The sequence below is a fragment of the Thalia democratica genome, chromosome 3 (assembly GCF_965202585.1).
Source record: "Thalia democratica chromosome 3, ktThaDemo2.hap1.1, whole genome shotgun sequence".
In the NCBI taxonomy this organism is placed as follows: domain Eukaryota; kingdom Metazoa; phylum Chordata; class Thaliacea; order Salpida; family Salpidae; genus Thalia; species Thalia democratica.
This window is the reverse complement of record NC_139167.1, coordinates 60,271,819-60,343,907: the sequence shown is the minus strand read 5'-3', so window position 1 is coordinate 60,343,907 and position 72,089 is coordinate 60,271,819. Positions and strand designations below refer to the sequence as shown.

At 24.9% G+C, this 72,089-nt stretch overlaps 1 protein-coding gene across 2 annotated transcripts; it reads left to right on the top strand.

The window, feature by feature from the left end:
• Positions 1–19,013: 19,013 nt before the first annotated feature.
• On the top strand, positions 19,014–44,813 carry LOC145831967 (low-density lipoprotein receptor-related protein 1B-like). Of its 2 annotated transcripts, XM_082939324.1 has the most exons (24): positions 19,014–19,145; positions 21,389–21,530; positions 22,738–22,823; positions 23,316–23,532; positions 25,643–25,787; positions 26,631–26,719; positions 28,311–28,451; positions 30,162–30,285; positions 30,625–30,808; positions 31,177–31,305; positions 31,819–31,929; positions 32,172–32,309; positions 34,156–34,321; positions 36,781–36,914; positions 37,525–37,675; positions 38,079–38,251; positions 38,656–38,811; positions 39,146–39,262; positions 39,727–39,861; positions 40,276–40,383; positions 40,676–40,783; positions 42,007–42,204; positions 43,243–43,369; positions 43,824–44,813. In XM_082939324.1, exons 1-24 carry the CDS (start codon positions 19,076–19,078, stop codon positions 43,942–43,944), a joined length of 3,270 nt encoding a protein of 1,089 aa, XP_082795450.1. In that variant the 5' UTR covers positions 19,014–19,075; the 3' UTR covers positions 43,945–44,813. The 2 variants fall into 2 exon arrangements, with proteins under 2 accessions (XP_082795450.1, XP_082795451.1); XM_082939325.1 differs by lacking the exon at positions 42,007–42,204.
• The last annotated feature ends 27,276 nt before the right edge of the window (positions 44,814–72,089 follow it).

Genomic DNA, 72,089 nt, shown 5'->3' with positions numbered 1-72,089 from the left:
GAAAAAATAAATCATTTTAAAATTTATTAAAAAATTTTACAAATTAGAATTATGTATTAAATGTTATTTAAAACAAAAAGACTTGTTTGTTTGGCTTAATTATTTGGTGGCTAGTTGTAAGAAAGAAAACAAACAACTAAATTTCATATTATACTATGTCGTCAAAAAGTACGCACTACCCGTGCTAAGTACGCACTTTTTGGTCGGGTTCAATTTGCGTACTTAAGCGGTAGTGTACTGTATTTATTTTTGTACTTTACTGTAAGTAGTAAAAACAATTTTTATTTAGTAAGTTTATATTTATGCAAGTATAAGTAATTTTAATGAAATTTATAATTTTTTTTAATAGCTTAATTTTGTAATACATAAGTATTTTTTAAAACACTTACTTCGAACTTAATTTACTTAATGAATTTATTTCAATTATAAAACTTACAAAAAGATCTTTTTATAGCTAATTACAAAAGTTTTAACTTAGAGTATTTTTTGAGAAAAAAAATGCGCACTCCCTGACCAAAATACCACGCTACGCCACTGATATCTTGTACAAAAAATTTAAAACTGTAGCAACAAATTTTTAGTTTTATTTTAATAATTAAAAATATATATACTTTATAGTTGATTTAATTACCAAAAACCATGATGCTTCTTTTAAGCTCAGATAAAATATTTATCAACTGATTTTGTTTTATATTAGTATGTCGATATCAAATTAGGCATTTTTTATTAAATTTTAACCATCAACCTTTTATTAAATTTTATACAGCTAATTCTTATTAATGTTCAATATATGTATGCTTACATTTGAATTTAGTTCTAATTTCAATTAACAATTCAAAAGCAAATGATCTGACAAAAATTGATATAAGAACTTACAGTAATAACGTCATAACTTTTCAAAATACTGAAGACAAAAGTTTTGTTATATCATATTGGTAGAAAAACTTTCACATACATAGTAGCTTTATATTTTAAATGAAATAAAGAGTTAGACGCAAAATTAGAAAACAAATTACATAATTTTTAATAAAAGCAAAGTATTAAGTACATGCTTTTACTATTTTTTATATTTACGTACATAAGACCAACTTTGAAAACTAACAGTGTTAATATCATGTCTTTCATCACCGAAAGAGTACAAATTAAACAGTGGTGGTGGTTCAGTTTTGTTGTAAGTACAATTCAGTTGCAATATATCACCATCTTTTGATTCCATGCTTCCTACTAGTTTTACATTAGTGTTTTCTGTTGGAAATATTGAGCGTCAGTAACACTAAATTTAAAGGTACCATAACCAATTTGTATTCTTAACCAACAAAACATGACATTTATTATTTGATAAAAGCTAAAACAACTTAAACAAACAAATTTTTTAAACTCTTCTAATTTAGTTTTTTTTAGTATTAAAATAATGAACAAAAATCATTAAAAATTAAATTTTTCACATGTATTACGCTTTAAAGTAAGTTAATCGCACTCGGAAACTAAAAACAATAAAAGTTACAACTGAAACATTACTATTATATGTATAAATTACATTTAAAGAGAACTAAAATAAATCACGAAAAAAAATAAAAAATATAGTAAATCATTTTAATGTTTGCTGAGAATCGTAGAATTAAAAATTCAAACCACCTTGGTAACAAAACACGTCTCTCATGTTTTCCCATTCCGAGTTCGCCTGACACGTGGTATCAGATGAACCAATCAGAACCAGATTTCTCTCGTCTCTCTCACATTCAAACTTCCCGCCAATGTTGTAGTCGGATGATGGGGAAGAAACTTGAAGGGGCGGAAAAGTAGTGCAAGCTGGATAACAAGTAATTGTATGAAAACACACAGTACTTGAGGAAGATCGAAACTATGTTTACGAAATAGATCGTATGTGGCAGAATTTTTAATTTAACTTTATAAACCACCTAAATTTTTATAGATATCAGAATAAAGAATTTCTTCTGTCGCAAAAAACAACTTGTCGTTTACAGGCGGTGTTATAAATTAAACTTGGCTAAAAGAAAAGAACGAGTTAATAGCAAGTAATAAACTTATTCAAAAATTAAATGCTATAGGTCGTCAAAGATAATTTGAATTCAAAGATAGAGTTTTAAGTCCCGTATTTTTATAAAAAGTATTTTTGTGGTACTAAGCTAGAATTGTATTTTGTTTAATTTTTCTGAACAAAAGGTTAATAAATCTATAACAATATTTCAGTATACTGGAAAAAGTGAAAATCCATTTAAGTTACATAAAAACTTTGAACTAATTTTTTTAGGACATTATGCTATAAACACATATACTTAAAACAAACGTTTGAAGAAGATACCATCAATTACACAATGTTCCTCAGGACTACCGTACCATAACCTGAACTCTAACTTCATAATTTCAATATTTGTGCCTGTCTTCAACTTTGTTACCAACATTTCTTGTAATGCTGTTAAAATAAGATAGTTTTAAAGAATACATAACATACCACAAAATGTTTATATTAATTCATATGTTTAAACATACAACAAGCTTTAATTCGAGAAATAATTGAAAGTAAAAATCGGTTAATTCATAAGTAAATATAACAGGTAAAAACACATCGTTAAATAAAATCAAGAATTTTAACTAGAAGTGGTTATTTTCTGGTTATTTCAAAAAATAACATAAAGTAGATAGGTTAAAGTTTTGAAAAATAATTAAAATTAGATAAAACTGATAGCGTTAAGCGAAGCAAATTAGTTTACATTTAACAAAGTTACCAAACAAACATTTAAGCTAAACAAAAAAAAAGTTACTTAGTAAACAAATAATAACAATCTAAAAGCTCTCAGAATGTTAGGAAACGTATAAAAGTAATGAAACAAAAGATCCAAACTAACATTCATAATGTGAAGCATAAATCTTATAAATAAAATCGTCAAACTTTAAAAGAAGATAAATGTTTTATTTTATAAAATAGGTTTTCCGTACAATCATGAGCAGTGACGACAAAATCAATTTTTTTGTAGGACGGATGCACGTCACAGTACTTGTAGCAGCTTTCTCCTCCGCAGTAAGCGTAACAGTTCAAAGTGACGTCATCATACGTCAACTCCCACACCAGTGACGTCACTTTCAGTACCTCGATCTTCCACATGTTACCGTGGTAACCGGAAGCCCACCTCCGCTCATCGCCTCCGTTGCTAATAGATGACGTAACGATGTAGTGGCCGTCGCTTGATGTCGCGCAATCATCTGTTGTGACGTAAAAACAGCTTTGATTGTATAAGAACTTTTAATAATGTTCAAAATAATCAGTAGTTGAAAAAATAAACTTAATTGAAATTAAAAAGAATTAATAAGCGGAGAATAATAAGTTCTAGTTTTTATGAAGCTTTGTTCAACGTGAAATAAATCTAAAAAGTTAATTAATCTAATAAAAACTAAACAAGTTTACGAAGACCTCTAAATTTTACGAGTCAATTTACATTTAGTTTTGAAAATGTATTAAAAAAACGCCATTTAAAGATATTAGTTGTTTAGGTAGTTGCAAAATTTTTTTTTTTGTTTTTTTTTAATAAAAGATTTTTTTATTCTAACCGGCAAACGTAACACCAAAATAAAAGACTAAAAAGTAATAAACTATGTAACATATAAAGCCTGTCGTTTATTTTTTGTTTTCATTAGCTAGATTTTATAAACAAAATTGTTTTTGAATTTTGGTTTAATAATTTTTATATACAAACAAAAGGTTGTTATAAAAATATAAAAACAAAACATTTACTTGTAGCGTTTAGACTATGATTGTTTATATTATGTAATATAAAAACAAAGAAACTCTCTTTATTTTTTCAAAACTGTTTTGAAGTTCTTATTTTACAGTAAAAGAAGCAACTGTTAAGATACTTTTTTCTATAACCTCAACAAAATTTAAACTTTTAAATAGTAAATACTTTAAACATTGTAAAAACTTCTTATTACTTTTCTGTGCTCAATTAAATAAACTAAACTTTTAGACAATTTCATTGTATGAATTTCATATAAAACATTAAGCTTTCTTTAGTAAACTCTCTATAGTTCTACGTAGGTAGTTAAAAATGAAATAACTTTGTATTAACCACATTAATATAGGTATTTTCATTTATTTATAAATTAAAAACTTAATAAAAATAAACTTACTAGGGATTCGTCTTGCTGTAATTGAGAAACCAAAACAGCAAATGCAAGCAATCAAAATGTTCATAATAAACAACACAGTGCTTTCATGGAAGCTTACAAAGTTACACTAGCTTGGCTTACTTCCTAGATTGTAAATTTGCATACACACTGAGTTAACGTTCTCAAAATTTTTTATATGACCTCACTGTTAGCAATAAAAATTTTGAGTTCTTTGAATTTGAGTTTTTTTACCGTTACAAATTACTGGAACAGTTGCGAAAACTATAAGTACAACTTGGTTTAATATTGAAAAAGTTACAATAAAACTTAATGTAAATAAGAATTTTAAGTTCATAATAAAATATTTTACTTACGAGGTTTTTGACCGAAACTTAGTTTTCTTAATAAAGTCTTGAAAGAAAAAGTATAAATTTATTTATTTATATTTTAAATAAAATAAAAACGAAAAAAAAAATTAATAAACTGAAACATATTCAAGCAATTCAAAAAATTAACTAGAACAAAACAGTTAAGCAAGTTTTTAGTTCAGTTGATCGTGTTTTAATTTAGCATAAAAAAGATGTTTGAGTGCTTGTTATTCCTAGGTTTAACAAATACGTTTAGTTAAACACGCTTTAAAATTATTCTTAACGAGTTAATTAGTTAGTATTAAAGGATTAAGTACTTATCAATTTATATAAAAAAGTGGTTTTGAAAACAGGTTTTTCGTTTCCATTTGCTTTCAAAAATTAATCTAGCTAAATACAAAAAATATTTTTAGAAATTTTATTTCCTTCGTAGTTTTGTTACGTTTTTTTCCGCAAGGGGCTATCATTCAGCTCGAATTAAGTAATTTTGGTGAGAACCTTTAGCTAAATCGTTTTTTATCGATGCCTTACTTAAAAAATAAACTCTTAAATTATAATAAACAATGTTGTATGTTTTAGTTTAAATTATGTTATATTTACCATTGCTGTCGTATGGCTAAACTACTAAGCCGAATATAGTTTTGTCTTCAAAACAGGGTCGTTACGAATAAATATATGATTAGTCTAACGAACATGAAAAATTAGTTTCTTTTTGACGCGTCAAAATTAAACGTGTAATGATCAAAGTTAATGAAGCAATAGCAACTAGTAATTTCAGATTTAGTTAACTTTCAAATGACAACACTTTTATGTACTTTATTTTTTGATAAAATCAAAATGTTATTTATCAAAAATTATTTAAGTACTAGTTCTTTTAAATTAGTTTACGAAAGTGAGTAATAATTTAAATATAGTAGCTTCATAAGAAGTAACATTATTTAAGATTAGTAGTTAGTATCAGATAAAGCTTGTAGTTTATGTATTTAAAAATTAAGTACGATAAACTTAAAGCTCTTAAATTTTTCTTAAAGTTTATTGTGAAGAATGAATATTAAAAAAAAAGACATGAACTAGACTCAAAAAATTAAACACACTTTTTTAAGAAACAGACAGTACTAGCTAACATAAATAAGCTTCGTATTTAATTAGAATACAACAACCGAATATTCTGGTTTGTGGAAAAAACACTTCAAAAGAATGGACAATAACAATCTTTAAACTTTTATACTAATTAAAAGATATAACCACACCCATAATATAAAAAAAAATCCGTGACCATTTTGTAGCGATAAATTGCCACAAAGCCCGCTAAAAATAAAGAAAAGAGGAAAAATAGGTTTAATGTTTGTGCATACAAGAAAAATAAAAAACATGAATTTGGTGAGCCCAAAAAACCACTTAAAAACCTCGATTAGACAATGTAAGTGTAAAACTTATACTTTCAGTTTAAAATTAGTTTTATTTTTTTTTCATTGTTTTATGTTTTTATCACATTCTACTGTGAAATGAGTTTGTTTACCTTTAACTTAACATCTTGAAAATTTAGAAGCACAAACAAAATATTTAAACCTAAATTAAATGACTCTGTTAAGATAAATTTTACCAAAAGACAAGTTTTATAATTTTTAAGTTTTATTAATAGTTGTTAAAAGGTTTAAACTGTGCTTAGAGCAGGTAACTTACTTTTGTTGTAACTAAAACAAAAAATAAACTAGTGTCTGATATAAAAAAAAATAAATTAAAAGAAGCTACAGTTTATATTTTAACAACAGTTTAGTTTAGCTTTTAGCACCTGTTTCTTTTATATATTTATAACTTCAAAGTTATTTTATCGAATAAATGTTCGAACTTTTACATATCTAAACCTATAAGATTTAGAATTCCTTTGTATCAGAACTTAAAAGTAACTTTGTAACTTTAAATGTTTTAGCTTTAAAAAAAAAATAAAATGCCCTAGAGATTAACAACTAATTGGTTATATGCAAATAATAATGTATATTTTTGTCGATTAAACCACATTATTACAAAGCTTTGTTTTTAATCACAAAACCGCTTAAAAAGCTTAATTAAACGGGATAAGATTTTCATGTAGCATAACTATTTGTTTGCACGTTTAATTTAAGTAGAGGTACGTTTTAATGATTAAAATTTTGTTTAATTTGCTTTACCTTTAAATTTAAATGTTGAGTTAAATAATAGAAATGCATTACTTCAAAAAAGCAGTAAAGTTGTTAACTTTTTGTCAAAAGCTGCTTACAAAAGCCTTAATTAGCCTGCAGTAGCACACAAAACTGCACAGTTGAGCTCAGTAACCCCTCCAAGCGGTCGAAAATGTCGCCTCGGGGCAAAATGGTCGTTTTGCGGAGAGAAAAGAAAAAAGTGTCGATGTTGAAACGTGCAAAGTAGATTTTTCGCTTTCTAGGCGTTTCTACACACAAGGCTAATTTTCTCGATTAAAGCACGACTTTAACTCGCATTAAAAGTTGTAATTTGCTATAGTTTGAGTGGAAGGGTTTAAAAAGTTTGCATCAGTTTAAAATTTTAGTTTGTTTTAATTAATTTGATTTTATTTATACTCAGAGTAGGTTTTGAAAAATTGAATAATACTTTGGCTTAGTTGCTAAATTTATCAATTCATTGAATTAACTCGCAAAAACAGTTTCAATTCGTTTTAGCTCTTCAAAAATAAGATGAAGTTCCAATTTGTTTTACATAGAGCTGTAGTATACTGCAATAAATAGAGGTATTTTTTAACAAATTTAGATATAGATATTTTCGTTTTAACATAAACTTATTTTACAGAATTTGGCTAGTAATTTAAGGAAAAAAAATTATTTAAGTTGCATCATAAAAGTTTTGTATTATTTTATTTTACGTTTAGAAACATTTGCTTAAGATTTAATCGTTCATGGCTTATACATGCTACCTTCTTGATTTATCAAATGTAGGTAATCTTAAACTTCTCGGTTTAAACTAGTAAAGTAAACAAAATTTTTTGAGCAGACTGTTGGTTTATAAAAATATTGATATAAAAGAAGATATTTTTTTTGTAAAGTAACTGTAATTTCAGACTAAATTGCAAACTGAACTAAAAGTTACAATTATTTTACAATGATATTTTAAACTCAGACTAAAAGTTTTTGCATTTCTGTTTTTATTTTACGAGCATAATATTTAATAAAATAAAAGATTTTAACACGGTATGTATAAACATTTTTCATGCTAAAGTTTGCCTAACGGTGTAAATTTATAAAAATTACTTGTTTAAAGCAATATATATAAATAAGTAAGTAGTTTTAAAATTAGAAAAAAATTAGAATATAACGTTTTTGATGCTTGAAATAGAAATAGTTAGTGCTTATGAAAGCAAGTGGTAATGTATTCACTTGTGTGCTAGATGCTACACAAAAAATAACTAACACTTATTAATAAGTAATAATTTCAACTACATAATTAATTAGATTGAAATGTTTATTACATATAAAAGCAGTTTCAACATAAAATATAAATATATTATAAACATAAAATATACTAAAAATTTGTACTGAATAAAGGCTAAAACATACTATTTTTAATTCAGCACTTTATTACTAATAAGTTATATCAAGGTTTTAAAAAGCACTAAAGTTTACGCTAATCAAAAAATTTAATTTTATCGGGTTTGTACTTATACAACATCTTAAAATAATCGCGGTTTTAATTAAAGCTTCAAATGTTATCACGATAAAATATGATAAATTTAGACAAAATCTTTTGAAAAACTTAAGATATAAAACATAACCAAATTTATTAACGACCAAGTACATTTATTAAAGCTTGAAATTAAATTATTTTAGTAGATTTTTCAGTATTTTAACAGAACTAAATCAAGTATTTGCTTTTGCATATTCAGTAGAAGTACATGAATACAAAATATAAACGTTTTCAGAAACAAAAATTTTCACTTGAACACACATTACAATTTTTGTAAGTCAACTCCTAAAGTTTATGCAAGCCAAATTAAATAGACAACAATGAAAATAATTCGAAACCACAACTCAGCACTTGAGTACATTAAAACTCTTGAAAATTGTTTGCTTGGCCGGTATACGGTGGGGCTTAAGCTCCGTTTCGCTTGGCTGGTTGAGCGAATCAGAATCTAGACGTTCTCGCGAGACTACCGAGTGGGCGAAGCTAAATGTTTCTTATCTGTTCGCGCGATGAACTTTCGCGCTTAATATTTTGAGTTGATGATGGTTTATTAGTGAAAATTGAATGCATGTTTGTTATCAATAAGTCTTGCTGAAACAAAAGCAAGCCGTTTAGAATAAATAAACTAAAATAAAAACTTCATTTATTTTATACGTGAACTATTATTAACAATAAGTTTTTCAAATGGTTTTTTTAAAAGTAGAAGTAAACTTGAGAAAAAAACAAGTTAAAAATTAATTTAAATTTAATTCCCATGTGCAATGCGTGTTTCATATTTGAGTTTTATATTCTTTTCAACTATAATTAGTTATTTTGAAAAATATTTGCTTTGATGTTTAAATTAAAACTAAAAAATACTAAATTGCTTAGTTTAGTACCTTGGGTGCTTATCGTCTGAAATATTTAAAACCATTTGCTTCTTTAAGTTAAATATAAAATTTAAAGCTATTAAACATTGGTTTCTTCAACTTAATTTAAACTTTAATATTGTTTTGTTATACTTACAAACTCGTCACAACTTTAATGACTATTTAAACTGTTAAAAAACTATTAATAATAAATGTTATCAATATGTTTTCAAGACAACAAAATTAAAAATTAAACTTATAAAAGTAACCGCAAAACCTTTAAATTTTGTTGATTTATTACTTCATGTATTTAAAATAAGGAGTAAACACATAAAGCAAGAGCAATTAATCATTTTATGTTTTATAGATACTTAATCATAAATATTTATATTATGAATTTAACATCAAAACTAGCTGTATAACATTTTAATAAAGAACTGTTACTATTTTTGCTTATATAAAAATTAACTAATTGTATTGATGCTTCTAAAGCTAAAAGTAAAACTAAAAACAAACTTAGTCTAGTTTAATAAACTACTATTTTATAAAATGAGAAATAAGTAGTATAAAAACTAATTACACCTTATATAACTATCAGTTGTTAAAAATCGACTTGTGCCAAAACAAAATCAGTTTAAAAAGTAGTAAAACAAGATTATAAGTTTTTTAACTGACTTATTTTTTTAGATTTGTGAAAAAAAATAGTTTAAAATAGTTAAATAGTTTTATAATATGCTTAATAATTTCACACGGAAAAATGTATTTACTTTGAATAGTTTTACTACTCTTAAGTTATGTTTACTCAGCCTTTTTAATTAACGACTTAAACAATGTTTACAAAACTAAACAAACATAATAAGTTATAAGCAAACATTCCTGGAAGTTATAAGATTGTTTGCACTAGTGCGGTGTGATTCTTTTGATGCGGTTTTTCACTTACAACCTTAAGTAAAACCTAGGAAGAGTCAAAACAAGTTTAAAGTAAGGTAATTTTTCTAAAAGTATGTTTAAGCTACTTTCTTGTTATACGTTTTTATAAAATTTTTCTTTAGAAAAAACCAGTTTTTTACAACTCTTACATTTAAAATGCACCAATTTTTTTTTAACTTTAGAAGGATCTTCTTTTTAAAAAAACTAATGTAGTTTTGATAATCATACCCGTTTAATGCAGTTTCAAAAGCTATGAAGGAAATTAAAAGAAGTTTTAAAAAATTTAACTCAACAATTACTTGAAACGCTCTTAGCCAAAACTTTTTTTGCAACGGGTCACTGACTTCCAAAGGGGAATGCGATACTTCGTGGATGACTGGGAAAGTTGAAACGATCAATCACCGATTTGTTTTCACAGCCGAGCAGAGAGTTAAGCTCTGTTTGGTTTGAGTTAGAACGAGAGAGAGATTTTATTTTTTTATGGTCAACTTAACTCTGCTGTTTTAGTGAAATATTTCTCCTGTTATATCTATACGGAAGTTCTACTTTTAAGTTTCACACCGAAATCTTTATAATTACTAAAGCTTTGTTTTGGTCTCTTACTTCCGAGATCACTTTCTACTTCAAAACAAAATGGTAATGGGTCTAAGGTTAAAATTTGAGGTTTTTTAAACATTTAGGCTTGTACTATAGATTTTAACATACTCTAATGTTCTCTACATTTTACAGTTACAACACTACGTACAGTAATACACAGAAATAAATGTTTATTGAAAATAAGTTCTATGATTACATAAAATTATTCTGATTAACTATTTTAATTCAAAAAATACCATTTGCATTAGTATTTACAAAAATAGTTTAAAAATTATTCACACTTAATTTGATGATTGAGGCCCGCTAACAGATTCGAAACAGATAAGCAGATCGAAATGACAAACAACTTGCCTTATGACGTAACAATTAGAAAAACGTGAGAAAACTGAATAAAGTGTAAACAGACACGTAAACACTGGTTATTTGATTTGTCACCGGATTTTAAATTGTCTTCATTACGGTGTTTCGAAACAAACAAAAGCGCGTTTGAAGCTGAAAGTAATAAAAGTTTATAATGTACATAAAAGTTTAGTAGTTTTATGTTGTTTGTTGGTAAAGCACAATACATATTTTAATATTTTTACTAAAATAAATATTTTACATTTAACTAATAGTTGAACTTTTACTTGAAAAAAGGTTTGCTCGATATAAAATTTACCTAATATAAAACTTTAATATGTTTCAACTTTTTTTGTTTTGTATATATTTTTGAAAATTAAAGTTTTTTATTAAGTGACAAGTAAACTTCATTAAACTTAAAGTGCAAGTTTACAGTCATTATGAATAATTTACCAACTTTACTGTTAAAACTTTTATATCAAGAAAACAAGATAAACTCGCGTACAGCAAAAAGTATAAATTTTTCATGAAAATTGCAGAATTTCAGCTTTTTTTTTTGCAGAATGTTTTCACGTATTGTACAGACACGTGGTATAAAAGTTTCTCAAAACTTGAGCATATTTCGAGCTCTAGTATTTAAACTGGCTGTTTCGTTTATAGCCCCAGGTTAAGATTTACATACCTTGAGGTAGACTTTCAATTTAAATTGAAAATTGTTGAAAAATAAAGTTTATGTTGCTTGCTTTCTGGAAAAAAATAAAACTGAAAGGATAATAACGACTTAACAACATTATTAAAATTACATTATTTTTGTGTGTGACTTGAAAGGTTGCTTTAAAACCGTAAATGAGTTAAAAACATAACAATATTAGATTATTAGATTTTGATAATAAAACAAACATATGCAATAAATTGATTGTAAAGTCTATTTAGGATAACATATTTTATTGTACTACATATTTTGTACGACAGTTTTACTTTGGCAGTTTAGTAAATGTTGCTGAAAATATTATAGAAGTGAAATTCGGTTTATTCAAATATAATTGAGCATTTCGTCAATTTAAGCGCTGAAAATTGCTTTGTTTTACTTTTAGATAAGAATTGTAAAAAGACTTTCAAAATTTTATGTCAAATATATATTTAGTTAAGAGTAAAGTTTGAACTGCTCAATACTACTTTTAAAAACATTGTTGTCAAGATTACATTAATTTATGTAAAAAAGTGTTTTTATAATTTGTATTTTGAAATACTTCTATTTATTTGAAATTAGATTATGGCTAAAATTTTGTTAATCCATTAAGTAATTTTTAATAAGACCTTTATGAAAAAGCGTAATCGTATACTTTGCTTGCAAACTTTGTATTTTATACTACTAATTTTTAAAAACATAAAGTTAAAAAATTAACCAGTTTAAAGTTATCATATATAAAATTCCTTTAAAAGTGCTTAATCAGTTTTAAAACAATGCTTTCCTATTTAAACTTGTTGACATACTCTTAGCAATTAGATGGATAGATATAATAATCTTATAAATGTTTTAAAATTGTTATTTTTGGTATTGTTGAGTTGTTATATGGTTTAAGAAACTTATTTTTTGATTGTTATTAATATAAGAAATCAGCAATTTTTAGATAGACAAAAATACGAGGCCAATAAAACTGTTCAACTCCTTAAACTATTGAAATCTTTATAGAAACTGATATTTTAACTTTATCTATTAAGAATGATTGTTTAGCTAATTACATTTACTATAAAGTTTTTATAATAGCTGTTAAACATAGTGTAGTTACTTGTATATGTTTTTAAAAAACGTTTTGAAATCACGAACATTTGCCAAATAGGAAGTTATAAGACAAAATAAGTTTGGAAAATTGGTCTATCTTACTTAAACCGTGTAATACAGTGTTAATTAATATGATTTTAAAAGTAAAATTATTTTAAGCTAAGCTTTAAAACTAGTTGAGTTAATTTAAGCAAAGTTTTAAAATGCATAATTAAGCAATAGCTTCGCTTCTTTATTTTTATGATTTTTTTTAGTATAGGAAAAACTCAGCATAAATTTGTACCAGTTTACTTTCATTACGTAGTTAAGGTTAGTTTTTGTATAAAAATATTTTGTAAAGTTTTATATTATAACTTCTTTCATGACTAGTATTTTTAAACAAACCAATAGTTGTATAGATTACAAATATAAACCTGAAATAAAATGTATTTAAACTCTTTAAAAGTTATCAAACTTATTGATAAGACACAAAATAACTTTTGCACTTAACAAATTGTAAGGAAAAGATTTGTTTAGTTAGAATATTTTAGTAGTGAATCAGCAAATAACAATTTAAAACTTTCTTGTTTGTAATGATGAATTTTTATATGAAACATCTGTATTAAATCATCGTAAAACCACTAATGTATTCAAGTGTTGTTCGTATTTTTCATGCGAAGTTTTTTGTGGTTGCAGTTTGCTTAAAGCAACTTTTAATAATTCTGCTTAAGCGTCACATGTTTTTAAGACTACTAATTCTACTAAAATCATTTGCATTCAATAATAGTGTGAATAAGTTTGACATATTCTAATTTACTTTCTTTAATATGTTATATACGTTTAACTTACTAAAAACGACATTTGCCTTATTTGGTAAATTGTATTAAAATACTTAATTATCGTAGTGCTGTAACATGTTATTTCTTTGAAAAGTTTGTTTAGTAGAAGTTGTTAAATTACGAATATATGTTTAAACATGCTCTAATGCTGTTTTAAGTTGTGTTTTTACACTACATTTTATTTAAGTGGAGACTATACTTTTTAAATGTTGAGATTTTTTATTGCACACCTTATATTACTTGCAGATTGTACACAAAATAAATATTGAGTTGCAAAATTATAATAAGTGTATCAAAAAGAGTGATTTAATCATGGAGATTTGTAAGTAACTCAAAATTTGTTGTAGTAGTATTTAAACAGAGTTTGAGAAAAGCTATATTTGAAAATTAGTAGATCAAAATAATTATTCTTTAGAGATTTTATTTGCGCTATATTTTTATTAAATACCCAGACGATTTATTAGTTTTAATATACACTTGAGGAGCCGAATATTTTTGACTTGCTTTTATTGAAGAGCTTTGCATATATTTGCCTAGAATTAAAAATAGTTCCTACAAGCATTATTATTTGAAACGATTAGATAGACAAAAAATATTGCACATTTACATTTTTAAAATATTCTATTTGTTATAATACTAAAAACTCATTTTAAAAGTGATGTTCAATTCGAAATTTAGCTTCATTTTTTGGAAGAAAAGTATCAATTGTTAGCAATACATTTACAAAGCAATAACACTAACTACTTTAATTTACATAAATGCTTTTTTTTTTACTTTTAGTTAAAAGGACACTAATACATTAAAACATAACCTCAAGCTTCAATTAAAAGTACCTTTAGTAATACATGTTATTATAAAGTAGTTATTAAACATAAATTAGCTTAACAACTTAATATCTTGGTTGTAAATTTAATAACGATAAGTATATTTTTACGATTATTGTCGTAAATATACTAAAAAACTGCTTTAACATTAGTTTACTTTTTTTAACTTAGCTCAGCAAATTTCCTAGCATTAAACATCTTTTGTTATATATTTTTTTAAACTAAGTAAATTTTATCTGAACTTTACGGCTACTTCTAGTTTTTTTTTTGTTTATAGCAGACTTACAAGCTAGCTAAACAATATTTAGTTATTTTAAACAGTATTTTAAACTTACATTTCTGCTCGCCGTACAAACGTGGTTATCTAAACACTTTTAATAATTAAAAATATGTATTACTTAAATAAATTATTGCTCAACACAAATCAAACAGAATTATATGTTTTGTATTTACGCGCGCAAAACGTATTTTTTGGAAAATCAACAAACTAAGAAAAGACACGTTTTTAGGGATTTTCCCTAAACCACTACGTTTTCACTGGTACCATGTGGAAACTGGTTTCGTGGTTCGGAAATTCCAAAATTCCAACAATTTTGTTTCAAAGAAACGTGTTTCGTTTCCAATTAGTTGATATCCATTGTGTTTTTTTTTTCTTTTTGTTCAGACGTTTGGTATGTAGTGTTTTTTGAAGACTGTGAGACTTGACTTCCCACTCTTATATTCATTCTTGTCACTATTTTGAATACATACTCTTGATTGATGATAATTGTTAAATTTAAAGTTTTTTTTTCGACACTTGCATCTCAAAAATTTTTAAAGAGTTGGTTTTCTGTTAGCTAAAGTACACATGATTGAAAATGGTCTTGATGAATTTCTTCACGTGCTTTAAAAAAAAAACCTTTAATAAAATATACGTCGTGTGTCAAAAACTTATTCTGACAAATTGAAAAACTCGAAACCACTTTTTATCATACTTTTTACATAACTTACGTAACTAGTTGCTGACACTGATTAATATTTAAACCTCGAAAAACTTTGTTTCTGCAAAATTTACTTTTATTACTCAGTGAATAGTTAAAAACAGCTAAAACCAGTAAAAAGTATTACAATGTGGTTATCGTCAGTCAAAACAACAACAAAGCTAGTAAAACTTTATTTTGTTTTTGACAACCATTGCAAAAACGTTAAAGGGGGTTAGCGTTATTATTAAAAGAAACAACACCTTGTAAACTTTTATTTTCAGAGGTTAACGTTTGAAAAATAATCAGCATCGTAAATACGCTGAAAGTGGTTAGTGCAGTTATCAACAGAAACGAAAGCTTTTATTTTTTTTTTACCAGATAGTTACCTTGAGATTTATTAAAAGTGGTTAGTATGTTAAAAAACGTAAAATTTTTACACCTGGTAGTGATACTGTAAGTGTCAAAATATTTCCAATTTGTTTACAAACTACTTTAAGATTTCCTTGTCAAACTTCAACTTAGGTTTCCAAGTAATTGCTCAAGGCCTTAAACGCTGACCGCTTTTGAAAATTTTAGCTTTGCACAATACATCACAGTATGAAAAGATTAAAAAAACATGTGATATTTGTTTTCAGATACACAATTAAAATGTTATTAAGTTAATCCTTACGTCAGAAGTTGTTTTGTGGTTTTAATTTGACATAAAAACTGTAAGGTTTTAGGTACATTGTTTCATAGAATCTTTAAAAATTTTAAAAAGTTACAAAGTTTTTTTTAAGAATGAAATTTATATGTTATGTTGTTTAGATAGTTAAGTTTCTACACCAACTTTAACTTTAGAGAAATAATACAATTATTTTGCATATAATTTTTTAAAGTTAGTAGAAAAATGTGTCTAGCCTATTCTAAAATAATATAGTTTTAAATTAAAAATAGTTAAAAAAAATATTTTCAATTGTTTATTTAATTTGTTTTTGTCTAGTGTGTGCTTTTTCACTGTTTTTTTTTCTACTTATACTTTTTAATTAACGTAGCCCACAGTGCGTATTAGATTTAGCTTGAATCTTGTAGAAAAGTTATCTTTTAAAAATAAGACAAATTTCTGTACTAGTTTGAGCTTAGGTGATTACAAATCTAATAGATTTCTAATGAGTCATATAAACAAAAAGTAATTTTATTTTAAGTTTAAACTTAAAATCGTCGTTGCAAACAGATAAATAAACAAAAAAAGTTGTGAAACATACTTAAGTTATTTTATTAAAGAAAAACGATATAACTAACTGAAATTCTTAAAGGTAATTCTGTTTTCCAAATAGTTTAATTACAGTTTTAGTTTCAACAAAATAAGAAAAAATTAAAATAAAGCTACTAAACATAAAGTTAATGGGTTTTGTGTTAGTTTCTTATGAAAAGTTTATAAAAAACAATGTAACCTAACTGTTTTAATGAATTAAGAATATTTTTTTAGAAAAAGTATTCTTAAATACTCAATTTTCTCTAGAAGAAAGATTGTTTTCTTTTACTTTAATTAAAAGATTAACAGTGTTAAATAAAAAAATAGGTTTCGGTAGGTTACAATTTGTTAAAAGTATTGAAATATGATTTTTTTTTACCGAAGCTAGTTAAAAAAATATTTTTATTTTTTGAGGTTACTTTTTCAATAAATTTAGCTAAATTCAGAATTTAGATATTTGTTTAGTTTGAGGCTTTTACCAAACTTGGTTTTGTTTATGATTAGTAGTTTTTGACAAATAATTTACTGTATCTTAAAACAACAACGCTAACATCAAAGTAAATATACTAAGGTAATAAGTAATTTTGGCAACTGTTTAGTTACTACTTCTTCGTTTTACGTTTTATACACTTTTTTTGTGTTGTTCGATTAGTACTTAACTGTTAATTAGTATTTCACGATTTTAAACAACAAAAATAGTTTTAGAAGTTTTGCTTAACGTTAATCATTAATAAAAACTTAAAATAGAAAATAAAATATATTTAATTTAGTTAATACAAAAAAAGTATATTACTGAACAATAAGATGTAGTTGTAAGTTTAATTCAAACATTGTTACATATCTGACTTATAAAAACACTGAAACATGCAAAACTGCCTACGGGTAGCTATTACCGATGATTACTAACATTACAGTTCGTTTTGTTTCGTCTTTTATCTAATTTTGATGATTTTGTGGAAGTTTAGTGCACCCCTGCTACTAGTTTACACTATTATTTTTCTTTGATCGAATTATTCGTTGCATATAACTACTTTTGTGTAAATTTGATACTTGTTGTAGAATAATGGACAGGTAAAACCTCTTTTTTTTCTCTTACTTGTAGTTTAAGGCAATTGTTTGTTAAATTGCTTGTATGTATCTTACACTACATTTCATACAGCTGGCATAGCATTAGTTCTTCATGCGAAAGTTGCTATGTATTTACAGGAATTTACGTAATATTGCAAAGAAAACTTGTCTTAAAATTAGATAAGCTTTTTTTTTTAATTTTTTTTATTGATTTATTTTAAATTGGTACTAGAAAAATATTTATTGTCAAAGTCTGCAAAAATTCAAAGCTACTTTAATTGCAGACTTGAGTTTTGGTTGCAAGCTATTTAAAACCAAAATATTATTTTTTACTTAAATTGAAATACATAATTTACCTTTATTATTACAAAGTTGATATTTTTTTATGACATCACAGCCACTAGACAATTAAAATAGCAAAATTATGACGTAACAATATAGTAAAATTTTCGCACTAGTCGTGCAATGAGTCAATTGCTTCAAAGTTAATGATAATTTGTTATAGTGTGACTTTTGTGAATGAAATGCCAAAGTTATGTTTAGTACATTTTGTTGAAATTTTGGCCTGAAAACATATTTATAGTAGAACAGCAGTTTTGTTACGCAGAAATGTTAGTGGTAAAAATTCACATACAAATTTTTTAGTTTGAAGATTTCTTAATATTATTAGAATTAAAATAAAAACTATTAGATAGATTTCTATTGTATTTTTACTTAAAAAACATACTTGTTTATAAAACATCTATTTGAATTTTAAATTATAAAAACAAATTTTATGATATATTCTCTAATATTTAACACGGTTAAAAAGTAAGAAGTTCTTGGTTTTATGTTTTCGAACAACCTTTTATTTAGTTCCTATACAAATGCATACAAACTTGTTTTTTTTTATTTTGCGGTGTGACAAAAACAAAATAATGAGGTAAAACAAGTTTGTGGTATGTTTATGAAATGTTAACTTAAGTTCGTTTTGTTGTTTTTCTTTTACAATAACTTTTAAAAAAGACAGAATAAAAAAGAAATTAGTTTTAAGTAAACTGAACTTTTAATAGGTAAGGTTGTTTGGTCTTTAAGACTAAGCTTAAACTGACTCTTGATTCAAATTATTTTTCCTAAGTAACCTCGTTTTAACCTAGTAATAGTACAAAACAAGTAATATAAGTCTATAACTTTATATTACATACTTTTTAAGTTTGCAGTCAAGTATTTTTGTTGCTCAGAAAAATATTAAAGTTTAGTTAAAGTTTCGAAAAACAAACAATCAACTTAAAACGGTTTATAACTTGTTTTATTTTACCTAAGCTGTCAAAACTGTAAGGTGCATAGTATGTTTAAATGATACAAATGTGCTTTTGACTCTAGCTGTAACTAAAGCAAAACGAAATTGATTATAAACTTTTATAACTTAACTACGAACATTTTTACACAGATTTTATAAATTTTAAGCAGTTGTATAGGGCTAACACTAAAGCCATATATATCTGCAAATATGAAGTTATTATTAATTGTCGGTTTATTCGCACTATGCCTTGCCAGAGAAGGTACCCATAACGGAGAAGGTATGTTTACATTGTTATTAAACTAGTACTTTTAAATTTGTAATAAATTCAACTCTTTATAAACGTTGTTATAAATAAATTTCGAAAATAGCCGTTTTAAGTAGTTTTTTTTTATATGTGTATAACTGTATAATAGTTGGTTTACTGAATTCAAAAATTTTGAAAGAAAGTAAAAATATTTTAACAATACATTTTTAACTAATGTAAAAAATTAAAAGCTGTTTTTGATAGTTTATAAAACGTTGTAGTATATATTGTAACAAAAAAACTCATTTAAAATGCTTTTTGTTAAACTAGAATGTTTGTTTAGCTAATATCCATCTTTGTTTCCGTGAATAATATGCATAAAATAACAAATTTTAAATTCATTGTTCAAAAAAAATTATCAAAATAAGCCTGTTCTAAAAGTTGTTATTATTTTAGTGTTTCATACATATTTAATTTACTACAAGGATCAACGTTTTCAAATATGAAGAGTGAATAATATAGTTGAATGGGACTAAGCTGTTACTATGAAAAAACTTAAAAAAGTTTAAAAAATAAGCTGTTCTAAGAACTTAGCTTTATTTCCATTCAACTTATATAAAAGTATATGTTAAAAAAATATATATAACAAAATAAAAAAGCAACATGATACAATTAATTAAATAAGACCTAAGATAATAACCACACGAAATGCGTCATTTATGGTATAATATACGAAAAAACGATATCTAACTTCCAACTAAAACTGTTCTAAACGTTTCATTTTAAAAATAAACAGTAAATGAGTAAGTTATTGTGCAAATAAACTTCAAAATTTTTTTTTTAATCTCTCTGTAATAGTATTACAGTTGCATTATGATAGCGCTAAATCTTTTTATAAAATCAAATTGTTTCAACTGTCATATTTAAGGCACATTGAGTAATTCAAGTTTTTGTTTTTAAGTTCTAATACTTATCAAGTTTTTGTGATACAGTTTAATTTTTCTTAGCTGGTATAATTGAAATCTTGAATAATAACAAACCCGTTTAAATATTTTTTAATTCCAAAAGGATTTTTTTGTACTAAAGCTTGTTTTATTTTGTTTAGCATAGATTCACGTAACAATTTTTGATTAACTTAAACTAGAATAAGTACATAATAATTAAATACCATCAAGTTAACTACAATGAAGGTTAGTTTCTCTTATTTTTTACTATACATGACATTTGAAAAATATCTAATTAAACTTTATTTGACCATAACTTAAATGCTAATAACTGATATACTATTTCAAGTTATTAAACATTTAGAACTTGTAGTATTTTATGAATAATAACTTAAAGTTTTAAAAAAAACTTTTGCTACTAAACTTATAAGCTACATTGTTCTTATGCGTAGTTTAGAATAATAAAACCAAGTAAAACTAGATCAGAAAAAAAATATTTATAGTTCGTTCTGTGTATTAATTATTGAAAAACATATTTAAATTTTAAACTTCAGTTTTAGCATACTTGAAATTTTATTAAAGGGAGTAGGAATTAAATTAAATTTAATTCGTAAGTATGTAAACTGCAGACTTTGTTAAAAACTTATACTATCTATGAATGTCTCAATAAAAATATTCTTTGTTAAATAAAAATTGTTTAGATAGAAAATAATTTTATACCTTTTTTTTACCTCGTAAACTAAACTTTTATTTCCTTAGAATTTTAGAAAATTGTTTGACTACCAACTAAAAACGAGTTTCCTATAGACTAAAGTTGAAAAAGATACTCTTGTTATTAAGTTTCAAACTATAAACTATTTATTTAATATTAAGGAGTTTAAAAAGACTTAACAGTCGTTGTAAGAAAAAAAAAGTAAACAATATAAACGTTGTCAATATATTAGTTTCAAGTGTTTATTTTTTATGCAAAATGAAGAATCACCAAACATTTTTTTATTAAAACTATTATTTTCTTTATTAAAGGATGCAAGCAATTTTAGTATGGCTTCGTACAAAACAATTATTGTAACTCTTTTCTCAGACTAAACACTAAAGTTTATTATTTATACCTTATTGTTAAATCAAGAAAAAAATCAATCCCCAAAGAATGCAATCGACGTTTTACGTGCTATTATTATTTTAAACAATGTTTTAAACCATCACAATATTTATTTACAAGTTTTTCACACATGCTTCTTCATGCGGAATGTGTCTAGTGTTATAGTTTATATTTAACGTGGTTGTTCTGATTCAAAAAAAAAGTGTTTTTAACTCAATAAAAATTTCAAACAGAATGCATCCAGGGTCCATCGACGTGGTACGAGGGTTCTCGTGACGTCACTTACTCGGGAATCCCCTGTCAGAGATGGGACGTCACCGAACCCCACACCCCGTTGTTCACACCCAAGGACGGGGGACACCATAATTATTGCAGGTTTGGTATATGTTGAATTAATTATTATATTTTTACTTATCACCCCTTCGTTCACACTAAAAGATTGGGGACACCGTAGTTACTGCAGACAATATTTTATAACAAGAAATATGTGGTATATAATAAACACCGTTTCGTTTATTTTCTAGTTTGAAATCGAAATATCTTCAATAGCATATAAATAAATAAACAAGTTTATAAAGATATACCATTGTATTACAATCAGCAATGTAAATAAAGATCTTATATCAAATACAAACTAATTGCGGTAAATTTCACTCTAAGGTGTAAAAGTTTAAATCTTTAATACGTGTTTGCTTAAGTTTCTAACCTACAGACAAAATTTATAACGTTTGAGCACTTTGATCTACAAAAAAAAACTAAAACAGTAAAAATGTATAATAAAAATATACATTATACATTTTTACTGTTTTAGTTTTTTAAGTAGATCAAAGTGCTCAAACGTTATAAATTTTGTCTAAGGATTAAATATTCAAGTAAACACGTAAAAGATATTCAGAACTTTAAACCTTAGAGTGAAATTTACCACAATTAGTTTATATTTGATATAAGATCTTTGTTTACATTGCTGATTTTAATACAGTAATAGTTTACTCTGTTCCAAATAGTACAAAACCCTTAAATCAAAATAAAGTACGCAACAAATAAATGTATAAACCATTAAGGTTAGATTGTTGATTAATAATAGTAAACAAAATAATTGTTATTTTTTTTTATTTATACTTTTCTGCCATCATTAAACTAATTAAATATCAATATGTCAACAAAAATTAAGTATGTTAAAGTAACTGGTTTGATTATTATCTATCTAAAAACATAATAGCTTTGATAGTGAAACTGATGCATAAAGTTATTAATGAACAATACTAAGCTAATTCTAAAAAATAAAAGCTTCAATCAAAATTAGTTAGTAAACGTTTAACTTGTGTGCAAAAAAATCATATGAAAATTATTAATTTTTACCATAATTTTTCTTTGATGTCTAAACTAAAAGTAGCTTAAAATTTTTGCCGACTTAAACTTACTACTTTAACAAAACTTTAATTGTAAAAACCACAAGTTTATATTTACTCTATTTTTAGGAAAAATTTCACGTTTTGAGGTTAGCTATAAATTAATAAGGCATAGTTTTGTACTAAAATTTTATTTATATTTAATTCGCATTAATTATTGAATTTTTTTATAGAAATCCCGACCACGACCAAATGGGAACTTGGTGTTATACTACAAATGCAACTAAGAAGTGGGAGTATTGTAAAATAACCAAGTGCCGTTAGTTTGTTTTACTTTGCCTAAATATCTAATAAATAGATTGTTTTATAGGTTTTGAAACTACTTTATTGTTTAAAAATATTTCTTTTTAGTTTTATTTTAATTTTTTCTGATTCCATAAAGTAGTTAGATTCTAAACAAAATAGTCTTATATCATAATGTTGATTTTCAAACCTGTTAAAAAAAAAACGTGCAAGAATGTTTTACCTAAAGATTTTATCTAAGTTTCCTGTTAATACTAAGCTAATTTTAATGTTAAACTTACTGTTGAGTTGAGTCTATTTTTAAACCATATTATAACCTTGACCTTCATGCTAATATTTAGAAAAATATAGAAAAATAAACAAAGTAACATTTTTGTAATTGTTTAGAAATAGAATAAGATTTTTATATACTTGAACTTTATTCCCTCTTATTCAACTAATGTTAACTCCATACGTCACTGTAGCACCGTTTAAATATTTTCTATGACGTCACAACTCTCCTGAACAGCCGACGACTCGATAGTGGCGTGGACGTCGTACGACGCGACCAACAGGACCGCCAAGGTGCTCTCGTTCGAGGCCGACCCGGAAATAGTGAAGCAGAGGGCGGGCGGCTCCGACTCGGTCACCATGTCGACCGTGTTCAGCGCCAACCAGATCCCGGCGGAGTACTGGACGCTGTGCTCGGACTACAAGGAGAAGAAGGTGTTCTTCCTCGACTACAGGTAAGTACGAAAAAAACTACTTTTTTTTATTGCAATTAAATTAAAATAATTTATTTTTGAGTGTTGTGAATAATAAAAGTTTTTTGAATATTTTTTATGTACGTTTATAACAAATTTGTATTAATATTGCGGGTGAAAATACTTTCTAAACTTTAATACTAGTTCTGTTATTGTACTAAAGTTTTTTTTTTTTTTTTCTTCATGATAGTAGTGTTTTTAGTTATTAGAGCTTTTACTATTTGAGTTAAATAATTTGATAAAGTGATACAAATAAAATTTTATTGAAAATGTTTGGTTTATATTGCAGTAACTTATCTTTTTTAATATCTTTTATACTACTTTGTTGAAAGTTATTTTATGACTATAATGCTTAAAAATTTCATACCATTACCTTCGATGAGTCTATTTTAAAGTAATGTTATCTATTCTTTATCTATTAGTTATATAATAAAGTAAAATTATAAATCTATATATTTACTACAACAGTTCTGGCTGTTTTATTTTTTTTACTAAAATAATGTCTTATTTAGTTATGAATCCAGGTTTATTATATCTTTTAATGCGTAATAATTTCTAAAATGAGAAATAAAGTTTAAGATATTAGTTGTATCATTTTATTAACTTAGTTTGTAAAAAAACAGAAGCTTCAACAGCTGAATGTGGTGATTATTGTAATTAATGTCAAATACATTTTCAACCAGTTATATTGCTATACATGACTAAGATTACAAAAAATTCATGTTTTATGAAGACTTATATGATTTTTAGATTAAAAGGTTTATTAATATTAAGCAGAAATAAGACTAATATATCATGAACTTTATTTTTATAGTACGCAAAACATGCTACACACTTTTAATATTAGTAAATTATTAGTTTACCACAATCTGTTCGAAGTCGAGGTTCTTAAATTTATTTTATAATTAACGTAACTATTTGTTTATTCAAATTGATGTTGAGGTTATGTTAAACATGATTTAATGACTACAAAATCAATCGTTAATTCATATGTTTTATTAAACGTAAATAAAAAGGATAAAAGCTTTTTATTTGTTTGCTAAAATTAAAGCCTTCATAAAGTTGTTGAAGACATATACTAAATAAATGTTAAAAGCAATAAAGATTTTTTTTGTATCCTTAGTGTAACTTTATGTAGTAAAGGCTGTTAACTTGTGCAACTATTCACAAATACTTTTTACTTTGTTTTGACTGCTCTAAGAGGTTAATAATATTTCTCTATTTTAGTCTATAAAATATCTTTTTAGTAACTACAATGTATGTAAACAAACATTTTTTTATCTTAAAGTCAACCAAATTACGACTATTCAATTATTAGAATAGTACTACTAAACTACATTTTAGATTTTATGACAACACTAAAATGTATTAACATTTAAAAAACTAAATAAAGTTTACATAAAATTAACTTACTAGTTTTCAAACAACTTTATACTCCACAGACACATTTTAAAACCAAAGCTCATAGTTTATTATAACTTTCGATAAAGTAAACAAACTAAAAACTATTTAAAAAATAATTAAATTAGACTGAACCCTTAGTTTCATTTTAAAGGAAAATTCTATGACCAATTTAAATTTATCTTTAAGCCGTTACAATTGAAGTCTCATTGAATCTTATTATTTTTTAATTTAATTTTTCTACTAACTAGTCAACATTTAGATTATATATTGTAGGTGTAACATACAAGTGTATTCACAAAGTTTAAACAAGTTTATTGAACAAAACATATTTTATTTTGGGTTTATTTTCAAAAACTTGTGTTTTGACACCTCTCATTTCCCAAACAGAAAAGCTAATAAACTTCCTATATTTTCTATACATAACATAAAACAATAACAAATTAAACAGTATTCTTTATTACACTAGCACATATTACTGTGTGTTAACGGGTTAGCACACTTCAACGGAGCTATGAAAATCAAGAAATCTAGTGAACTTGTTTCACCCGGATACTTGTTAACAATCGCTTTAAATTATGTTTTCGCGTATTTACACAGCATATACATTGGTAAGCACCACACTTACATAAACGTTATTATTGTTTATTTATATTTTTATCATATTTTTACGCTTTGCAACTCCAAACAGATCGGCGCACTTCGGTATTCACGATCTGAACACGAACAAGACGTCCGTACACTTGGAGGGAATGGGGGGAGGCGTCGAAATGATCGCTTTTGATTGGATGACCAAAAACTTGTTCTGGACGGACAGCGAACAGAACTGGGTCATGGTAAGCTTGCAGATTGATAACTTTATTGGTATGTATACATACATATCTTAAAAGTAATTGTAAAAATCAATTTCGGATAATAATTAAGTTTTAACAAGCAAACAAGGTTTATTTCAATCAAATTTATTTTTATTGTATTACATACTTCTTTATGACTTATATACTAAAACCTTATGCGACTGCTTAACATTTTCTTACTACAAAAAAATAAACAAAATAGTAATTAATAAAAAAATGTTTTTTGTCTTAGTGTATTGGTTTTTAAAAGGTTTTACCTATCGATAATGGTTTTTGGTGAAAAAATAAACAATCGGAAAAGTTTATATTTGCGTACTACATTATAAAAAATGACAATATGAAAATACTCTTTTTTATTTTCTTAGAAATTTAGACAATACAATATATTAACAAAATGAGTAAATAAATTTTACTCATTAGTAGGCGTAAGCTTTTTATTATTTACGAAACATTTTACTAAAAAAATTTTGATACTGTATGATAAAATTTCCAGTTAAACTTTTTTGTTCGCAGAAAACACAATTTTTATAACTATTATCAAAATATAACGGGTACACGTAATCAAAATTTTATGCAAACTTGCTTTACAATTCATTATTTTATAACTTTGCTCAAATATGTTATTTATCATTTTCATTAAAACCTATTTTAAAAATTATCTATAACTTTTGTATTAACAATTTGAAAATATGTTTGTATTATTTGCATGTTAGTAGGAAAATAAAGTTTCTTTTTTACTTCAGTTTTTAAAACAATGAATACCAATAATAATAAAACTACATAGTACAACATATTCATAACTATATATTATGATTTTTTTTTTAGGTGAGTGACTCCAAATTTGAGCATTACACTCCAATCTACAGACCTCAGGGAGAGACTCCATACGCACTTAGCTTACATGCTAGAAAAAGGTTATTAAACAATAAATATGTAAATAGTTTGCATAAAACAAGTATAGAAATTATAATGTTTTACTTTAATACAAAAATACACTTGAACTGATTTTTATTTTGTTATGACTGAAGAAGGTAATAAGTGATTAATAGGCAGATATGTAGAACTTTTTCTTTTAATGACTCATAAAGATTGGCATTTTAAAAAATATTTTTGTTAATATATTTTTATATTATTTTAAAGTATTATTCTTTATATAAGTTATCAGTTTAAAAATGCTACTATATAATTAAAAAAAGTTTAGCTTAAAGTTTAGTTTAGTTTGCTATTAGTCTTTTTTGTTATATGTACTTATTCATTACGTAGATTCGCTAGACAATTTGTTCTAAAAATACTCAAGTAGCTTAAAATTAGTATTTTAATCACAAAAAGTACCAATAGTATCACTCAGTCACACTTTTTTGTTCCTAAGTAGCAATTACTGAGTTAAAAATGTCATATACAGCAGAAAACGTTTTTGCAATACGATATAAATCTAAAGTCGTGACAATGTTTCAAGTTGTAAGCAGTTTATTAAGTTTAATTACTTTATCTCTTAAATAGTTTTGCCTACCTAAAAATATTTTATCTAAAACATCAGTCTAATTACGTGGTGTTTAAGTTTATTTTAGAAGTATAGAACTTAATTTAATTACGATATATTTTAGTATAACATCTTTGTCACGCGAAAAAATTTTGTAAAAAACCTGTTATATATTACCAACTTTATTTTTTCTACCGTTTCATAAAACAAACAGTCGTTTAAACCTTTAATGAAGTAAGGACTGTAACTTAGTCCATTGAAACATCAAACAACTATTTATGAAAATGTCAGTAAAATCTAAAAGTTAGTTAACGAGATTTCTGAATGAAATTTATTTTGCAAGCTTAACAGTCTATAGTTTTAATTCAAACAACGCAAGAATATGGTTCATTAGATTTTATTTTTTGAACATAACCTTTTTAAGTTATTCCCTTGGTGCATTAACATGTTATAACACATTTCATTAGGTAATTTAAAAATTTAAAAAATAAACATGTACCAAGTAAAAATTCAAGCACTTATTTAGATATAGCTGAATATAAAGCTTTAGGCTATTATTAATAGAAAATATAAAACCACATTATTTGTTTTTCGCTGTATGTAAAAAAAATAGTTTTTAATTAATTTAACTTATGTGTAAAAATACTCACAATTTAAAACTACAATTATTCAAATGCACATTTTATTTTTCTGTAGCAATGTTTATTTATAAATGTAGGTAACAGCTTAATTTGCGTAGTTAATCAAAAAACGTATAGTTTAAAAAAAAAAAATTAAAATTGTATATTTTAAATTAATCTATTGCTTAAAGGTAAAAGCTTATTGTATGTAAAACTATTAGTGTAACATTTATTATTTGTTGATTTTGAAAGCATTAATTAAACCATGTTGGTACTTGAGTTCCATAGTTCATTGTATTTACAAACTTAAACAAAACTAACTTTATGCAGTATTAAAAAAAAAATTTTTAGGTTGTAAACTAGATAATATTTTACAATGTTTTCATAGTTATTTCTTTCAAACAGGATATTGTTTTTGTCCTTGTTCAAAACTATGGAGTCCAAGATTGTTACAATGGACATGTCTGGAAACAATCTGAAAGTTTTATTTAAATTTCCTGAAGTATTTGATGTCACTGGAATGACTGTAGATTACACTGATGATAAGTAAGTTATGGTGGAAATATTTGAAAAAAAAATATCTAAATGAACAAAATTTTTGTTGCAACTGCGATATACTTATCTTTGTATCTTTAAAAAACAACTATTTTTAGTAAAAGTAATTAGTAAAAGCAACTAAGGTAAATCTTTTATAATTAGATAACGTTCAGAATTTATTCCTTTTTTTTTCGGAAAAATCTATATTTATAGAAAATGTTCTTGTTTTATCCGTTGGTCCTAAAAATTCCAAATGTAGGAAATACTTTTCTGTTTGTTAGGAAATAATTTAAGCTTTTGATACCAACAACTTCAAGTTTTGAATTTTAACTTCTCTAGAAATTACAAAGTAAACCTTATCTCATTATTCAGTTTATTACAACTTATTTATTTAAATGTCAACATAAATCTTATTAAGCTCCAAAAACTTCTAAAAAAATTAAAAACATTTAAAAAGGCACATTTTATTCTGTATAAAGTAAAAAATTAAACCAAAAATAGGTAAACGTTTTAAATGTTTTATGTTTTCATAAAGAATTAATGAAAGATAATCTACTAAGTTACCATAAAAAATTAAATTAATTAAAAAATTGTTTAAAGACACTTCAGTAAATTTTTTGTAACATTTTACTTTTATGTGATAAAATTAGTGACCATATTACTTAGGTTATAAAAAACACTTTTAATATCTTATTATAAAAAAGGAAGCAAAATAACATTTACCAAAAGTTCAAACAAAAAACTTGAACTTCATTTAAATTTACTGTGCACCTAACTGGTCAAAAACTTGATACATAAATATTTTATTTGTAATTGTGTATTAACTTTATACACTGCTTTTGTTTTTTCATAAGATACTTTGTAGAACAGACTTAAATTTTCCGTGTTCAAATCATAATATAGCGTAGTATTTCTTGTAAATTGTTAGTAGTTATTAACATTTAGTTTGATTTTGAAAGTAAGTCTTTGTTTTACTTTGAATAAAGCGTTTAAGGATAAGTAAGTGTAAGTGTGTATTTAAAGTTGTGCCTTTTATTAATAGTTAGCTTATTAGTATTATGAAGTATTTAATTTCTACTTGTTTGGTAATAAATTTAAATATATATCAATCTCACAGGTTATAATAGATATTCTTATTGCAAAAATTGTTTATTTTACTTTACTTAAGAGTGTTGGTTTAACAAAACTAGGACTATTTTATAGTGTAAAATTTTTAAACGTCAACTATAAGTTTTATTTTTGTAAATTGTTGTAAAACGTTTACAATTATAACAAAGCTTATTTTTTATCTAGAAATGTAAATAATAAAACCAAACTTTAGTCTATAAAATATTCGTTTACTCAGTTTTCAAATAAGTAGTCTTGTTTGTGCGCAAACTATCTTCAAATTGTCTATTTTATTAAACGTATAAAAAAACAGAGGTTAACATCTGTTCTACCTAAAAGTTTAAATTAATTTTATCCTTTTTTGAGAAGTTATAAACTTTAGTAATATTTGGTTTTAATTCTACCAATTATACAAAACACAAATTTTTCTGTATACGTTTAATTTACTGTCGTATTATTTAAGTTAAGCTTGTTTAAAGATATATTCTTAAATCAAAGATTATAAGTAACAAAATAGTTTGATACAGCACTTTTTTAAAAAATAAAGATTTTGAAATATAACTTTTAGCTTTATTACTGAAGCTTTAAACCTTTTATTCTATATCTTTTCAGATTGTACTGGACCGATTTCACAGGATTTGGTAGTCTTGTGGTATCCTCGAACTTGGACGGTACCAACAAAACCAGGAATTATTTCAGCACAACTTCCATCATGTGGGGCGTCGCTAGCTACTTGGTTAGAACTTGAAAATAATAACAAAATAGTTTAAAACTGAATTCATATCTTTTGTGAAACGATCATGTTTATAACCTATGATTGAAAAATAACAATATAGGTTAGTAGCGTGTTTAAAGTACAACGTATAAGCAACTGATATTCACAAACTTATGTATACTTAATCAATAAAATGTTATAAGAAAAGCATAAAATTTAATGATGGTATGCAGAACAGTGTTAGTTCATTCGTCTGTGCTTTCAAAGTCACTAAACCGTCTTTTAAATGCTTGAATTTGTGTTTTAAAACTACTACACAATTGATATTACTTTTTCATCTGAAACATTTGTTCGTTTCAGAACTACATCTACACGACCGACGTAAGAACGAGGTTCATGTCTGACGAGAAGTTCTACTACGTGTGGTGGATTTCAAAGACTCAGACCACCGATCAGCGGCTGAAACTGGGGAATTACCGATTGAGCGAAAAACCGAGGGGAATCACCGTGATGAGCGAGAATGAGGAGTACTCGCTTGGAAGAGGTTGAACAATTGTGGCTTATCTGAAATATTAAAAAATAAAGTAGTTTAGGAGTTTTTTATAAAGTTAAAACTTCGAATTGTTAAACCAGTTTTTGACTCTTTATCATCCTCTAGCGGTTGCAAGTAATAAAAAACAAACTTTTTATACTTTCACAGCTGCTAAAAATGGTATTTGTTTAATTTTAGCTTATTCAAATTTAAAGGCAGTAAATAAATGACATGTAAAAAAATGACATGTACAAAATACATATGTTAATATAGTTCAAATTTTTTATAAACTTATAAAATAATAAGTAATAACTTTACTGTATAATACAAAAAACTGATCTTGTTTACTTAGTTGAAAAACTAAACAAACATAATTGTAGACGAAGAGGTAGGAAGCTGCACGTCAGCGTCACCTTGCGACCATATTTGCCTCCCCATGGTCGGAGTTAAGAGGGTGTGCGCATGCGCAGTTGGGTACGAACTCAAAGGAGAAACACAGTGTATCAGTCGTTAGTTTTTGTGTGGTTGCAATACATGTACTATTTTCTATATATATATTTGCTTATAGTAAGTTTTAAAATCAATGGTTTTGTTATATGTTTGTGAATTTAAAAAAGTGTTAGTATTTTTTATTGATATATGTTTTGAGGACGTTTTTAAATTGCTAACGATTGGACTTGAAACAATCTGAGATTTCTAAAAGTGGCTGAAAATAATATGTTATTGTTTAAGAAAGTAATTATAAGCAAATACTTGGCTGCATTTTTAACAGCTGAAAAGTTTTAAGATACATCTAACAGTTATAATTTGTTTTAAGTTTTTGTACTTATTTCAATACTTATTTAATCACAAATTAAAAGAAGTTAAAAGAAGTTCTTATAAATTCAAGCTTCGTTAAAAACAACTAAGATTTGTTGTTTAACTTAGTTTAAATCTTTTATTTTTAAGTTTCAACCGACACCAATTTCAGCAATTTTTTACAAATTTCATACTTTCTGTTTTCAAAATTAAACTAATTTCAGCGTTGAAGTTGAAATCGAACTCGCTTTTGTTGGCCGACCAGGGACAAGCCAAGATCTTCCAACTGGGAATCTCCAACAAGGAAGACAACAAAACCGCTGTGTTGCCGTTGAGTAAGTAAAACAAAAAATAATAAAGTTAAGTAACTAAGGAGGTAAAAGTTTATAAAAACAATTTTACTTTTTGAAATCAAAACTATTTTAGTAACTGGTAGCTAGTCTATCGTTTTAAACAATCAAGCAAATGAATATGCTGTATAATGTAAATATGATTTGTTTTCACGTTAAAATAACATTGTTAGCTTTTTATAAGCATTGTCAAACTTATGTATGGATAATAAACAAAACTCTTTCAGTAATGAAGACGCACCCGTACGCAGTGGACGTGTCCCAGGTGAACAACCTGATCTACTTCTCCGACATCAAGTCGAAGACCATCAACCAGGCTTCGTGGGACGGGAGGTTCGCAAGAGCCATCATCAAGAAGAAAACTGGTTGGTATCAAAAAATCTACTTAATATACGTAAAAACAAACTCGTAAAACTTCTTTTGAACTTGAATAACCGTTCAAAAGCAGCTGTTTAAAAATAAAATGTGCAGCAGCTTTGAATATTTCATTTTCTCAACTTTTTGTATAGTTAGCAAAAACAGAACATATTTTAGAGGTTATTTTAACTTCCTATCAAATTATTTACTTGATGTTACCAGTAGTTTTATTATTTTTTTAGTTTTTTTTATAACACATTGTATATCAGTTAGTTATTAGTTATTATTTAACTGTTATTATAGTTATTTTTTATTAAAAAATGTATTTACCTACTTTTTAAATAATGATAAAAAATAAGCACAGTTGTTTTAAAATGTATAGTTAAGTTTTGTAGTAAGCAACAAAATTTTAAAAATATTGTAGTGTACAAATTAAAGTTTAGTATAAAAAAAATAAAAGTTTCAATCTTTAATGTTTTAGCTTTAAGTTTTAGTATTATTTGTAAAAGTGTTTTTTATTTTTTAAATCAAGGTTTGCCTTTTTAAAAGTCAAATTTTGCAATCTTTTTTGTTTCTTAAACTAATATTTTGTGCATTTAGTTTTTTATAGGTTTAGTTTAGAAATTAAAAAACGGGAAAGGTTTTTAATTTCTGTTAATAAGAAACATTCAACTCAATTTTATAAAATAAAATGCAAGGTTTAGTCATGATTTGTTAAAATTTTTACTCGATGAGTCACTAAAAAATTGGTTTTACTTCCGTTATTTCTTATGATTTTAAGAACTGTAAAAACAAAACTACAACTTATCATTACAACTATCACTTGTTTTCTGGTCGCTATTTAAATCGTGTTTAAACTTGTTATGTCTAAATTTTTAAAGGCATTGAAATGACTAAAAACATTAACAAGTTTATGCAACTATGTAAAAGCAACTACATACTTTTAAAGCAGATTTCACTGAAGTATTTTTGATTAAAAAGTATTTTTGATTTGAAGGTATTAACAAAATCTGACATTACAGCTTTTACATACTTGAAAGTTTTTGTTTGCTAATCTTTATACCTAGGGCATTTAAATTTATTGTCCATTGTTTATACGTAAACAATAATTTGAAAAATTTAGTGTTATAAGCTATTTATCACAATCTTTTTTTAGTTATATTAAAAAGCTTTTAAAGTTGATACAACTTTTTAACACTTTAGTTAAAGCAGTTAAAAGTTTTTACGAGAAATAAACTAAGCAACACTGATATAAAAGAAGTTTAACCAAATCTTTAAATGTTTACTCTTAAGTTTTTAGGCAAAGCACAAATTTTTTCAGTAAAAATATTTTAAATTGTACTGAAAAAAATTATCATCAATAACATTATAATCGTCTTTCAAGCTATTTATCACATTCAATTTTTAGTTATATGAAAATCTTTTAAGATTTGATACAATTTTTCAACACTTTAGTTTAGAGAAATTCAAAGTTTATACAAAACTGACATTACAACTTTTACATACTTAGAAGTTTTTGTTTGCTAATCTTTATACCTGAGGCATTTAAATTTATTGTCCATTGTTTATATGTATACAAATAATTCGAAAAATTCAATGTTATAAGCTATTCATCACAATCCTTTTTTAGTTAAATTAAAAAGCTTTAAAAGTTGATACAATTTTTTAACGCTTTAGTTTAGAGAAATAAAAAGTTTATACGGTGAATAAACTATGCAAAGCTAGTATGAAAAAAACAACTTTAACTAAATCTACACATGTTTATTGTTTTGCTTTTAGTCATAGCCCTACTTTTATCAATAAAAATATTTCAAAACAATTATTAATACTAACACTGCAATCTTCTTTCAACAGTGAAAACGTTCGCAATCGAGGCGAAGATGCAGCTGATCTTCTACGCGGACGACCACCAGCAGTACATATACATCAGCGGATCGGACGGAATGTACCAGAGGCCCATCATGACCGAGAAGGGAAACACGACCAGGATCGGCAAGATCGCCCTGGACGTCGAGAAGAGGTAAATGGATTAATTTTAATTATTTGTTTATTAATTATTTATTTAATTAATTAAACGCTGTTTAATCGTTGTTACAAATATTTATAAAACACAATGGAGTCGGTAAAATCGCTCTTGATATTAAGAAAAGGTAAAAGAAGAAATTATATGAAATATTATATTATGACAAGTTTCGTTTGCTTATTACATTCTTAACCTTTCATTGGTTGTATCGAAATCTAAAAATTTTTTAGAAATAAACATAAAGCTTTAAATGTTTTAATTATTTTAATTGTAGGTCGAGAAAAGGCTTGGTTTAAAACTTTTCTTAATCTTTGTTACAAATTTTTATATAAAAAAGCAATAATGATTGACAAAATCGCTCTTGGTGTTGAAAAGAGGTGTTGAAAAGAGGGGAATTAAATCAAATTGTTTAAAAGTTTATATTGTGATTATAACAAGTTATAGTTACTTAATTCAAAAATCATTGTCGTTCAAAGAAACTACTTAGAATTTATTATAGATTTGTTTATGGAACGAAAATAAAATATCTAAAACAATTGGTATAAGAACATATTGAACAAAAACAGTTTTTGTTTAAACATTATATACATTACGGGTACAATATAATAAGTTGTCCAGGATTTCATTTTTTGTACAGAAAGTCATTGAAACAATTTGATTATACAGCGTTTATTGTCACATAAAATTAAAATCAAATCAGACCAGAACATTTTTTAAAATAAAAATTGTTCTTTTTTAAAGCTAAAAAAAAGTCAAGAAGGTTAAAGCTAGAGGTAAAAAAAAAGAAAAGTCAAAACATAAAATCTTCTCTTGAGTGCTCAAATCTCTTAATTTTTCAACAAAAGTGATAAAAACTTACTTTTTTTTTGCAATAAACCTAAGTTAATACCATTCTTAAATATACAGTTAAGTTAAAAAAGTTTAAATAGCCACTCAAAAAACCACAAAACATTAACTTTTAAGATTAAACTTTGGTTAAACGTATAAAGTTCTGTAAAATTTTTAAATTCTTCAGACATATTTTGATGTGAAACATGTAAGTAACTTATTTTTCCCAAAAAAACTATATCTTTTTTTCAGCTACATACGTTTTTTCAAAAATTTTCAATTATAAGTTCAAGCATGAATTATGTTAAACTACTGACTAAAAACTTAAATAAAAACTTCCGTTGAAACAAACTGAACATTCTTAACCTTTCGATAGTTATATTGAAATCTTAAATATTTCTAGAAATAAGCATAAAGCTGTAAAACGTATAACTGGTGCGTTTTCACGGTATGCGCATACACGCAACACAATCTTTATAAGTTGCACGCGTCTGAGCACTTTTGTGACGTAACAACCGAATAGTTGCCGCGATGAAACAAAACATTTCGTATTTTATCGATGTTCGGCAGTCGAACATTCTGATGCCGTGTCATTGATTCCGATCCAGAAATTGTAATTTGAAAAGATCTAACATGGTCTTAATATGAGCCATAAGCGATAAAATAAATATTTAGCTGTAAAAAAGATATTTTTAAGTAACTAAAAAACGCCTATAATTTGTAACATTTAAATTTTATTCCTAACTCAATTTAAAAAAATATGTAAGAGTATATTAAAATAATTGAAACTAATAAACTGTAAAAAATTAATCTTTTTTTGTTCGCACAAGTTAATAAGTTTGTTTGTAAAGTTTTTAGTAAAGCGTGAATTTTTCCACAAAACCGAGCGAAGCAAACTTTTGTAGCGTGCTTAAAACTTTTTGCAAACAAACCCTTATGTTTGTTTTGTGTATTTACATTTCATCGCCTTACTGACGCAACGGGGCTCAATGAGCTGATAAATACAAGCTGAATATTTAAATAGGAAACAGCTAGTTTCTTTTTACCTTCTTTTAGCGGTGGTTGATATTCCATCCATGATCAAGTCTTAATTTTTGTCGGTCAGAAATGACCTTTAGCAAGAACTTTAAATCAGTTCATTATATTTCGCTTAAGAAACAAAAAAAAAATATTGAGTAAAATGGTAAAATAAATTATTTTTTTCTACTCAGCTACCTAAACAAAATTAAGTAAAATTTACTTTTAATAACTATGTAAATGGAATATAGAAAGTTAAAAGTTGTGTTGATTATTGATTAGAACTGCACTTTGCCTACAAATTTGTAAAACAAAATATTATAGTTAAAACTTCTTAGTTTCAGCACATGTATAATATGAAGTAGATATTCGTGTTATAATTAAACAGATTAATCGACATTTAATCGTACACTTAATAAGATAGACTGTTTTAATACTATTTTAATATTATATCGATACATAATATTAATCAATGAACTTTTATAATGAAGTTTTAAAAACCTCAACTATTTTTGAATTTTTGTACAAGGGGGGTTATAATGATAATTTATAATTTATAGTAATATTTTGCAAAAAGGTTTTGATTAATAATTTTTTCTCTCCGTAAACAGACACGTATACTGGGTAGACACTTATTCGAAGGTGGACACTGGAAGGTTGTTGAGGATGAATTACGATGGTAGTGAGAGGAAAGTACTCATGAAAAACATCCACTGGCCCGACGCACTTGCTGTTGATATCGCAGGTTTGTGACGTCATAATACAGATATTTGATAATAAGCTGAAGTATAAAAGTGATTTAATATATATTTTTTTGATTTTAAGCCAAGTTGTAAGGTTTACTTTTTTGGTAGTATTTAGTCATAAAACGTTAATTTAATTTGAATTCAGTAGTAGTTTATTTGTATAACAATGTAGAACTTATAAGTATTTGTTTGTTTTGTACTTAATAATACTTCAGCAATAAATGTATACTCATTACTTCATTATAACGTTTTGGTTGTTCATCAAATATCTACTAACATTAAACATTTTCTCTTCTAAAACAACTAGTTTTATAAGTGTTGAAATGTTCTTTTAAAATATATAAATGATTAAGTATCCGATAAAGTAAAAACTCTAAATATTTTCTTCCAATAGTTCTTATTTAACTCTTAACCCCATAGTGTTAGTTTTAGTTTTCATAGTTATTATTAGTACAAAAAATATTTTTTTTTGTTGTTTACTAGCTTAACTAGCTTAACTATAAAAGTTTAATAACCTGTATACATAATATTATAAAAACGTTACGGCATCAATCGTTTTTAAAATACTTTTACTATTAATTTCAATAACTCACTTTAATTAATATCCAGGAAAACGTGTATTCGTTGGTGATTCAAGGGTTGGACTGATATACGAACTTGCCATGGCGGATCTCGAGACGGCGTCTGAAGCTTCTTCTCTTAAAAATAAAACTTGGGATGTCGGCCAGAAAGCACAAAGATCCAGCAGCTACATTTCAGAGTTTGTTGTTTGTTTATTTATTGCTAAATATACTAGAATAGTAAATTATTATGTTAAGTCATCAGTTAAATTTCAAACTGTAACAATAAACATCTGAGTGTTTTTTTTCAAAATTTTGATAAAGTTAAAAAAAAACTAGTTTTATAAGTTGTGCTAAACTGTTTGCCTAAAACACAATAAATTGAATAAAAACTGTAAATTTTCTATAAAACTATGACGTTGATTCTTGCCAAACTAAGCTGATTTCCTTATTCTCTTCACGAAACGATACTTGATTCAAATTACTGTTATTGCAACTTATTTTTGACTTAAGCTGTAAATTTTCAGAAAAGTAAGAACGTGGAATATTTTATAACGCGTTTTGAATTTTAAACTGCTTCTTAATACAACATATCTTCTTTAGCATCAAATACGCTGACGGATACTTGTACTTGTTCGACAAAGTGACGACCCGCGTGGAGAGGTTCGAAGTTGGGGAGGACACCGGGTCGCTGGAAGTTACCGGGTTCGGACCCGCGCTGTTCTACAAGATACACTCGTTTACCGTGTTCTCCAAAACACAAGAACTGTTCATTTGTTAGTTTGATGTCACTGTGTAAAGTTTAGTAAAGTACAGCCATGGTAAAAATACAACAACAAAATTTTAGTTAAACAGCATGTAATTGAAATTACATTTTTTATATTAATGTTGTTTGAATACTTTTTAGTTTGTTCTAAAATTGGAAACCAAAGAAACAAATTGCTTGTACTTTTCCCTAAATGAATAGGTAGTTGTATTCATTAGCTATAATTCCCTTTTAAAGTAATAGTTTTAGATCAGACATATTTTTACGGTTAACAAATCAAGTTTACTGTATAAACGAAATCATATTATTTTGTGTTCATTTAACCTACAAAACCCTTTTAGTTTAAACAAATATATGTTATAATTTTCAGTACAATACCACTTCAAATTTTTAACGAGTTCTTTTACTAAACAGCCAGCCTCCCCGACCCATGCAGGGCCCGTTTCGCACCTTGCAGGCACTTGTGCATCCCGACATCGAAGACAGCCAGCAAGTGCTTGTGTCACGAGGGATTCCAACTGTCTAGTGGTAGTGAAACTGAATGCTCCCCCGTAGCACCTGATGGCGCTGGTAAGCCGTAACTAATTTAAGATTCTTTTTTGTTTGTAGTAAGTGGTTTTTAACAGCTTGTTTTCTTAAAGCATTTAAAACTTTTATTTGATGTGAACATTTAAAACTTTTTACTAGAATTTATTGGTAACAGATATGTACTTTTAAGCCACACTTTTAGAAATTTTTTAGCAACGTAAACTATTCTATGCTCTCGTGATATGAAAAACTTTATATGAAAAAGAGTTTACTTTTTTATTCAAAAAACAAAAAACAGTTTATCTTTCTACTTTAGCTACCATTTAATTATTCACACCCTATCTGATACACTATTCAAAATACACCTTCGTTTCAGATATAACCCCACCCGAACCGCTTAACTGTCCCGATGACATCACGCTCAGGGTCGGTGTCTGCCAGGCAAGCACCGTGTTCAAGTGGGACGAAATTGTGTGGCAGGATGATAAGACTGGTTGGTTGAAATATTATAAATATATATGTGTAAGCAAAAAATTGATCTTAAAATTAAAAAGAATATTTAACAGCGTTACATGTATATCAAAGCTAAAATATAAAACTAGTAAGGTCAAACAAAAAATCAACAATTCCTTTTGTAATCTAGCTTCTCGCAGTTAGACTTATTCTCTTAAAATGTTTATTCAAATTCGTTTTGATACCTTTAAACCGTGTAAAAATATTTCCTCGGCCAATTGCATTAAAAAAGTGATAAAAATTCAATAAAATCAAAATATTTGTTTATAGTAAAGTTTAGTAGTCACAAGCAATTGTTACGTATATTAAACTTATTTTTTGTACTATACTATTTATCTGTACAATAATTTTTGCTTACGAGTCTAAGTCTATTTATCTAGTACCAACATCTATTTTAATCTTACTTACTATATAACTTATTAACCTATCGTATATAAACACCAGATGCATCCAAGTTGGTGAAAGAAGAGCCTGCAACAAGAAGCCTGATGGTATCAGTCGGTAAGACAACAATCACAAGCATAGCTAAAGACGAGGCGGGTAACATCGGAGAGTGCATATTCACCGTGTTTGTAGATCGTGAGTTTACTTAATTTTCTACTTATTCTCAGCATAAGTAAACGTTGACACTAAAAGTAAATAATTGTTTTATCGTACCTGTGTTGGTTTATGCCGTAATTGTTTATATTTACGTGATAGAAAAAAAAAACACATTTTACAAACACTGATTTTGTAAAAAGGTGTCTCTTAAATAAAAAATATAATAAGTTATAATAATAAACCCATAAAATTACACTTTAAATTATTTTAGAATAGTCTAACTTATTAAGACAATATAATACTTTTAGTAACACATAGTTAAAATATTAATGTTTAACTTCACGTTAAGAACATTTTAATAGTCTAACTCAAGTAATATTTTAAATTTAGATCTTTTGAAAACTAAACTTTAAGCTACAAATAAGTATACTTATTTTAATATTTATTCTACAGAGGAAAGGTGCCCGCCAATGCCGACTATTACGTCAGAGACTTTGAGTATGACGCCAGCAACTTGCATTGATGACGAAAAAATGTTCAACGTGTCGTGCGTGCAAACCGGTTAGTAGTGACGTCACAATGAAAAAAATAAATTAATGTATTTTGTTTTATTATTTTCCAAACTAAAGAATGTTGTTTGAAAACTTATCATTTGAACTTGAGTTTTTAATTCACAGTTGAGAAAACAAATAAAACACTTTTTTTTTTAATTTTTGACTAAATCTAAACAACTTAACCACACAAGTTGTAAAAAATAAAGTGTTTAGTTTCTTGCATTTTGTATGGCAAGTGTACATCCTTATTTTTAGAAGCAATTATGTTAACTAAAATTTCAAAATTTTATTTTGTCCAGGATACCTGATAACAAACGGAGGAAGCGCTCCTATGAAGCAGCTGACGGTGAAATGCCAGCAACCAACCAAGTGGGTGCCAAGCCTGACAATACTGTCCTGCCTCAAACGTTAGTTGCTCGGTTATTTTTCACAAAAACAAAAACTTAATCAATGCAGTTTTTTTCCTTGATAAAGTGTTATATACAAAACTCAGCTGCTACATTAAACTTATATATAATTAATAACATAAATAAATGTTTTCTGTTTGACCACTTAAGCTTTGTTGATAATTTTTTTTGATATCTACTTTATGAATTATATGATTTATTTATCACTGTATTTTTATTTTAAAGCACAAACACAATCAATAGATACTTGCTTTTTGTTCGCATTCAGCACATTTCCGCATCACACCTAACTATTTCTTTTGAAACAAATTTATCTAAAAAATGCACATTTGAAAATTAATAACTTAAAGCATGTTGTATGGGTTATGATAAAAAAATGCTTGCTACTTTGCATTAATTTGCTAAATCCTGGATTAAAAAACTTAACAAGCAATTAAATACAAGCTCTTAAAAGTTATTCTAAAGCTTATGCATTAGTATATGCTTTAAAAAAAATTTGAGGTATAAAAATATCTTTTGAAATATCGTAAAACTTAAATATTTACAGTTAAAAATATGTTTCAAAATAAACAACACTTGAAAAGAATATAAGCTTAACACCCACTTTTAAATTTAAAGTTTATAACTATAAATTAAAAAAAATGCTTATCTTAAATGAACTTAGTTTAGCTATTTATATACTTAGAACGAGTGAGTAGGTTATAAAAAACAAAAAAAAAAACAACAAGTTTATCAAAGTTAATACAGACATAAACTTAACTAGCACAACTTGAAAAGGCCAAATTTTTGTATTGCAACACAAAAAATGTCTAATAAATACAGTGAATTCATTCTAGTACTTTATGATTATTAAAGTTTAATACAGCTTAAACAGTTACAATATATTTAACCTAGATAAAGGAAAAAAATAAAGTTTATCTACATAACTTGATTATAGAATTGAACTTGACTAAACAAAAAAGCTGTTTTTAAAACCTTAGCATAATTATTGAAGAGCATCATAATAAAAATAAATCTTAAGAAAAAGCTTAAAAAATAGTAGGTTTCTAAGCATGTATTACATGTGTAAAACTTCTTGAACTACATTATTGTAAATCAATAAATTTAATGTTTACACACATACATGTACTAATAATTACAACACATTGCTCATTTAACTATAACTAAAAACACAAGCTTCTTTTACTGCGAGGAACTCCTATAGAAAATATTTGCTATTGCAGCTCTGCCAATTCCGGTAAGGCCCGCCACGACTTCTCAAAAGACACCAGCCACAGTTCCTACAACAACCACCACCAGTCCACCAACAACCACTACCGCCACCCGAACCCCTGCCACTGCTCCTCCGACCACCACGACCAGACACCCTCCGACCACCAAAAGCACCGAACCGGTTCCGCCCAAAACAGAGGCACCTGAAGGTAGATAGGGAATTTTTTTTTTATTATATTATTTATTATCACCGAAGGTGGTCGTTATAATAACGTGGTTAAAACGCTGTTCATGTGCATGTGTGAGTAAAGTTGCATGGCTAAATTAAAATGCTTTGAAAATTTTTTAAAGGCTACGAGTTTGTTTTAAACACCTAGTCTTTATTACCAAGAGTCCTAAATGTAAACCAAACATACTTTTAATGAGTGTGAACTAAAAAAGACTAAGATAACATTTGATTAATTCAATACTAGTTTTATAAGAATAAAATGAAAAATTATAAACAACAGCATGTTTTATGGATGTTCCTTTACTTAAACATTTAGTTGAAATCGTTGATAGCAAAAAGCTTATCAACACTTTAGACTGCTTGCTGTAAAATATTATCATTTCATTATTTATTGTTTGTTGTAACTATTTCACTACATCTATTATATAAAATCATAATTAACACACTGTATACTAATTTTCATGCTTGCTTGGATTTAGTTGCCATTTGTGGATTTTTGAAAGGTAAGAAAAGTGTTTAAATAGAAAAATAGTTATAATGATTTATTCTCAATATATTTAGTTCAAATTAAAAAGGAGGTATTGTTAACTATGTTAAAACACAAATCTTTCATTTTTTTATTAAGTATATTAAACTAATATAAATTTTATTAAACTTCAAGGAATATAGAACTATACGAACTATTCTTACTGTTAAACCCAGATTTAAAGAATTAAGTGTATCACATTTAGAGTCACTCAGAACAGTCTTTCAAAATTATTTTCACTTATTAAATGATAACTAAAAAGATACAATTTATATATCAACACGTAGGAACTTACGAAGTTTACTTTGATTTAGTTTGTAAAGAAACAAAGATACTTTTAAACATAATCAAATTAAAATCTAAGGAATTCATTGTAAATAAGACAGCTAAATTAACTTTCTTAGAACTTAATTTTAATTTTTTTAATATTTTCACTTGGTGCATGCTAGTGGAAAAAACAGCTTTTATTTTATTTGATTAATTTTGTAACAGCTATTCCAAAAGCAAAGCCAAAAGAAGCTCCAGCGGTGGCCCCAGGACTCACTTCGGGAGACCAGATAGCGATCGCTGTTGTTTGTCTGGTTGTGATCGCTCTGCTTATATTCGTCGGCGTTGTTTAGTGAGTTCATGTTTGTAATATTCTATGTGTGAGAATTGAAAACAACAAAACAGTTTATCAAGTGCTATATGTATTTTTAAGGTATATTTTAATTTTTTAAAGTTAAAATTTTTAAGCACACAAGGCTAACTTTTTCTTCTTGTAAAAATTTTCAATAAATAGTGATTATAACTTAGTTGAGTATTTCCTTATAAATAGTTGTGAAACTAAGCTATAAACTACTAAATATCATAATACTTATGATCTCTTTTTATGCTTTAATTATCCATTTGATATATGTTCGTATATATGTTAAACTACCAATAAATGCTATGATGCGTCAACATTACTTTAAAGGCCAGTTCAATGAAGCTTTACATTTTAACTTTGTCTAAACATTTATTCTGTTGTTTTTATATACACACTCTGTTTTATTTACAAATTTATTTTATTATTCAAACACACTCTTGTGCAGCTACCGAAGATCTGCAGGATCAACGTTCACGTTCCCGATCTTCTGGAAGCAGTCCGAAGACACGAGCACGCTGGAGACCAACCAGGTGGAAGGAAGCCACTCGTATTCAGTATTCAACTGATGATATATATATATATATATATAATTTTTTCTAGTTTGATCGGAACTTGTTGAGACATGTTCTAGAAATTTTATGCGGAGTTTTACAAAATTTAAAGCTAATATATTAAAAGTTTACAAGTAAAATCATCTCTACAGTTTAATTGTTGCTAAACGTTAAACATGCAAAGTACTACGATAAGCCCTAAAGAATGAAACCATTAAGTCTAGAAGAAATTTTTCTATACATTTAACCGATTTTGATTGCTTTATCATTTGTAACAAATACCTAATTTAAGTGAAGTTTCAGCTTTAAATTACAAGTTGCTGTTTAATGAATATAAAAAACAAACTGTTTGAGAGATTAGAATTGTTTAAAATTATTTTTAACTAAAATAACATTGTTTTAACGTACTTGCTTTGTTTTAATTTTACAAAAACAAATATCATTACTTTTTATTCATTAAAATTAGTTTTATTTTTAAAAGGCATGTTAAATTCCATCCATGGTTTTTGAAGTAAAATGAATAAAAATAAGATTAACTGTGCTAAGTAAAATTTTTCAGTGTTATTCATTAACCTTAAGAAATTATTAAAAAGTAAATTGACTAACTTAAAGTTTTAATTCTTTGAGTTTTATGTTATGATTGTTTTAAAGGTTTTAAAATTCAGTTGAACTTTTTTGTTACTGTTTATAAGCATTAATTAAAATGTGTCATATTCACAACTATCTAAAAGTTTCTTTTAAAAGTTGTAATTCTTTTATTTACTATCGTTTTCTTTTAAGCCATTTTAATCCAAGGTTTTACTGACGTTTTTTAAAGCCTTACATTTTAGCTAACTATTTATTGCTAATCCAACTTTACTTGTAATAAATTGTATTGTCAGCTAGTCGTTAGTTTTAGTTTAAATTAACGTACAACTAATATTTGTAAAATATATTTTTAAGCTTTTTATATTTATGTTCTTAAATTTTCATTTTTAGTCGTAATATAGTCATTACGTTGACTAAATATTTAAAGCTAAAAACTACACTGTAATTTTGAAAATTAAGATTGAATTCTTGTTTTTAAGATATATGTTCTAGAATATTTTTAAAGCAGTGCATAAGTAATCAATTTTAAACAAAGTATCTGTACACTAAGTAATTAAATAAATAATTTTTGTAAACAAAAATTGCGGTAGTGTGTTTAGTTTTTGTACCTGTTGCTATAAAATATTCTATCAGATAATGAAAACTAAAAAAGAACTTATAAAAAGAAACATAATAAATTATTAAATGGATTTTTGAAAAATTGTGACATTTACCAATTTTCTGTGTAGAAATGCGTATTTTTAGAAAGACATCTTTAAATTTAGCTGTTGGTACCCGACTTAAAACAGTAGACTAGATATAGAAGTCTTTTTTATGTTACAAATCTTATGAATTAGACATAAAGTTTTGCTAACCCCGGTAAAACTGTATAAAATATAAAATTTACAAGTTATGTTGAGAAAATCATGGAACAAGCTTCACAGCAAACTTCTAATGAAATTTATATTATGCTTGTAGAACTTGTTAAAATTATTAATAAATTTGCCTATTCAAAATAGTCATATAGTTTTAAGTTGATTTGCTATATATATGGTCGACTATTGGTTTAATTAGTTGTTCAAGTTAAACTTAAATAAAATGCAACATTAGGTTTTTGTTGAAATAAATCCAAAGCTGACAAAAAATGATAAAAAATCTTTTCTTTTTCTACCAAAAATTGCATTTAAGTAACAAATATGTGTGTTTGAAAGAAATTAGACACTACATGGTACCTAGCAGGCACGTATAGTTTTTTTGCGAAAACGATTTCTTTTGTTTTATTTTTTCAGCTTAAAAAGGCCCTGCTTTTTTAGCTTTTAGTATTCATTAATAATTAGCTTTGCACTCCTTATAGATAATTTGACACATATACACTCTTTAGCACTTTTAGTGTCGTAACGATTGAATGAATTAAATAAATCCAAATTGCATACATTTATCTCATTTAGATTTTATTTATCAAAAAGCTATGCATTGCGAAAATGATTCTAATAATATTTGTACCAGTTTATTGAAAATTAAAATCATACAATTTATGTTACAAATTTTTGTATAATTTTCTAGTGATTACGTTAAATGTTCGCTTTTAAAAAGTTCCACAAAAACTCTATAAGTTGAACATTATTACTGTTTAAAATTTAAATTTTTAGTAAAACTGAGTACTTTAAAAAAGCTTTAATAAAGAAAAAACTGTTGAAAGTAAAAACTCATTCCGACATATACACAATATGTACTATTGTCAAAACTTGCAGGTAGTTCGTCTTTCCTATAACTAGATAAGTTAAGTTACTTTATTTTAAGTAAACTTTGTTTTAAAACTAAAACTTATCTTTAAATAAATTTGAATATTAAAGAAACTGTTTTTATCGTATTAATGTTTAAAAAAAATTTAGTAGACTAAAGTTGTTTTAGTAACTTTCAAAAGCTGCTTTCTTTGCAAGTAAAATGTTTAACTTACTAAATACTAAACATATCGCTTTAAATTTATTGTTTTGTTAAAGTTTTAAGTATTTTTAAGGTAGCCATAGCTTAAGTTGTACTTACTGTATTTTAAATTTATTTGTTTTATACTTTCTACTTATGGTAAAGAGAACAAAAATCGTAAAGATAGGTTTAATATACCAATAAAGTATTAGTAGATTTCTTTCAACGTACAAACTACAATAATCTTAAATACTTTGTAAAATGTAAATTGTATCAGTTTTAAAAATATAAGTTAAAGAGAAGAAAGTTAAAAATACTAATTTGATAAATCAGGTTAAGTAATGTTATATTCATGTTTTCATGTTTAATTTTTAGGTAGACTGTTACGCGAAAGCTTGTGGTCTGGTAATTGAATAAACCTTTATTGTTATATTGAAATTTATTGAAGTATTGCTAATTTGAGTTTGTCACACGGCACACGTAAGTTCAGAATTAGGTTAAGTAGAATTTCGTTGATGTTTTCTTTAGTTTAAAAGAACTTTGAAACTACAATAAGTATAAAATTAAGTATAAAATAAAGCTCAGATACGTAACGGTTGTTCTTTAATTATATTTTAACAATATTTTAATTTAAACAAAATCATTTTAAAATATTTGAATTAAGTTAATTTTAAATGTTATTACGCTATCATGTAAAATATTTTTTAAGTTAAAAATTAAAGATCTTAATTAAATTAAAATAAATAATATCATTGTAGTACAAAAAAAAACAAACTAATTTTACATAAGTCTATAAATGCTTATTGAAACTTGAAATAATCGTTTTAAAAAAAGGATACTTTGATAAACACTAAGTTTTAATAAAGTTGTTGATAGTTAAATTAAGCTGAACTTTACAAATATTTTTTAAATAACACTCAAATTTGTAAAAAGAAAATTTTAAACAAAAGTATAGTTTTTATACCATTGCAGTTTTCTTTATATTATTTTTATTTATGTATTTTAAAAATTAAAACTGGTTAAAACAACGTATTTATATCAGTATTTAATTTAGTTAGTGTATTGAAAAATATTTTTCATAAATAACTATAATTAGGTAAACATTAGAATGTCATAATATTTGATAAAAAAAAAAAAAAAAATTTAGTTAAAAACAGTCTGACTTGCCAACAAGTAGCAACAAAGCCCAAAAATTTGTCTGAAACTCGTACTGCGTTTGAAGGATTTTGTGACGTAACAAACAAAATTGCATGTATTTCACAAACAGCTCTAGTTGTTTTTCTACGGAGTAATTTTAAACTGTAATACTGCTTAACCTATCTACAGCTTTTTTTAAACTGCCCAAACAGGCCTCCAAATTTATCAAACTAAGAAAAACCGTTTTATAAATAAAAAACAATAGTTAGTCAGCTTTTTCTTATATAAACTTTTAAAACTTAAGTAAAACTTGAATTAGATTCAACATCGAAAAAAGATTTAAAATCATTAAAATGTTGGTCAAATACGTAAAAATTTTTAATAAAATTTTTAAATGCTACCAATGCAGAAGAAAAAAATAAAACTTACTGCGAAATCAGTTGAATTGTAAACAAAACAAGGTTTTAGAAATGCATACGCAAATATTTCGGTACTTTTCTAAAAAACTTTGTAGCGTACTTATTTGTACAAAAAAAATTAATCAGGGTTTCTTAAAGTGGGTAATTTCAACCTTTTAGTGGAACTTTCTGTTAGGGGGAGAAAATTAGTAAGATGGTGAAAAAGTACATGAGTAATAACCTAATAAAAAGAAAGTTATATAAAAAATGTTGGAGAATTTTTCAAAATATCTAGCAAGGTGGCTTTTGTAAAAATAAGTTTTGAAAGCTCTGATATATCAAAGCAATGACGGAACTAAGTAGCGCTTTTATAAAACTGCTAAAACATGTTACTTTAATAAAAACAACTTAAAGACACTATCGAGCAAATATTTACTTAAAAACTTTGTTTGCATCTTACTGTTTTTGTGACGTAACAATGTGATAAGGGTATTTTTGTTAAATTTTAATTGATTAAACTAGTGACAAATTTTATTAACAGTGACCTATGGTTTCTTGTACTATATCTCCACCTTTATTTGTAGGTCTGTGAAGACTTTGTGTTCATTTTTAAGCATGATAAGGTTTTATAAAGTTACAATTGTTGTTTTACTTTTTATATTTAAACATCATTTGTTTTTCGTACTAAGCTTATAAAATATAAACGACAACAGAATAAGTTGCTTGTCATTAGTTTTAAAAGCGCTTATTTTACTTATTTAGTTTATTATTTTCAGAGGTACTTTTTGACATTATATTGATTTTTTTATTAGCAGGGTTACACCCTAGTAATATTTACAATTATTAAGAATGTTATTTCATATTTTGTATTTTAATTAATTTAACTTTCTATTAATTTTTTTACTACCACTGTTACCCCTAACCCTTACCCTAGGTCGGTAACTTATTTTATTACTTTTTTTAAATCTGTTTTTATTTAACTATTTTTCTATTTTCCTACAATAATAATTTATGTTGGTTTATTTTTTTACATTTATTTTTATTATCACTGTTACTACCCCTAAACTTTACTCTCGGTCGATAGCTTTTTTATTGTTTTTAACTATTAATTTTTATTTATATGTTTTTCTTGTTTTTATTAGTTCTTTTTATTAATTAGTAGACCTGTTGATATTCAAAATTAGATATTAAGTCAAAAAGTACCTCTAAAAATGATAAATTCAATAAGTAAAATACACGTTCCTTGAACCGATGATAACCAATAAGTTTTTAACTGTTTCTGTGGAAACATTTTGTGTTAAAATTTTTTCAAAAAATTATTAATTTTATGATTTTAAAATATTATAACTTAAACTGTTATAAGGTTTAAACCTTTCAATAATATACACAATCAGTTTACAATTTGTGGGTAAGTTCAAAAAATATGTTTATAAATATGTTTATAAAGTTAATATAGAACTAGGTTTTTATTCTATTTCTTTAATAAAATAAAAGAATTAAACTTCTCGATATAAATAAAACTCGAAGAAATACCAAACTTATAAAAAGAAAAACATTTAAAACTAAGAAAATAATTGATTCTACTATTAAAATACGATTGTAAAATACATACTTGGTTTTTACTAAAAACAATATTTACCACATCACAGTTACATAAAAAAAAGTTATTCATTCCTTGAACAAAACGTAAAGCTTTAACCAAATAGGTTATTTTTTAATGTTGGTTATGTTTATGATTTAAATACGTGGTCTCCCGTAACTTACTGACTTCTAAACTTACGAGTAGTAAATATTATGCTTACAGTATAAGTTACGAAACTATTTCCTAAGTTATGAATAAAACACACTTTGAATAAATGTAATTTACTTAGTTCATAGTTCTGAAGAAAGAAACTATTAAATCACGACACAAATAAAATCTGTAAAAAGTAACAACAATCGTAAAGTTATATAAAATACCAACATCAACTCCGCGATGTAGACGTTTTCTTGATTCTCGAAACTTGTGGATAAACGTTGAATTTAATCGTAACTTGATCGTAACGCGAAATAACTAATTTACCAACTAAGCAACTAACGCGTATTTGAAAGACAAACGGAAATATATACGCATTGAAATGAAATTAAGTTCCTTGAATAATAATAATGTTGTTTTGGGAACTGGTAAAATTGTTTTGAGAAAGCTTATCGTTGATTTTATTTATTTTTACAAAAAACTCCATAATTATTTACACGCTTTAAAATAAGAAAATGAAACGTTAACATCATTACAAAGCTACGCTAATGTAATTTAAAACTTACTCAACCTTAACGCTGTACAAACAAATAAAAAATTGCTAACAACCAAATATTTATTTAGCAAACCGTTTGCATCTGACTGCTATTGTGACGTAATAACGTTGTGTAGGAAATATTTACAATTTAAATTCTACAAATAAAAGCTTAAACTTTTATACTAGATCCTAAGTTTTTGTGGATTAAATCCCCACCGTTATTTGTAGGTCTTGACTGGCTTCGTATTTATATTTAAAGAAAAAAAACTTTGTTTAGATTATGATCAATTGTTAAAATCAGATATTTTTTCGAAACTTGTAGACAATTAGTAACCATGTTAGATTAAAAGTAAACAAAATAATATTATAGCTATGGAAAATTCTATAGAAGCATATCAATAGTTTTTATGTTTATTCTAAGTATATTTTTGTTTATTAAAAAAAAACATTTGTTAAAAACTTAACATTATCAATACTAAATTTAATCACTGTTCCTTATTTTTGGTTACACTTTGAACAAAATAAATTCATAATTTATTTTTAAAATTTTTTATAAAGGGTTTGTTTACAACAAGTTCCAAAAAAAAAAAACAATATAAAGCAACTTAAATTTAAACCTTCAATAAATCTGAATTAATTTTATCTTTTAACAAAAGATTTTTTTTGTAAAACTGTTATTAGATTATACTTAAAGTTTATCAGAACATAACAAACGATCCTACTTCAAAAGAGACATAAAACAAAAGTTTTGTTTAATAACGAAGGCTTTTAATAATTTTCTAATTTAAATCTCGAAACACATCGTTTGTTCAAGTAATACTTACTTTAAGTATAGTTTATTATCAAATGGTTATAATTGTTTTCAATCTAATAAATATAACTAGTTTTTCTGAAAAATTTAATATTTGTATGTAAGTTTTAAAAAGCTCGTTAGCGTTTTTAACTTTTTCTAGTAACTTATTTTCTTTGTAAACTAGTGTCAATAATTACACGCAGCTGGTAAATTCATAACCATACGAATAGCTACTTATAAGAAAAACTTTGTTTACACAACAATGCATGTATTTGAATGCTTTTGTGATGTAACAAAGTAACATTAAGAGCTTAGCAAAAACGTTTAAAGTAATTTCTGTTTTATATTGATACACTTTAACCGCTTTGTTTAATCATTTCTTGGACAATGTCGTCAATTTGGAGGGTCGTCTTATGACCTGTATTATTTATTGTTTCCGTTTAAATTTTTTTATTTTTTTTATCTAAGTACAGTAAGTAGTCTACATATATTTTGGAAAGAATTTAAAGTTTGGTAAAAAAATGATTATTGTAACTTAAATTATTAAGTTGTAATTTTTTTTCACATAAATTGCTACAAAAAATAAATAAAATTATGTTTGTTTACGTATATATCAATATATCTTGTTGAAAAAAACTTATTTGTTTAGTTAATAGGTATTTGCAATAAAAAAAGTATTTATACAGTTTTAAACACACAAATTTATTTTGAACCACAGTTAAGAAGCTAAAAATAATGAAACTAGTGAAAAATATTTTAAAATTTATAAATTTTAGAAAACGATAAAACTGTATGGTCTGTTTTACAACTTATTTTGTTTTTTTGAAACATGAATTTTCAACAAAAACAAGTATACATAATTATTAAACGTACTTGAATTTAAATGTTTTAATTAAAATGTTGTGTTTAGAAAATATAATTATTTATTATATAAAGAAATTCTACCAGTTTTGTTACTCTTAGAACATTAACTTAAAAAATTATAGTCTCATTTGTTCATTAAACAATAAACAATTGTAAGCTATTTGCCATGTTTTGACTAAAACAAGTAATAAAGGTAGTTGTACATAACAGTTGTATATCACATAGTTTTTCCCGAAATAAAACTAAATTAATTTAAATAGTTACAGGAACACAAAATGCAAGCGGCTGTAAAGCAATTGTTAACTTAGCAATCTTGTTTCCACTTGACTGCGTTTGTGACGTAATAATGCAATGAGGGCAAATTTGAAAATTTTTACTTAACAAAACGGAAGTAAAAGGTTAAAACTATTGGTCTGAGGTTCTTGTGTATTAGATCTCCTCCGTTATTTGCAAGTCTGTAATGACTTAATTTTTAACTTGAAAGAAATAAGCAAAAGTTAAAAAAAATACTCAGTTTAGTTGGTTGTTATTTTCTTTTTTTTATCTTATTTATAAAACTAGTAAAGTAAACATTTTTAGAAAGGCATTTTAAGTATCTATAAAAATAATTGTCGACGTTATTAAAACTATAAGTTTAAGTATGTTTGATTAAGTAAACATTTAAAAAAAATAATTTTCAGTTTATTTAGATAAAGAAATTAACGTTATCTTATTAGATATTATTCAATTTGTGCTTAAATGTTTTTTTTTGAATTTATATTTATAAAATAGATTTTACTAATCTTAATGAAAGTTAATGTATAGGATTTTAATATATATAATTTTTAATGTTATTATTTTCAAAATTCATAGTTAAAGGTATTTTCATGTTAAAAATATTAAAAAATAATAAAGTGTTTTATGTGCTTTAAAGTGTTTTATCAATGAAAATTAGTACTATTAAAACATTTTTGCTTATAGAATGATAAAGACTAAAGTTTCTTTACATTTTAAAAACCACCAATAAAAGTAATCAATAATCAGTAAACACTATGAAACTAAACAGTCCATTTATTAATAATCTTATACGATTTATTTATTATGTTATAACTAAAAAGGATATTTAAACATAATTGCATGGAAATTCAACAACTCGTTGCTGAAATAAAATCAATTTCATATTAAAAGTTGTGCCAAAGAAGTAATCGAAACCTACTTTTTAGCTAATAACACAAAAAAGTCATGTCAAGCAGAAATCTAGTATTGAAATTAGTTTGCACCTCACTGTTATTGTGACGTAAGAATGTAATACGGGAAACTTTAAAAACGTTTTTCTCATAAATTCAATTAAAATATTAAAGCAATAGGATCGTATTGTAACAGATCTCCAGATTTTATTTTTCAAGTCAGTGATGACTTTGCAGCTAATTCCTATTTCACAGAAGCATTAATAAATTCTTAAAAAAACTTTATTTTTTTATTTAACGACTATTTATTTTTTTACTCTTATGGTTTTAACCACGAAATAGCATATCTTTAGACATGCCTCAACCATTGGCGTCGTGTGGTTTTTATTAGGGGCTACTTCAGATTGACATTGTAAAAATTTAAAATTCACTAGTTAGAAACATTTAAACAAAAAGTATAAAGGTAATATAAGTAATAGTTAATTTTGCTGAAAAAAATTTAACATGTTTGTTAAAAAAATAGATAAATTAAATACAAAAAAGTTAATGTATTTAAAAAAACAAATCTTGTACCTTTGCATATCATCACTCTTTATTGACGAATGTAGCTAACTTTTGAAGTTATTTTTTTGGAGCTTTCAAAACCTTTTTATAACTTTTGGCTTTCATAGTTTTATTTTTCTTTTATATTTTTTAACCACCAAGTTTTGATCTTACAAAACACAACTCAAACAGTTAAATTTACATTTATTATATTTAGTTTATTTACATTAAGTACATTTTTCAAGACATATTGTTTAAAACAACTTTCTCAAATTCACACAGTGCTGAACTTCATGCAGCTCCAAAATTAAGCTTTTAACAAATATTTGAATGGGGAAAATTTTAATATGTTTAAAATTCAGATGACACAGATTGAGCTTGCAGTTTTTATTTTACGAAGAGTTTTACGAAAATCTAAAATTAATGGAAAATATATTTTTTGACTATGTTGAACAACAACTCTACCGCTTCCACCTCACTTGACGCCTCTGGTATCAATATTTTATTTCATTAATCTAATTATTTTTTTAACAAATTGAAGCAGTAAAATAATATCAAAACAACATTTTTAAATTTTTTTCTAACTTGTTTGTTACAATCAAGTTTGTAGAAAAAAAATAATTTGTTAAACATTTAAGACATCTATATACATCTATAGCAAAAACCAAATACAAATAGTAAGATTTTTAAAGTCTTGATATAATTAAAAACAATAAACAAGAGAAGTGAAAAGTATTTTTTATAAATTTATTAACCACTCTTTTACTTACAATTCCCTAAGTTTTAGACAGTTTTTACAAAAAAAAAGTTATTTTAGGTATATAAAAGTCTTATACAATTTTTGATTTCTAAGTTTTACATAATTAATTACTTTAAAAACATATAAGTAACCTTTAATTACACATTAATTTTAGTCATTCAAATTATGACTATACTTTATTGTTAACTAACTTAATTTTTTCGGAAAAACATTAAAAATTATTTCATCAAAACTAAAACGTTTTACAAATTAAGAAATGTAAACAGTTTATTCTTTTCTGATAAAGAAAATAGTTCGAAAACAAGTTGCATAAAGTAGTTTCTTCCTGCAAAAAAAGTTAAAAATAACTAAAAAATAAAAATTAATGTATAAGTAAACAGCTAAAGATTGCAATCCAGTAGATATTTTCTTAGCTAGTTTGTTTGCATATAACGGTTTTTGTAACGTAACAATGTAAAAGAAAAATTTTTTGTAAACTTTACTTAAACGTCTTAAAAGTTTAAACAACTGTTTACTTTTTTTGTATTTTAAAAATCATTGCTCACTTTAGATTTACCTAAAAGTAGTTTATTTTATTATATAAATTAATGAATACGAAATTAAATGTTTAAAAACACTTTTGTATAAGTAAGCTTTTTTGTTCTGTCAAGAAAAGTGAAAATAATTTGTATAAGTAATATAAAAACAGTTGTAATAAAAGTTAACATTTTACTTGAAAAATAATTGTTTAATGATCAAACATATATTATATAAAATAATTAGTTTTTTAAAATAACTTTCTAGATTGTAAATAACAGTGATCTAACTGAGTATTTTTTAATTAGATTAAACTTTAATTTTAATACTAGTATTAAGTTTTAGGCAAAGCTTTTCATTTTTAGATTTTTTTTTTCTAATGTAAAAATAAAATACTAAAGTCGTTAAGTACTGTTTAGTTTTTAAAAGTTAACATTATGATTAACTCTTGTAGTTTAATTTGGATTTTTTTTAATCTAACATGTTAAAACGTGTGAGCATTTTCGATTATGAAAAGTTTATTATAATTTGAATAAAATTAGTAGTTGAAAAAAGTACCTAAACATTTATTGACTTTATTCATTAAAAAAGGAAAACTAAATACAATTGATAGGATTATAAAAAATTACAAACAACTGAAAGGGTAATTTTATAAGCAAATATTTACACAATTGTTTTTTTTTTGCATATCTGCTATTGTTAAATATCAATACAATAAGGGAAAATTTTATATTTTATATTTATAAGCTTAGTATAACTCACTCTGGAAAAACTTGAAACTTAAGAAAAATAAAATATTACTAACAATAACTTACACTTATCTGTTATATAACGATTGTAAATTACTTATTATGTTGTAATAAAAAAACAATTCAATCACAGTTACAAAACAAAAATAGATATTTTTCATTGGATAAAATGGAAGTTTTTAATAAAGTAATTGTAAACTCAAGCAACCTTAAAACTGCACAAACAACGGAAACGATGTAATAAGCAAAGCTTACTCGGCAAACTTGTTTGCATCTGACTGCTGTTGTGACGTAACGCTTGGTTAAGGGTAATTGTTGAAATTAATATTATATAAATTAAACGTTAATTGAACATGAAATATCAAAGGTTTGCTTGAATCAGGTCACCTCCATTATTTTTAAGTCTGTAACGACTTTGTTTTAAATCCTTAAGTATAAGAAACACTCATAAATTGAAAACTTCTGTTAAAAATTTGGGTATCTTAAAGTAAATAAATTTTAAATAATTTAACTTTTGAATATTTTACCCTCAATAACTTTTGCTTTATTTTTTACATAGTACATTAAACTAAAATCAACAAATAGAAAACTAAAAACTTATAATTGCTTCTAGAAAAAATTAGCCACAAGTTTTTCTATAAAACAAAATTAAATATAACTTTTCAAATCATTCGATTTTATATTTCAGCTCACATAACGAAATGTTTTTTTAGGTAAACGCTACATAAAAAAAATATATATTTTTCAAACCAGTTTCACATAGTAGCTCGTTAAACAATTTTTACAATATATTTTTTAACAACAAGTTATACTCTGTTTATAACTTTTAAGTTGCATATAAAAAAAAATACAATGCTGTAAATCTTATCAAATTTTATTTAACTTCTAAAACAAATAAAACATATAATAAATAAAGTTTTGTAAAACTTAGAAACTTAGATTAAAATATACCAAAAATTATAAACTTTGTTTTTTGGAATAAATTTTATAAAATTAATTCTAACTATTTATCTTTGAAAGTTAAAATTAAAAGTAAAACTATAGTAACACTTAATTTTATTTATTTGTATAGGATTTATTCGTTATTTTAATTAAAAAAGGTTTAAATGTTTCTGCAAACTAACTAGTTCCTAATTAAAAACGATCGTTTTTTTTATGTAAGTATCACTAGAACTATTGAAACAGTACTTTATAATAAAACTTAAAAGTACTTGAAAAAATAAAAAGTTTTTTTGTACGAAGTGAAAAATATTTTAAGAAAGGTTTATTTTGTTAGATACAACTGCAGCTTTTTTATGTGTATTTATTTTGATTTAAAAATAAATAAAAAAACTGTTTTATTATCATTTTACTATTTCTTAAAGTCTTTTTATAATGTTGTTAAATAAAAAAATCAGCTACTTATTTAATTAACTGTTGTTTTCTAGAAAAGTTTCGCTATCTAAAACTTAAGTTTTTGAAAACCTACGCAAATAAGTTTAAAAAGTTCATCTCAATAAATTATCGTGACGTCAAATATATAACTTAATAAATGTTGCATTTTTGTTTGCGTTAATAAATAATACAAATTTTAGAATAGTAATTAAAGGTTTGTTCACCATATTTTATAACAAGTGATGTACTTGTAAAAACAAAACGATTGTTAGATATATAGTTGTTTCATAACGCTTAACGATAAAGAATTTTTGAAAACTACTTAATTAAAGTAATCGTAAACGTAAATTTAAATAATTGCAATTTAACCATTTAGAAAAATTATGTGCTTTTTAATTTCTAGGATGGTTGGTAATATGTTTCAAAAGTTTTAGCTTTTAATTAGTAAGCGAGTTTGTAGACAAAGTTATGTATTTACATATTACATTTTTAAGTAATGTTATTTGTAGTTATAACTGTTTTATTTCTTTTTATAAAAACAATAATTTAATGATAAGACTTTATTTATAACAGGCATAAAATTAAAAAGGTTCATAAATAGTTTTTATAATAACAAAGAAAAAAATCTACAGGTCAATTTAGAATAAAAAACTAAACGAAATGTGCATAGCCAAAGTTCTTGTTTTAACAAATTAAAAATTCTTAAATTTTATTAAAAAGAGATACATATACTAAAAGAACATAAATGCAATAAATAGCTTAACTGCGCTGTAAAATGATAAATAAAGCATTAAAATCCTCACACCTCATACAAGTGTAGTAAACCTTTGAACTTGACCTTAGTAACTTATATTTCAAAATTAGCACATGATTAGTGTAATTTATAATGTAATGTACATGTTAAATGTTATAAAGAAATACAAAGTAAGGAAACTGTTAATTTTTTCTATTGAATTTTAAAACTACTCAACAAAGGTACTGCAAAAATAAAACATATTAATAAATAAAAACTAGACAGTTTAAATGTAGTCAAAGTATCAAACTATGTTCTAAAGTCAAGTTTAACTAATTGCATTAAAAAATATTTTTACGAGTTCTTAAACATACTTAGCTAAAAACTACTTTGAAATGTGATCTGTAACTGTTATTGGAAACATTTAAAAGTCAACTTATTTGGTATTTGCAACCATCTAAATTTATACAATAAACAAAAAGTAATGTACTGCAAATTTTTTAAGAAACATAAAACTATTAAACTATATGATTTTACTTTTCTTTGAGTTGTTTTTTAACGAACTTTATTAAAGTGTTTATTGGTTTTTGTGTATTTTGTTTTAACTTAAACTTAAAACAATAAATTCAGTTCTTTTGATTTTTTTATATTAAATAATTTATTGCTAATTACACATCTTATCGCATTTTCATATACTTTTTGCGCTGTATTTCTATAATTTTATTCATATATTTTAACGAAGTTTTTTACTTTATTTACCAATGAAAATTAACTTTATAAGTTGTATATATAAATTATTTTCAACGCAAAATATTACTTTAAATGATAGTAGCCTAGATTTTATTGTATGAAATTAATTTTAAGAGTAAAATCTCTATCAGACTTTAACAGAATATTATTAAAAAAATTTTAGATATTATTTTACTAGTTCAACTAATAAAATAAGTGTTATCTTCAACTTAAATTCTAGTTATATTAAGTTAAAACAATGAGTTATAATGTTTTTTTTTGTTATCAATTTTTTGAAGTGAAACGCTTGATTTTTAAAAAAACTTAACGAGTTTAGCATTATTTTGACATGTTTTAATATGTAGTTATATGTAAACCTTTAAACGATAAAATCATTATACAAAAAAACTAAAGTAGTCTTTCGTTACTACTTAACTTTCCATAATTCTTACTAAAGGTATCGTCCGCTAGATGGACCAGACCAGATGGACTAGGCCGGTTTATCTGCGAAGAGTGAGGGTTAACGGCTTGGCGTGTTACGGCATAGACACACTGCTCTCTTAACAGTAAACTAGAACGCGTATTGTCGTTGCCTAAAGTGGCTTTTCGGAGGTTATTGCTTTCGCTCATTATAAACTAGAGAGTTAATTTGAAGCTATGTTTATTAAATAAAAAACTGTTGGACTAGTGAACCACACCTATCTTGGTTTAACAACTAAGTTTATTTAAAAGTTACTTCAAGTTAATTATATATAGTTTAACTACGTTTGAGTAATATTAAGAGCTGCTTGTAAAACTTTACTAATGAGAATTAATCATAGCTGAGGTTAATCAATCCTATTTAAATATTTGAGATATTAAAACTTCACACCTTTTTAACAAACAATAAATAACAATACATTAATCAGAGTTTAGAAAAAAGTCAATGCAAAAAAGTTACCTGCAAAAGGAAAAGAGAACCTTTTATTTCAAGTGGCTGCAACAACTGAACTTTGTTTCGCCACAATGTTTCAAAAAGAAAAAAAAAAAGGAAAAAACATCTAAATGGAAATGACTATATACCACTAAAGAGCGGTTACAAAGGTTATCTAGTTTTTTATTGAAAATAAAACAAAAAATTAATCCAGCGGTATCATATTCATAGAAGAAAATTGTAAGCTACATATAATATTTTTTAGATAAGAGAAGAATAAAACATGTCAAGCAATAAAAAAGATCAAAGCAACTACAACATGCATGTGTGTGTTACAAAAATGTTACCATTTTAATTAAAGTTTTTGTTTTTTTAACAAATAAGTATTAGGTCTGAAACACCAAAAAAATAAAAGAATACTTTGTAACGAAAAGTATAAAATGTAATAGTTTAGAACTCAAACTTAAAAATAACGTTCGTAAAAGAAATATAGTTTAATATTTTTCTAAGAAATTTAGCACAAACTTTTATTGACTACTCAGAAAGAAGTTATTTGTTTAAAATACAAGCAAACCATTATAAAACGCTTTAAAAGAAATAATTTGATGCGAGTTAGTATTCTTGTGACGTCTGATGAAAAGTTTTTCACATACAAGTTTTACATTTTATAAATAAACATTTAATAAGTTAATTTCGTTCTGTTAGTAATTTTGAAGCAAGTGTGATACTTGAACATAAAAATGCTCACTAAGTTTACTTATTAATGCGATGTTATTTTATTAGGTTAGTGATTGAAATAACAACTTATGTTTCTTTTAGATAAATAAGATATTGATAAATAAATTATTGAAAAAAGGTCTTAATTTATTGATAATAATACAATTTAACATAGCATACAATGTATTTTAACAGTGTATACAAAAATTAGAATTGTTAAACATGTATTTAAGAACATATAATAACATGTAAATTAGAAAACTTAACTAAGTACAGTTTTCGAAGTAAAAGCCTTAAAAAAATAAAAATATTGAAATTTGTTTTTTATAAAAACACGTGTCAAAAAAATCTTATGAAACCTTTAACGCATATACTTTAAAAAATAATTGATGACTTTGTTATCATTAATAAAATATAACTATTTATAAATATCGCGTATACAATTAGAGTAATTAGTTAATGCTATAAAGACCAATAAATAGTAAACATATAATTTAAATACTAAAAATAAATATTTTGCGTAAAAGCATTTATCTCATTACTACTACTTATTATCAGCTATAGTTAATAGATTACCTATGAAGTTCTGATATTGGATAAGCTAAAATCTGAGAAAAATGGTTTTGTGTGTTTTACAACACTTTGAAATTATCTTTAATTTAGAAAAAAATTGCAATTTAAATTAACGTCATTTGAAACATAATAACACAAAATTTAAATAATTGGATTAAATAATTTATGTAAGTGTTTAGACTATTAAAGATAAGTTTATATTAAGACTAAAAACACCTAGTTTTTTGAAAGAAGTATGTAAAAGTTTTAAATAAAAATTTTAGAATTTAGTTTCTAATTATATTTAAACTTACTGTAATTGTTTTTACATACACGGAAAGCACAATGATACGGTTTAAGAAGCATCAGTTTATGTTGTATACATATTCTTGTGACGTAACTTGAACAATCCCAAAATATACATTTCACAAACACAATAATAAATATTTGTTGCTTTTAATATTTAAACTTAATTGCTACTGAAGTTTTCACTATTTAAAACTGTTTAATTCTTGATCAAATAAATTTTCTAAATAATTTATTTATTTGTAATACTATATAGTTGTTTGCTAAACATTTAAAACTAGTTGCGTTAAAAAAAAAAACAAGTTACCGTTTGTAGTTGAAATTAAAAGCTTGTTAATTTCAAAAAATATTTGTATATGATAGATGTAAGACTTAAATTAATTTCCAGTTATGCAAATGTCTTTATTATAGAAAAAACTTATGCCTTTTTATAATTCATTTTCTTTAAGTACTCTGTACATAAAATTAAATTTTAAAGCCTGGTAATGCGTATTTAATGATATATATTAATTTCAGAAGTAAAAGTTTTACATAAAATGAAATTCACCCATTTTCATTAAAATTGATAACTTTTAGACTTCGTTAATTTTTTTTGATCTAGAAAATAAAAAGAAACATTTCTTATAATTTTCTATAATTATTTTTATTAAACTAATTACTTTAAAACAAAAAAAAGTTTCCGAATGCAAAACTGATATTAAATATAGTTGCTTTAATATTTTAACTTCAGTTTTATTTGTTCTAAAAAATTAATATAAATACTTGAGTTCTAGTAATATTTAGAATATTTTGAAGTTGTTTTTTCATTTTAGATTCTTGAACTACTTCAATGAAAATTAAAAAAAAAGTTTTTGAACAAACATTTAAGCTAACAGTACAGATGAACAACCAACTAACACAAATTTGAATTTTTAAGTTTTTAAGTCTAACAAAACCATAAATTTCCATTTGTTTCAACTTTAGTTTATTTGTTTTTTTTATTCTAAATATAGACAGACAAATTTCCAATTAAGTATTATTTTCTTGTTTACAAATTATTTAAATATTAAAACAAAATTAAGTTTAAAGGTTGCAAATTTTTACAAATATCAACAACAAGTTGAAGTATTTAGAACAAAAATGTAAAAAAAAAGTTATTAATAAAAACATATATCTGAGTTTTGTAGTTAGAATGCTAGATAGAATTAGTGAATATTTTTCAATTTTTCTTTAAAATTTATATGCTGATAAAAAATGCGAAGAAAAAACTTAAAAAACTTAATTTAAAACTTCTAATAATGCAACAAAAATATTTTTGCAAAATAAAAGTTTCACAGTTGCTTAATATTCTTGTCATTGTTCTTAAGAAACAATGGAAAAACTTCAACCATTAGTTCGTGATATAAATTTCAATCAAGTGTAAAACTTGTGTCTAAGTATTTTTACCAATGCTTTTTTTTATTTTCAAAACTTTCAAAGCAAATTTATTGCATTACAGGTTTGAATATTACTGTGTATCATTGAAACAGTTAAGTTTTATAGCATATTTTTGAGTATTTAAGGAAATTATGTTGTTAAGTATATTTTCGTAAAGTTTATTTACATATTAATCTTAAGCATTTAAATTTTTAACTTATAGTTTTCCTATTGAAACATAAAAAACCATTTATTTTAAATTATTTTTGAAACAAATTGCATCGTATGCATTTTAGACTTTAAAAAAATAATTGAAATAAACTTTAACAACTGCTGAATTTGAATATTTAAATTTTTTTTTTCTGCTTATCATAAAGATTGTTATTTAAATTAGCTTGTTACAAAAATAGCACTAAAAAAATTGTCTATAACTTTATTTTTAAGTTTATATTTATACTGTATATTTTTGCGTATAAATGTTTCTAAAACAATTCTGATGTTATTGACACATAACTTAATTCAAAATGTTTGTGTTGTTTGTCATTTTTATTTATTTTATTTTATTACACATTTACAGTCTCAAAATTCGCTTCGTGGTTAAGCAGTGTAATTATGTTTCTTAAATAATACCATTTTCATCTTCCGTCTTCTTAGAAAGAATACTCTGTCAAACTTGTTTTTAACTCAAAGTTGAGTTTTCTATGAAAAATTATTTAAAAAATAATTATAATCTATTTTTAAAAAATCCAAGCTTTTTTTGTATTAGATTGTTTATGACTGTTACATCTGTGTCGTACTAGATTATCCTTAGATAAACACATGACTGCCATATTTGCTTTAAATAAACCACCACATTACTCGACTATGATACTTAAAACTAAAACAAATGAGCGTTTTTTCAATGACCAAAACTGTTTGCTTCTTGATTTTTTGCAACTTGACCTATATTATTATAAATGAGCGTCTATGGATTCCTTATTGTAACCAGCCTTTTTGACTTTCATTCGAACAATACTGGCGATTAATGAATTAAACTTAGGAAACTGTATCACTTACATAAGTTTAACTTAAAAAACTCATTTTAACACAACCATGCACTTTTCTATAATGTTTAGATATGATAATTTGTTAGTTTACTAATAAGTTTTTACAACTAATACGAATATATATTAAATGTAAAACGTTGTACAATTTTTTTATGTAAGTTAACTCTAAGTTCTTTAATGGCTAACTAAAATGAACTTTAAATTTTACATTAGCTAAACAACAGAAATATAAAACAAAAGTTCTATTAAATGTTACATCAAGTGAAAATTAATTTCATATTATCTCAATTAATATATATAAGATAAAATAAAAAAGTTCAAAATTGGTGTATTGTATTAAAAATTAAAAAAAATTCAAGAATAATCTTATTTTTTATAAATTCATTTTAATGATCGTTCAAAAATTAATGTCAAGCTTTCAATTGTTAGAAATGTTTTGTACTTTATTTCTTTACTTCAGAAAAATTTGATAGTAGTTTAGTAGTTGTAAACCAAAAACTTAAATGCAGTTAAAATTAAAGCTTGATAGTTAAAACAGATAATAATTCGTTTAATAAAATTTAAAGTATTATCAACTTTTTATTATAAATATACTAACTAATCTTAAATTTTGTGCATTTTCTGGAATATTATTTGACAAACTTTCAAAAATTTTTTTTTTCAATTTTATAAACATGTTTTAGTTTAACTTTATTAATTTCTCAGTAGTACGTTTATCTATTTTAAAAAATTAACCAATATGTTTTAGCATTTCTAAATTTATTACTTATATATTAAAAAACAAAACGAACAATGACTGCAACAAAATGCATACAAAAAACAAAGTAAATTGCAATTAACATAGAACTTAATGTCCAACATACTTCTATGAACTTCCGAATGTCGTTTCTCCTCCTGTGAAATGGATTCGCTGTATTTATTGTCACCTGCATCAGTTGAGTTGTTTTTCATAAAATCTCTTTTTTGGTTTTAGGATCGCAACTCTCGGTTTTAATTCTAGCTTCTGGTTTATCAGTTTCATCCGTGATTTGGAATTCAGCAAGATCATTGTCTTTATCAAAAGTTAATGCAGAACTTTTTAAATCGTCTGAAGCTTTTGAGTCAGGCTTGATATGATTAATTGTACTTTTATCTTCTGGTTTATCAATTTTATCCTTCATTTCTCCCGTATTGTTTTTCTTAGTCACTTGCTCAACATTATAAGGATTTTCAAGCTTAATCACATTGTTTGCTATATTTTGATCTGCTTTTTTAGTAACTTCATCAGTATTCATGTTTGATAAACTTTCATCCTTAGTTTTTTTAGATAGTCTCAAACTTCTCTTTTCAGTTTTATTAATTTTTGAAATATTCTGATACTCATGCAAGTATTTGTACAATCTGCCTAACAACTGTGGATCATCTTTCAATACTTTACTTTTATGTTTCAAATCATCATACGTTTCTCTTAACTTTTCAGCTTCTTTGTTTAATTTTTCAACTTTCGGCTCTTGATACTTCTTAGTTGTAACAAATTCTTTAACTAATGCTTTGTAAACTCCAATTTGATATTTTAGTGAATCGTTTTCTTTGTTATATTCTGCTATTGACGATTTATGATGTTCGATTCGATTACAAATACCTAGTAAATCATACTCACAATCTTTATTGAGCATCTCTTGGTATTTCCATTTTTCGTTTATTTGACCGTAGAGAGTATTCCAATTCTCGTTGCTAGATTCAAAATCTGCTTTGTTATCTTTATGTTCCATAGTCAAGACAAACTTTCAAAAGCTTAATTAGTACTGGAGGTTCAAGTGAACGATAAAAATATAAAAGCTGTAAAGTAATTTTATTTATCAAAAAACTAATAGGGATTAACTTAAGTAGAAGATATATTTTTTTTTCTTGTAATACTTTAAGTTTTATTATTTTGTAGTTTTTTAGGACTACAAATAATATAAAAATGTAATAATAAATAGAACTGTAATGTTTTAGGTACAATATTGTATATTTTTCTTCGTAAATAATAAAATTCTTAAAAATCAAGTTTTTTAAGTACATCTAAACTTGTACAACATTTAGAACTAATTATTGAAATAAAACTTCAAAAATAAACTTATAAACTCATTAGATTGCAGTATTAGAAGTACTTAGAAATTGTTTAGTTTTATTTTACCTTTTTTTCTATAATCTTAAGTATTACTTACTAATAATGTAAATAAAAGCATTTTTGAGTCAAACTAGATTTAAAACTTAAGTTCTTTCTAATAGAAACAAAGTTTAATTTTTAACTGTCGACTTTCTCTAATTTATATTAAAGTAAATTTAACAATAATTTGATGGTAGTTGTTGTAGCTATTATAAAGCATAACTTGTTATACTCGTTTACTTACACATTGATTTAACTAAGTAAACCATTTTGTACATTTTAATATAAGTATACTTTAAAAAAATATTTTAAAATTTTTTTTAATTTTTAGATTCTTTATTTTGTTTTATTTTTATGGTTTAACTACTCTAACTTTAGTTTTTAAAATTCCTACATTTTAAAACCATTGATTTCCGTAATTAGTTGGTGAGCTTGATAGAAATGCTTGTTTTAAAACAATTAGGCATCTAGAAGTATGTTAATCTTAACTTAAAAATAATGTTAAAGGAAGCCGAATTCATTAATGTTTGCATTATACTTAACAACATGACCCTGGAATTATAAATGACTATGGTATAAAAACAAAAACCTATTGAAACATCAATTTTCTTTGTTGGTTACAAAAGTAAAGTTTATCATTTAATTAGTTATGAAGTAACAAGCAAAAACAATTTTAAAGTTATAAGTTTATAAAAAATTAAAAAAAACATTTTAGTACACTGAGTAATTCATTCTAAAACACGAGAGAATATGAAACTTTATAAAAATTTACGTTGCTTGAAACATTTGTAATTTAAAGAAATGTTCATTGAAGGTGGAACACTTAAGTTTTAAAATGACTAAGCTAGTCTAAGCTTTTTCTAAAGTAAGTTATAAATTGATTGTTAGTTTTATTTTTAGTTTTTTGAACATTTTATTACTCTTAAAATTTAGAAGTGATTAAGTTTATAAAACCTTTTTCTAAAATAATAAAAACAAATATTAAAATTATTCCTTTTGAACGGTTCTTTACAAAGCTTTCAGTGTTATATAGAAAAAATTTTAACTACAGTTTTCAAAACTAAGCTTATCACTTACAAAAAGTGAACACTTATGTCCTATTCTAATAAAAAAAAATTGTTTATAAAAACTTCTAGTTAATAAAAAATAATCTATCAGTTTTAGGTATTTTATAAAATAAATACGAAGTTTAAACCTGCAGAAAAGTAACAGCCATATCATAAGTTATCAATCTTGAACAAAATCATCTCTACTCTATAAAATTGTATAAGGGGAGTTTAACGTTTTATTGCTTAAGTGATATCTTTATTATTTTTATACTGAATTTTGTAATTTTATTTTTATAATAGTTATAAAAAGATTTTTATTTTTAAAAGCTATTTAGTAAATCTAACACAATATATCAAATAGATAATGTTTAAGTATAAAAACTAAAAAAAATTGTAAACTGGTGGAGGTTAAAATGTTATTAAATTAAAAAACGAATACAAATTCTGTTTAAGTTAATTCGAATTAATATAGTTAATTTTTTTTTGTTTTTAATTAAGAATAAACACTTGGCAAACATTTATCATAATTAATTAGAACAAAAATTAGTTTAAAACAATTTAAGTATAATAAAAACGTAATTAGCTTGTATTAATGCTTTATGGAAAAGTATTAGAAAAATGTTTTAAAACACGTTTTATAACTTGTATCCTTTTTAAAGAAACAACAAACTTCTATTGATAATCAGCTTAAATAAGATTTTTTAAAGTTTAAACATTTGATATAGCAAAATTAGTATAGACATTGAAATAAATATTCTAATTTTTAAAAAAATTTTGATAAAAATGCACATCAGAAAATAAAGTAGATTAATAAACAGTTTTTCAAAATGAAAGTTTTCGCAAACTAAGATACTTGTTAGCTTGTTTTTTAATATAATTTGATTATTAATTACAAGATTAATTATACTGTACTTAAATAACAACTATGTTAAAATTTAACTACAAAAGAAACGATTTTAATATAATTTTGTAAAATCTGTAGATTTACTAGGTTGTTACAAAAATAACCTGTATAAAATTTGATTGATACCATTGATAACCTGTATTAAAAGAAATGATTAGCCATTGTTAAATATATCATATTTTATTAAAGAGCAACACAAATAATAACAATAACAAAAAGCGTTGAACAAACAAAGGAGATAATAATAAACAGAGAACTTTGAATGACCATCAAACTTCCAAGAATTCGTTTTCCCTCCTGTGAAATCGCCTTGCTGTACTTATTGTGATCTGCATCAGTTGACGCTTTGCCAATACTTTTGTCTTCAGAAAGTTTCAAGTCGAGTTGTTTTTCAAAATTACTTTCTTTACATCATTAGATTCAAAATCATGAGCAGGTCCTTCGAGATTTTTACTTTCATTTTTATATAAACTGCTTTCTTTCGTTTTAGGGTTACTACATTCTGTTTTAATTTCAGCTGCCTGTTTATCTGTTTCATTCTTGGTTTGAGATTTTTCATTCTCATTATTTTTGTCTAAAGTTAGAGCATAACTTTTTAAACCGTCAAAAGCTTTTCCGTCAGGTTCACCGCGATTAATTGTACTTTTAGCTGCTGGTTTATCAACTATTACATCCTTCAGTTTTCCCGTATTGTAATGATTAGTTCCTTGCTCAGTACAATCAGCGTTTTCTAACTCATTAATTTTATTTGATGTATTCCCTTTAGTTTTATCATTATTCACAATTGATGCGCTTTCATCTTTAGATGCTGGATGTACTGTTAAATTTTTCTTTTTAGGCTTAATAACTTTTGAAATATTCTGATACTCATGCAAGTATTTGTACAATCTGCTTAATAAATGTGGATCATGTTTCAATACTTTATGTTTATACTTCAAATTGTTATAACTTTCTAGTATTTCTCCAACTTCATTGATTAAACAATCAACTTTTTGATCCTGGTGCTTCTTAGTAGTAACAAATTCTTTAATTATTGCTTTGTGAGATTCAATATCATCTTTCAGTTTATCGTTGTCCTCATTATTTTCTGCTATTACCGATTTTTGCAATTCAATGAGATCAGTAATTTCTGCTAAATCAAACTGACTATCATTACGATCCTTCTTTTGGTATTTCCATTCTTCGTTTATTTGAACGTACAAAGTGTTCCATTTTTCGATGCTAGATTTAAGATCTGCTTTGATATCTTTGTGTTCCATTGTCAAGACAAACTTTCAACAATTTAATTTGTACTGGAGGTTGAATTAACAACAAAAATATAAAAGCTGTAAAGTAACTTTAATTTAATTTATCAAAATACAAGCAAGTTTTAAAATCATTGATAGTTTTACATTGTTTTATTGTAATGCTTTAATTTTTATGGTTATTAATTGATATTTGTAAAACTTTTTCAAAAGTTTTAAGACTATAATGATTAAAAATAACTTAAAAATTAAGAATAAAATAGTTTCAAGTATACCTTCATATTTTTTCTCTTGTAGTTGTAACAGTTATTAAAATGTATAACGAAGCAAATAATCTGTCCAACGTTGAAAGTCAATTATAGAAATTTAATTTTGAATTTATAGAAAAAGTGTTTACAAATTAAAATATTCGGTATACTTTTTTACTTTATAATCTATATTATTACTAGTTTTCAGGAAATATAAAAGCATTTTCGAGTTTAAACCGGATTTTAAAGTAAAGTACTTACTAAATTACTTACTAGATTACTAAATGTTGATTTTCTCTAAGTAATATTATAATACATTTAACAGTATTTTAAAAGTAGTTATTGTAGCTTATAATGAAGGTTTTAAACTTGTTTACCAATTATTTGATTTAATTAATTAAAAGGTAACTACCATTTTGTAAATATTGATGAAAATACTTTGTACCTAAAGTTGATAATCGAATGTTTAAAATTTTTAGAAACCTTACCTTGTATTATTTTTATAGTTTAATAACTTCAACCTTAGTCTTTAATATCTAGACTTTAAAAATCATTGATTACGTTAAACTAATGCTCAACTTGATGAAAAACCGTGATATATTAAGATAGAACATCGTAAAATAAATTTTTTTTTTTTTTTTTAAAGCTGAAACTTTTAATGCTTTTAGTAATCTGAACTACGTTTAAACTAGAAAAATTAAAAAACTTACTATAAAAGACAACCACCAATATACACAGGCTATTTCAATTGAATATATAAACAAATTTATTCTTTTATTAGTTTTTAATTATTGTTTTTAACTTATAAGCTTCTTTAACATTGACATAGACATTTTAGTACAGCTTGTTCAAGTGTAAATAAAGTTATATTAGTATTTTAGTCGTTTAATAACATTAATTTTTAAGGATACTTTTATTGAAAGTAAATACACGTCAGAATACTATTGGCTTAATTAGATTAAGCTTTTACTACAATAAGTTACAAATAAACTATAACTATTTTTCTCAAATATTTGGATTTTTATAATTGTTAAAACTATAGGTGTTCTTCGTATCTTACTCTATTCAAAAATCTTAAAACTCTTTATTATTAATAAAATTTTTAAGAAGCTTTTAAACAAAACTTTAAAGATTGTATAAAACAATCTAACAACGCTTTCAAAAAATAGTATAACTTGATTTAGGTAATAACCTGTGCTACTTTTAATAATAGAACAAGTTTTTAAAACTTTAAAATTAGAATTAAAAAGTTTTCAATTCAATATTTTTTAAGTTTTATAAAGTAGTAGCGAACTTTGTACTCAGCATAAAAGTAACAGCTTTTACATAAGTTATCAATCTTGAACAAATCAACTCAACTCTATAAAACTATATGAGGGGAGTACATAATTTTGTTGCTTAAGTGTCATCTTTATAGTTTATATACTGATTTATATTAGTTGTAATTTAGTAAATAGCAATAAACATACTACAATTTGTTTTCGTTTAATGTTTTTCAAATATGTTAAGTTTTAAAAGCTGCTAAGCAAATACTATATAACAAGCAAACATACATTTTAATTGAAAAAAAAAATACAAACTTTTAATTTGTTGGCTTGAGGTTGAAAAAATATTACAAAATTAAACAATGAGTACCAATTTGAATTAAATTGATTAATATTAGACACATTCCATTGTATTTATTATTTAATTAAGCCTAAACGTTTAACAACTTTTGTCAATAATTATATTTGCTCAAAATATAGCTTTAATTATATCTTTTTTTTAAACTATAATTAGCCAGCAATGATTTAATACCGTATAGTATTAGGAAAAAGTTTTCAAACAAATTAAACAAATGTAATTGCTTTTAAAAACTACTTACTTATAATGTCATTTAAATTGAATAACTATTTTTAGACTTTACACATTTTGTAATAAAAGTAGGCATAAGTATTTATATCTTTTCAAGTAGTTTAAAAATAAATCGGTAAAAGTGTTATCTTTGAAAAAGAAAAAAAAATCAATAGATAATTAACAAAAATAAAAATTTATGCCAACTAAGGAAATAAGTAGCATTTGCTTTTCATTTATTGTTTACTTTTTAAGTGCAAAATATACTCTTATTTGTACTTAAATTAAAAAAATTAGTTAAAACCAACTACAAAATAAATGTTACTACTATTTTTTCAAAGTTCGTATATTTACAGAATTAAGGTAATTGTTCTATATTTGATATCATAATATTTTTTTTTGTTTATTGTTATACGATTAATTAAGTAGAGTTTTAAAAATAAAAGAGAATTTTTTGTAGATTTCAAAACTCAAACTTAAACTACTGCAAGATCAACATTTTAAAAGGTAAAAAAAAATAGTTATGAATTTCTGCAATTTTTTTTTTAACTTAAACAAGAACATAAACAATTGTAGTTTAGCACAAGCTACAAGGTCATTAAATTTATACATAATAATTAAAAATTTAAAGCTTCTAGTAGTGTATTGCACTAGTCGGGATTCATACTTAAAACGAATTAATAACTTGTTCACTTAACTCATATGTTATTGTACACTTGAACATTTATTAGCAATAGTTCATAATATCATTTCAATTATTATTCTTTTTATACTTATAGTAACTATATTTACCTTTTGATGCAACATTTTGAATAAAAATTTAAGTGTAAATTCAAGCATGTTATTTGTTTGTTCAAATAAAAAATTAATACTGTTTAAAATTAAAACTTGTATTTCTTATAAAGATTTAGTAAGTAAATATTGTGTTAGATTTTTTTAGAAAGTAAATGTATCAAAAAAGTAATAATGTACTAAAAATAAACTAAATAATACAAAATGACAATCAAACTTCAACATTAAATTAAAGCATAATAGCATTTGGTTACGAAACAAAATATATGTTTTTATTTTATCTCTATTTAATTATTAATGTTTTTTAGTTATCAATAAAAATTTTCAATATATGTACTTAATAGTTCATTTTAAATCCAGAAAACTGTAATGTTTTATAAATAGTTACGATTAAAAAAAACTAGAACTTTAATTGAAAGTATGACACTTAAAAACTTAAGTGGCTTAATTAGTTTAAGCTCTGACGAATATAAGTTGTAGGTCTTCTGTGAAACAAGTATTATTT

Bases quoted from the DNA above. Each gene is read 5' to 3' on its own strand.
- LOC145831967 (XM_082939324.1), top strand. From the start codon at position 19,076: ATGAAGTTATTATTAATTGTCGGTTTATTCGCACTATGCCTTGCCAGA. The intron at 23,533-25,642 runs GTAAGTACGAAA...AACTCCAAACAG, and splicing joins GTGTTCTTCCTCGACTACAG to ATCGGCGCACTTCGGTATTC. The intron at 36,915-37,524 runs GTTTGTGACGTC...ATTAATATCCAG, and splicing joins ACTTGCTGTTGATATCGCAG to GAAAACGTGTATTCGTTGGT.